This window comes from Gallinula chloropus (genome assembly GCF_964237585.1).
Source record: "Gallinula chloropus genome assembly, chromosome: 11".
Taxonomy (NCBI): domain Eukaryota; kingdom Metazoa; phylum Chordata; class Aves; order Gruiformes; family Rallidae; genus Gallinula; species Gallinula chloropus.
Window position 1 is genome coordinate 1,136,354 of NC_140096.1, and position 70,487 is coordinate 1,206,840.

General features: G+C 47.8%; 3 protein-coding genes across 5 annotated transcripts in view; 1 reads left to right on the forward strand and 2 right to left on the reverse strand.

Moving 5' to 3' along the window:
- Nucleotides 1-24,541: 24,541 nt before the first annotated feature.
- PABIR2 (PABIR family member 2) lies at nt 24,542-35,182 on the reverse strand (the record flags this gene model as incomplete). 3 transcript variants are annotated; one of them, XM_084269030.1, is made up of 10 exons in its annotated part: nt 34,899-35,182; nt 34,391-34,469; nt 33,085-33,141; nt 32,701-32,744; nt 32,566-32,620; nt 32,274-32,375; nt 30,924-31,012; nt 30,317-30,381; nt 27,961-28,057; nt 24,542-26,973 (listed from the first exon to the last, which is right to left on the reverse strand). In XM_084269030.1, the coding sequence occupies exons 1-10, from the start codon at nt 35,012-35,014 to the stop codon at nt 26,823-26,825; spliced, it is 855 nt and encodes a 284-aa protein (XP_084125156.1). In that variant the 5' UTR covers nt 35,015-35,182. The 3 variants fall into 3 exon arrangements, with proteins under 3 accessions (XP_084125156.1, XP_084125154.1, XP_084125155.1); XM_084269028.1 differs by having other exon boundaries at nt 30,317-30,378; nt 34,899-35,132; XM_084269029.1 differs by lacking the exon at nt 24,542-26,973 and having other exon boundaries at nt 27,957-28,057; nt 30,317-30,378; nt 34,899-35,132.
- A 292-nt stretch (nt 35,183-35,474) lies between these two features.
- Nucleotides 35,475-53,733, forward strand: LOC311195902 (uncharacterized protein; the record flags this gene model as incomplete). The annotated part of the gene is given in 13 exon segments (XM_084269349.1): nt 35,475-35,520; nt 35,793-35,962; nt 36,558-37,106; nt 37,109-37,317; nt 40,702-40,780; nt 45,368-45,424; nt 47,443-47,486; nt 47,566-47,620; nt 48,094-48,186; nt 48,733-48,821; nt 49,474-49,538; nt 50,541-50,637; nt 51,664-53,733. Coding segments are annotated over 13 exon segments (1,713 nt in total). The 3' UTR covers nt 51,824-53,733.
- A 7,108-nt stretch (nt 53,734-60,841) lies between these two features.
- MOSPD1 (motile sperm domain containing 1) overlaps nt 60,842-70,487 on the reverse strand; it is a 13,774-nt gene continuing 4,128 nt past the window's right edge. Inside the window, exons 2-6 of the mRNA XM_084269282.1 lie at nt 69,155-69,411; nt 68,898-68,973; nt 65,497-65,723; nt 63,460-63,621; nt 60,842-61,182 (exon numbers count right to left, since the gene is read on the reverse strand). Of these exons, the coding sequence (XP_084125408.1) occupies nt 61,151-61,182; nt 63,460-63,621; nt 65,497-65,723; nt 68,898-68,973; nt 69,155-69,308 (651 nt within the window). The 5' untranslated portion in view covers nt 69,309-69,411 and the 3' untranslated portion in view covers nt 60,842-61,150. The remainder of the gene's footprint in view (nt 61,183-63,459; nt 63,622-65,496; nt 65,724-68,897; nt 68,974-69,154; nt 69,412-70,487) is intronic.

The following is a 70,487-nucleotide window of genomic DNA, read 5'->3' on the forward strand; positions in this document are numbered from 1 at the left end:
CAGGTATCTGCTGCCCTTCTTTCTTTGTCGAGTGCTACCAGGGCTGTGTGCAGCTCCCCAGCTGAAAGTGCTGGACCCACAGGGCTGGGCAGGTGTGGGGAGAGTTCCCATGGTTTTGAGCCAAGTGTTGGGATGCTGGAGGCCCGTGGATGACATGAAGCTGAGGTATGGCTGCTCATGGATGCATCTCCTTGTGCTGTCAGCTCACGTCACACCTGCTTTGTGGCTGCTCTGCCATTGCAAAGGATGTGCAGGAAAAGAAAACGGGTCTAAAAAGCATCACACCACTGCTTTGTTCTGCATGAAGTCTCCAGCCCAGCCTCCCTCACATGGCTGTGGGACCCAGCCTTTCCTTGAAGGCTTTCCCCATCAGCTGGAGCCATGTCCTTGGAATAACATCACTCCTGCTGATGGGATCCCAGCAGGCAGGGCCAGGAATGATCTAACTGCTGAGCCTGGGACACAGTCGTGTCCTCCAGAGTCAACAGGAGAAAGACAATCAACACTCTACTATAGTGAGTGTCAGTGGAGACAGAGGTAATAACTGTAGCAAAGGGAGTCTGCTCTGGGGAAGAGAAGGGGTTCCCAGCAGAGCTGGGTGGCCTTGGGGTGCAGAGCCCGCCCTGCTTTCTGCTGGGGCTCTGCTGGTGAGCTCTGCCATGGGTGCTTGGCTGCCTGGGCACAGGGTGGCTGCTCCTGTGCCCGGGCTGGGGATGTCTGAACTTCAGCAGACTGAAGAGTAGCCAGGAATGAGTCACAGGATCACATACCACCCTCCAGCCCGAGCTCCGTGGATGGATAATCATTGGTGTTGAAATATGTGGGACTCACTCACTCTGGGCTCTGAGTGTTTTCACCAGTACCCAGCAGTTGTCCAAATACAAACAATGAGTAAGAGGAACCGCAGCAAATGCGAACTGGGGGAGGGCAGTGGCAGCTTTGCTCTGTCTCCCCTCCTGTCACCAAGCAAGGGCACAGGCACTCGTGGGGTCTCTGGGGGATGCTGCGGCCGCCGTGTGTCCGGATGCAAAGGATGTTTTGTGCCCAGACCCACCACCCCCTCCCTCCAGTTCCTGGTCCCCTGTCCCCATGCCTGCCCCTTCTGCTGCTGGCAGGCTGCAAACCCAGGTACACCAGCTCCAAGAGGCTCCAGCTGCACACAGCTGCCCAGTCTGTGTCCAAGTGACCCGTCTAGGACTTGACCAGGGCTTTTCCCCATTAAGCAATAGCACTGGGAGCCCTTGCCCGTGGCAAGACAGTCTGGAGTGCCATTAGCAGCCTTTGGAAAGGGGCTGGATGTTGTGTTCAGAGAGGAAAGGAGGGCTGGAGGTCCAATCTGCAGGGTGAGAGCCCCCTGTGAGAGCCATGGGAGAGAGAAGGAGGTGGTCCAGGCAGGGAAGCGATGGAGCTCACAGAGATAGGGGTGCGTTAAGCCAGGGCCTAACACCCATGAACTGATCACAACAGCAAACCTGCTGTTCCCCAGCCCCTGGCATCAGCCCTGACAACACAAGTTCATTGAAAGGCTTTGCTGCTGGATCATACAGGGACCACTGCACTTCCCTGTGCCCACCAGTGTCCAGGCTGGCATTTAAAGGACCCCAGAACGCTCAGCACCCAGCCCAACATGCTGCAGGGAATAACCTCACCATCCCTCCCACAGCCTGCTGCCCTACAGACAGCGGGGGTACAGCCCCTGGAGCTGCCACCCACCGGCTGGGTCTCCTTGCATTCCTCATCCCTTGCAAACCCCAGGGACAAGTCTGCACGGAAGAGATGTGTCACTTGTTCTTCAGCCATCGCTGGTTCAGGCCAGTGTCCCCTCAGACACACTGGGAGTCAGCCAGAAGCTGATTTACAATGCAAATGGTGGCTGTGTGAAAGGAGGAGGGATGTATGGGCGAGGGCAGGAGAGAGATTCCTTGTGTGGGTGCAGCAGAAAGACATCCCAGGCGATGTCTGGTTTCCTCCAGCAATGCAAAAGGCTCTCTGGACCTGAGGTGGATGTGGTGACACCATGGGGTGACATCATCTGCTGAGGGACACAGGTCCCCACTGGCCACAGTGAGCAGCACCATGGTGAAACCACAGCCAGAGCCTGCCTGGGCGGTGGTGCCGGGGGCGGCAGGAGCCTCCTGTCCCTGTTCTAGGTGTCCCCAGGCGCTGTCTGGCCGTGGGTTTGTTCCTGGCTGTGTCTGAGTCGCTGGTGTGTGCCGGTGGCTGTTCCTGTAGGTGGCTGTGCTGGGTGATTTCAGCTTAGCCAGCAAAGTTTTAGTTCAAGCATCAGCTGTACTAAATTTATAGGGAGCAATTCTCATGCTGTCCAGATGCCACCGCTTCTAAAAATAGCCCAGTCTGGCCCCTTTTCCCAGCTCCTTGCCTTGTGTCAGGAACACTTTTAATAGGCTGTGCAATATTTTGAGGGGTCGTTTGTCCACGTCAGGACAGCAATTACTGGGAACAAAAGTCCTTCCCAGTTCCCCTGCACTCTCATTCATGCCCTACAAATGAAAAGACCACGATGAAGGGGGTTGATTTTGTTTCCCACTGGAAAGCAGAAGGTTTGGATGCACGCTCAGCAGAAGCTGTGTTGTCTTGGGCTGAGTCCGGGCTTTCCCTGCAAATTTCCCCAGCACGCAAAAGCTGCTGTGGGTCCCTCCCTTGGCACTGGAGTGGGAGCAAGATGTCCCCAAGGGTCTCCAGCGTGGTGGTTTGCTGTCCAATGCAGAGAGGAGGTGGAGACCTAGAGGATGGTTTGGGGTGGGCTGAGGTGGGATGGGGATGGGTTGAGCTGGGAAGGAACGAGATGGAGTGTGTTAGGATGGGGATGGGGCAGGAGGGGGTAGAGTGAGGGGCCAGGCCAGCAGCCAGGGGCAGTTCTCTCCTGCTGGTGCCTTGGTGGGAAAAGCTGTAGCACACGCTCGTGCCTCAGTTTCCCCATCCCTCAGTGGGTGTGAGGGTATGACTGTGCTGCTTGGGAACTTTGTGGCTGGAGGTCACCGCATCAGCAGTGCTGCTATGACTGCCAGAGACAGATGCTGTCTGTGACACTATCTTGCTGATATTTTATGTCATGAAAAATTTATGCCATTTCTGAAGCGTTTCTGCAAACACAAGCAGCTTTTAAGGACATTGGCATCATTTGAGTTTCCAACAGCGATCGTGAGCGTTGTGGCTTTTCCTGTGTTTATTTTTCCTTCCCCTGGACCTTTTGCTCAGCAGACAGGCTGGGGTTTTGCTTTCAGCTCTGCCTGCCTGAAGCGAGCGTCCCAAGAGGTGCAGCATTGGCAGAGCCTGCTGGGGACATGTAGAAACCCTGGGGGTGGTCACAGGGATGCCCTGGACACTGGAGGAGATGTGTGTGCCAGGGCAGCCAGCATCCCTGCCTCACACTGCTGGCAGAAGCAGAAACTTGAGTGTCCTTGGCAGTAGGTCAGTGGGAGCCGTGACATCACCTCTGCCCGCTGGGGCAGGCGAGAAATTGGGGACAGCCCGTCTGGGCCACCTTTTCCCAGGGCTGCTTTGTGCTCCGAGGCCTTGGGGTGAAATGACCCCAAGCTTGGAAAGTCCCAGGGAGTTTGATTTGCTCACAGAACGTGTTTGCGTAACAACACCACGGGGGAGCCCTGTCTCTGGTACCAGGCATTGCTCTGTGCCGATACCCCTGGCTGGGGCAGGCACCAGCACCGCCGGGGTCATGCCCTGGCTGCCTGCTCTCACCCTGCAGATCCTGGGGGAAGAGGGGTGCCTGGAGGGATGGGGGTGGCAGGGTCATGCCTGGCCCCAGCAGGGATCAGTGCTGCTATTTGCAGGGCCCCTGACTGTCTCCCTTTGGGCTGCAGAACCTCATGGGCAAGAGCAACTGGCATCCAAGGTGTGGGGCACGGTCCTGAGCCAGCTTCTGGGGGATGTGTGAAGAGGTCATTGAAAAATCACCACATGCTTCTTCAGTAGCAGATGTGGGGAACTACTGTTCAGCTCCACTGGAAACCCCTCTGTGCCCAGAGTGCTTCCCCAGGCTGCAGTGTCCACACCTGGGTTAGCTGTTTGCTTGAGTCAGGTTTGGAGACTTTGGTGTGGGAAAGAGCTTTGCAGCTCCCCAGCACCAGCCCTGGCAGGGGCCACACAAGTGATGTCCATCCACCTTCACAGCGCTGTGGGGGAGCTGGGAGACACCCCTTCACCTCCAGCTCCTCAGACTATTGCTGGCCTCCTCTGCGGTGTCCCAGGAGGGTGATGGGCACCTCAAAGGATAAATGCAAGGGGAAAGCAGGGGCAGAGGCTTTCCTGCAGCACAACTGGTGCTGGTCTGGCAGGCCCTGAGGGTGCATTCATAATTCCAAGTGATGGAACACACCTGGCACACCCATAGAGGGAGTTTGGGAGAGAAACATAAGTGTCCTCTCAGCAGCCAGGCTGCCTCTTGCCATGAGCAGCCACAGTGTCATAGCCACAGTGTCACAGCCCTGGTGCTGATGCTTCCAGCCCTCTGCTGTGGCCATGGTTTGGACCATTCTGGGGACTGGGATGGGCTGGTAATTTGGGCTTCCAGGTTAAGTTTGTGTGTGGAACACCGTTACAATGGGCTAGCTCTGCCAAGAGGGCATGGATGCTCACACAGCCTGTGGCCAGGAAGGTTCATGGGGGCTCAGTCAGGGGGTGCAGCCCTGTTTGCCCACCCAGGTCTCCTCTTCAGGAGTTGACTCCCTCATGCTGCCCTTTATTCTCCTTTTGAGTGGCTGCTGGGAAGACACAGAACAAACAAACGTGGAACAAAGCTTTCCAGGAACTGCGTGCTTCCTCTGAGAGCCCCAAGGCTGGAGTCACGAGCACCACAGAAACACCCTGCCCTTGATGTGACCAGCAAGCTGGAGCAGTGAGCAGCCCACCAGGCTGTCCTGGGGGTGACTTCATTAAAAAAAAAATACCCAAGAGAAATTATTTGTGATTCCCTCATTCCCCCCCCCAAAAAAGAGCATTTGAATTTCCAGCAGCCCCATGGGCTTGCTGGAGTGAAGACCAGAGCAGTTGTGCGCTTGCATGTTGGTGTTTCAGGAAATCATAGAGTCACAGAATTGTAGGGGTTTGAAGGGACCTCAGGAGATCGTTGGGTCCAATGCCCAAGGCTTCAGGAGGTGCTGATGAAGTTTTGGGACTTCAGGACTTACAAACTGCTGGAGAGACTTGTTCCCATAGCGCCTCCAAAAAATCCCCAGCCCTTGCCTGTGTGCCTATGCAGAGTGGGCTGCATGCAAATTAGCCATAAATAAGCTTAATATTAGTGAGCAGGTGGAACAGGGCAGGGTTCAGGAAATTATGCAAAGGGAGCAGACAAAGAGCCAGGCTGCAGTTGCTCTTTGTCTGGGGGAGCCAGGCTCACTTTGTGCAGTCACAACGAGTTAGTGTGGGGCACAAAGGCAGACAACCTCAGATTTGATTGAACTGTTTGGCAGCATTCATATGTTAAGTTATTATATCCTCCTATCTGCTGCTGCAGGATGCATATCTCTGGAGAATCACAAATTAGAGGCCAGAGTGGGGTGTAACAGGAGGTGTAATTAACACCCGAAGCAAGAGGGGAGAGACAAACAGCAAATTTGTTGTGGTTTTTACCCAGTGCCCAGGCATGTCAAGTCAGTTAGAAATGAGTAAGGTGGACAAACCCAAATGCACGTTCTGGCATTTGGGCATCCGATCCGGATGCAGGTACTTTAGGCAGGATCCCCTCTCCCATCCTTAAAACTTCAGGCACAGGTGAGAGCTGCGTGGCATCCCCTGCGCTGGCAGCTGCCTGCGGAGGCAGGTCAGGGCTGCTCAAGGGCATTCCCAGCACAAGGATTGTTTTGCCTTTATGCTTGATGCCCATTCAGTCTTTTGTGAGGTGCCACGAGGAGTTGAATGACAGTGGAAAGAGGCAGGAGGATTAGAAACCCCCGTGTCAGCCACACAGTGTCCAAGCAGAGGGGCCGTGCAGGATGCTGCGAGGCAGAGGCAGCACACACCCTGGCATCTCCTTCTCCGTGAGAGGAGGGTGCAGGGGATCTTGCACCCCAGGTGTGCTGCCTCCAGCCCCTGCTTTTCCCCCTCTCCATGAAGAGATGTCTCAGAAACACGAGGCTTCCCAGCAAAGCCCAGACCTGCTCCGTCAGCAGCCTCCTGGATGGGGAGGGTGGGAGGCAGGGTGATGTAGCCTGGCCCCAGCCAGTTGTAGACAGGCTCCCTCCCTGCATGCACAGGCATCGGGCAGAGCAGCTTGCCTTGGCTCCAGATCAAAATCACCATTGGGAATGCAGAGCAGGAGTCAGACAGAGGGGTTTGCAAAAGCTGACTCTGTGCAAGTAGTTTAACAGGGAAAAAAGTAGCTAAAAAGGGTTCAGAAGGAGGGTCTGGTCCTTGGTGGGTCACCAGGCTGGCTCTGTCCCCCAAGGGCCATCAATAAGTGTTGGTGTGTTCCCTCCTCTGGGACAGTGAGGCTGTCCATTGCTCTGTTTTCTTACTGCCACCAGCCAGCCCAGTCATCCCAGTACTGCCCAAAGAGCCCTGCTGTTACCCCGACAAGCCCATCCTTGTTCCCCACCTACTGCAGCCAGACACAGGATGAGGAAATGGCTAAAACCAGCTTTTTTTTTCCCAAGAGCACCTGATGGGGAGCAGCTCCTAGGCTTGCATGTGGGCTCCAGCCCTGGCTTGTCCCCGTGTCACCCTGCAGCACCCCACGGTCCCTCCCATGCTGGCATTTGTGGCTCCGCTATCCCGGTGTCTCCTGGCTCCTGTGCCGGCCAGCTCGGTGCCGGGAACGGGATAAAACACGGTGCAGAGAAACCCAGCCCCCCAGAAAAGGCAATCATGCCTGCAGTGGTAAGGAATCAATCCAGGTCTGTTCTGATAAAGCAACTGGCAGTGCTGCCGGGGAAGGAGCGCGTGAGGGAGGGGGTGAACTCAGTTTGGGAAGGCGAGGACTGGTCCTGCCGTGCTGGTGCCACAGCAGGAGGGGTGTGAGCGGGAAGCAAGCTGCTGGGTCCTCTGCCTGCTTGGGTGTCCCCCTCCCCACCCAGCATGCAGATGAGATGTCCTGCAGCACTTTGCAGCACATTCAGGACAACATCCCCCCTGTTCCCCCAAACCTTCAAATGCCTGTTCCGCTATTGCCCTCTGTTTTCTCCCAAAGCATTTCCCCATCCCTCCAAAAAGGACAAAAAAGAAATCAAGAAGCACGTAAAGATTTATACCCAGAGTCAGAGGGCCCTGGGAGAGCAGCCACCCGCCTTGCAGCAGGGAGGGCAGGCTGTGCTGGAGCCGGTGCCGGCTGCCCGGCGCGGCGTGGGGCTTGCCAGCACTCCCGACACACCAGATTGCAGTGAAGGGTTTTACTGCCCAGTCATCTAACCCGTATCAGTCAACTATTTGGCTGGAGGAGAGGCATCCATTCAAAGCCAGTTTACAGCAGAGTCTTTATTTTTATTTTAAAAGCATCTGGAAATTAAAAATCCCCTTTGGCGCTCGTCCACTTTGGGGAGAAAGCCAGGCCTGTCGTCTGGCCAGGCAGCCTTGCTCTGCTGACTTGGGTGGATCCAGTGCTGGGACGTTTTTCTAACTGGAGCAGACGCAGGCTGCTGGCATCCTTCCAGCAGCTCCACAAACTTCCCACGCCGAGCATCGGTTGTGTCCTGGCACTGTACGTGTGACATGGCATGCGCGTCACTCAGAGCCATCGGTGATCCTCCCCAGGCCAGGGATGTCTGCCAGATGGTGCTGTGGCCAAGGCAAAGAGCAGCAGGCTGGTCAGCACACGCAGGCTTTGCCCCAGGTGAATGGCACCAGGGCAAAACACCAGCTAGTCACTCCCATTTTGGGATGGATGCAGATCTGACGGGTGTTGGTCACCCTCAGCAACCTGTCCCCATGGGGAGGGTACACCACTGCAGCCTCCTCAGCAGTGTGGCAGAAGGTGACACTACCCAGGGCTGGCTGAACCTGGTGGGACAGGCGTGCTGGCTTTATAGCAGGGCCCTGGAACTTTCTCCAGGGGCAGTGTTTTTCCTCCAAATCCACAACATTTCACTGAACTCCTTCCTTGGCAGGCTGGTAAACCCCAGCTGGATCAGCCCTTGGGTCAAGATGTGTTTTGGAAAAAGGAAAGAGAGAGAGAAGTAGATACATCCCTGCGTGCAGTTATAGTTATGCAGACCTGGTTTTCATCCTGCAGGAAAAGTGCAGGCTCTGGAAATCTCCAGCCGGCTCTGGCAGCTGGCACCTCTGGCTGCCCAGCCCCACACATCCCTTCACCACGTCCCTGCAGCAGGAAGGGAGGTTGCTCTGAAACAGGGCAGAGGGCAGAGCAATAACAAGAGAAGGAAAATTGAGAAGCCCCCACCCCATAGCTTGGGATTGCCCCGGTGGAGATCTGAACCTTCTCAATGCATCAGCTGCAGCCCAGGACAGCGTCTTTCATCCATAAAAAGTGGGTGAAATGGGCAAGTAAGTTCAGCTGGAGGAAGAGTTGAGCATCTTCAGATATGTCCAGGTCCCGCTGAGTGCCTGAGGCTGCCCTCCTCCCCTTTGGGGTACTCCATGGCCTGGGGTGTGACTTGCTGCCCACCTCTGTGCCTGGAGGAGCTGAGGATTGCTCCTTTTGAGTGACACTGATCTTTTCCGACAGGAGAATCAGGCAATACCCCATTAGGCTGGGGAAAGGGGATCAAATGGGCACAGATTCATCACCCCTCAGCTGACCCATCCCAACCTGCCCCCTCCCCATCTCCCTCCAGCACGCCGGGATGGGCTTTCTCTTCTCCCTCCTGAAGTCCTGCTCCTAGCAAGAGCCAGCCCTTCCCAGCAAAGACCAATTTCACCACTGGCACAGGCCAGAGGGGGCCAGGCACCCAGAGACACGAGCAAAGACTCTTCTCTAATCTCAGCTAAGCTCCTGCAAAGCCCTTCTGCACATAAAACTGAACAACCGTGGTGGGATCCCTGTGGCAATGGCAACACGCCCGTCCTCTGCACAAAGCCTGTCTTCCCCCTCTGGATTTCAAGTCCCCGTTTCAAAGTATGGAAGCATTAGATCTTCCCAAAGAAAGGATTTCCTGAATTATTCTAACACTGAAATAACGATGTATTCTTCTCTGACTGGCTCTTACAAGCAGTTGAAGTACTTGGCTGAAATTTTCTTTTAAAAAAAAAGGAATAAAAAGGGAAAAAAAAAAGGCAGGTAAGAACAGGATCTTCCACTTAGAAGGGACAAGAAGCCTCCAGAGCAGGCTGTGCTACCAACTCTGCCTCTAACGATATCTGCCAACTTCATGAGCATTGTACATTGTTTAAAGAGCCTAATCAAGTTATATATTCCTTTTGAAGTCAGACAACTTTGATTTAGCAATGGCTTCAGAGCTTTGAAAACCCAAATCTTTTCTAGTTTGTCTTCCATGATGGTTCCTTACCTGTCTCCCATCATTGAATAAATCATGATAAACATACACCAGATGCCTGATGCTAACAATAACTTTAGAGAGCCCTGCTTCCCCTAAGATGTATTGGCAATGACTAACACACTTTTAGCCTCCAGACTTAATTTAAAGCATTCTGCAATTGTGCACTGGTGAGATCTGGCTGCCTGAGACAATAACTTTTACGTGAAAAATAATCTCTGCCTTTAGCAGCAGCACAGTCAAGATTGTCCTCCTTCAGCCCTGGTGCCTCAGTGTGCCGTGGGCACCCTGCAAGCCATGGGTTGCACTTCCATGAAAGGCTCTGACCCAGAGCCCTCAGCCTGCAGAAAGCCTGTGCCTGACAGCTGCTCCAGAGGTGCTCAGTAGGGAATGTGGTGCTTAACACAGGAACAGGCTTAAACGCATGATTAGTACAGTTAAATCAGTGTCTGGAGACTGAGCTCTGGCAAAGAAATGTCTTGAGAATGTCATTCAATACTCCTGCACTTTCCTGTGCCTGCACATGTTGAACCACAGTTGGGTTAATCTTCACAGAGTCACAGAACATTGGGAGTTGGAAGGGACCTCAAAAGATTATCCGGACCAGCCCCCTGCCAGAGCAGGATCACCCAGACTAAATCACACAGGAACACATCCAGGCTGGTGTGAATGTCTCCAGAGAAGGAGACTCCCCAGCCTCTCTGGGCAGCCTGTCCCAGGGCTCCCTCACCCTCACAGGGAAAAAGTTCCTCCTTATATTCCCATGGAGCTTCCTCTGCTCCAGCTGCACCCGCTGCCCCTTGTCCTGTCGCTGCCATCCCTGAGCAGAGCCTGGCTCCATCCTGACTCTCACCCTTTACAAATTTATGAACATTAATAAGGTCACCCCACAGTCTCCTCCAAGCTAAAGAGGCCCAGCTCCCTCAGCCTGTTGTCATAAGGAAGCTGTTCCACTCCCTTCATCATCTTGGTGGCCCTGTGCTGGGCTCTTCCAAGGAGTTCTGTGTCCTTCTTGAACTGAGGGGCCCAGAACTGGACACAATATTCCAGGTGCAGCCTCACCAGGGCAGAGGAGAGGAGGAGAAGGACCTTTCCTGACCTACTAACCACCTCCCTTCTAACACACCCCAGGATGCCACTGGCCTTCTTAGCCAGGAGGGTACATTGCTGGCTCATGGTCATCCTGCAGTACCCCAGGTCCCTCTCACCTACACTGCTCTCCATATTGCCTTTCGGTTTGCACATTTTTATCATCCCTTATTTTCTCTCTCATCCTTTTGAAGCAATACCCAAAAGCGGGGAGAAGGAAGGGTGGGAGGAGATGTTTGGATCTGGCAAAGGTCGAGAAATTCACACAGACACGCTGGTGACATCCCAAGACAGCATGGCAGAGCAGGAAGCTCAGCACAGAATTCCCTGGCACAGAATGAACTGAAAAGCGTTGTCACTAAAAATACACCAAGAGGGGGGCTCATGGGGAGCTCAGGGTGGGGGGATTATTTCTCCTCCCTGAACCTCGTGGCTGTACCTCTGCTTTGTTAAAAGACCTTTGTGTGACACCTTTCCAAGCAGCCTGGTCACACTTAAGCCCAGCGCTGTGTTGAAGCCATGGCAAAGGTACCCTGTGAAAGGATAAAGGCACACCAAGACAACCAGGGCAGGTTTTCCAGCCTGCCCTCTGTGTGGAGCTTGTGTTACCTTGGCAGGCTTTTCCTAATTTACAGCTGCTGGGGGAAGCTTCAGCCCTGGACTTGGTTTATTTCTGATTTCTGAATGAAAACTCACTGAATGATTTGATAAGGGGAACAAGGCAAAGCACGGGGCGACTTGAGAGGAGCAGAGGAAGCCTCTGGACACAACCTCTCTGGAGAAACTTCTCCCACCTGCTGCGCCTTCGTGCTCTTGTACGACAACAGGAGAGCTCCTTGCCAGAAGAGACCCTGCCAGCTATCCAGCCACACTTGCACCACCGCCAAATCCATCTCCAGAGGAAGTTACTAGAGCAGGAGAATATAAAAGGCCATAATTTATGCATTTTAAGCCATGTTTTTAATTACACTGAATAGCGAGCACAACCTGAACAGCATCTTTTCTAGAAAAAGTTAATTCTCTATGATGGTTTTTTTCCTTATAAAGAATGATTTACCTGTCTCTGGGGTTATGGTCTTTGTACAACAGAGCACACGTCTGCTCTGGTTCCTCACATCTGAGGTACAGATCCCAGGCAAACAGCTGTCCCGAGGTACTGTGGGTTTCCATGACAAATGGGAATCCTTCACAGGCAGCTTTCAGGGGTTGGGTTTTACATCTGAAAGCCTCCACACATTAGGAGCTGCCAGAGCCCTGCGAACTTTCATATCTATTATACCATCACCACTACAAATGCTTTCAAATTAGCCACCAGCCAGATTTCCTTTCTATGAGCAAGCAGGAAAATAAAGAGAAAAGACAGGAATTACTGCCTTGGACTCCCTGCTCCCCTGTCCCACTTCCCAATCGCTTTGTAAAGTGATATGAAAGGTGATTTCCATCCGGATACATCTGAAGGGGGTGAATAGGATCAAATGCTCCCAGAAGGGATGGCAGCTGCTTCCTTTCCTACCCTTGCCTGTCTCTGCTGCTGAGCGATCGTCCCCGTGCCGGTGAGTGAGCTGAGGCTGCTGCAGTCCCAGCCACACTGAGGTGGGATCCCGACAAAGTGCAAGAGAAACCAGTGAGGCATAAGCCTGTTGGGAACCTCATAAATTAATTTGTGATTTAATATCTTTATTAGCTTGTTGTGTTGGTTTTTTTTTTTTTAATTCCTGTTTGGTTCTGGAAAGGGACAGTTCAGCTCCGTGGATGAGGGTGGACACGCTGAGAGCAGCCCTTACTGCAGGAGCAGATCTGCCGTTGCATTGGCAAGAAGAATCTCCAGGAAGGGTAGAATAATAAGCCAGACAAGACTGCACGAGGAACGCTTTATAGCAGTGTATTGCACAGCTGTCCCACCGCTGCCAGCACACACTTCCCAACACACAGCCGTGGCGGGAAGCAGCGGAGTTGCAGCCCGACTCCTTTTCAGAGCACAGTGTACGGATCCCAGGCGTCCCATCAGTGCATCTGGCAAGAAGATTATGCATCTAAAAATAATGAGAGTGATGTTCAAAAAACCCAAGGAAATTCGCTTTCTATCTCTTCTCATGACTCTGAATTCTTCCTGCTAATTGCTCTGTGCCTTGACCGTGCCTTTTCAAACCCTCATCAGTGATCCTCCTACCTGCTGGGCAATGAGAAGTGGAGGCACAGGCTTTGATGAGAGACTGCTGGGCTCCGAGGCCTTAGATGGTCACTGACAGGAGGTGACACTCAGGCAGCCCCAGGGATCCCCCGGGCTGGCTGTCCATGGGTAACATCTGCTTGAGTGACTGAATATCCCCCAGAAGTGCCATGGTGAGGAATCCTCCCACTCGGGGTGGTGCTCTCATAGACACAGGCTGGACAAACACCATCTCTTTTTCTTTCTCTTTTCTTTTTTAAACACATCAAAGGATCGTGTTTGCTTTCAAAGTGATGTTTAATGGTAATACGCTGTTCCTGCAGGTCAGCAGCATTGTGGGGAGGACACAGTCATTTCAAAACGAACCATGCAGGGTCTGTTCTCTAACTGATACGCTTCAAAAATTGTATGTACAGCAGAGACCAATGCACAGGTCATTTGTACCAGACACAACTGATGGCAGATTATGTTCTATCCTGGAAACACAAGCACAGGTGTTTGTTTCTACCTTCACTGAGGACAGAATTTCATGTTCCTACGCTTTTATTTTTATAACTCTTCCCTCAGCCTGCAATACCTTGTGGCAAATCTCTAGCCTTGAAGAACTATGGTGGGGGAGTTTTTATCAAGGGGACTCCAGGGGCTGCTTCTGTCTCCTACATGCCATAGGTTCAGCCAAAAGGGACAGACAGGGAGTAGGTTCAGCCCTGATTTATACACAAAAATCAGGAAAGTAGCAAATTTTATTATCCCTGAGCATCCTTGACCTCTTTTGCTGCCTTGGGGACAAGCCTGTCAGGGTTGTTTCTTCTCATCCCTATTTCTTATGTAGGTTTTAGTGTTGTATGTTGAGGGGATCACAGCAGAGAGATACAAACCCTCTCTTCTTAGCCTCTTGGCTAAAGCCCAAATATTTTAAACACTTCTGCTAGGGGCTGCTTCCCCCAGTGAGTCTCCAAGCTCTCATCTCCGACTGCTATAAACCAAAGGCTGTTTACATGAGATCAGCACATGCTGATATTGCTTTACACTGTCTGGCGTGTTCACTTCATATAGCCATGGTGATGGGCAACCCATCCCTGCCAGACCTTTAGGGATCTTAGGACTGTTCTTGTATTTAGAGAACAGGGGAGAAAAGCATCATGGAAGACATGCAAACGATGAAATACGAAGAGCTGCTGATCTTGTGAGACCACCAGTAAATAGTTTAACAAACTTCTTTACCAAGTCTCGCACCCAAGGAGAAAAGTAGGTCCAGTTCAAACCCTGCTTCTCCAGTTTGGACATCTAAATCAGAGCTGCAGTCCTTCAAAACAGCCAGACTCTGCAGGAATTGCCATGGAGAGTCAGACACAGAGTTCTGGCTGCCAAGCTTAAAAGACAAAAATGTGAGAAAGTCCATAACAGGCAAGCATGGGGTAACCTCCCTTCCTCCAGCAGAGCTCATCCGAGCCCTGGAGACCCACTAAAACATTTCACAGCAGGATCTGCCACTATTCCCTTTGAACTTTCCAGCCATGGCTCTTTGCAATGGGAAGATCCTGCAAAGCTTTTGATAATTTTATGGAAACTCTTCCTTGTGTATTTTAAGTATTCCCTTTACCATCTCCCTCCCAGAAGCGTATTAACCTCTCAAATGAAACAACAACTGGAGACATAATGTCTTTGGGTACTTGACCCTATGGAGAAGCCTTCACCAGCACAGCCATCCCAAAGCCACGGGTGAGGCTCGTGCGAGGAGTGTGGGTTCCTCACCAGGAGACACTTGGTTCTGGAGGAGGGGAGTGCAGGGCAATTCGTCTGTAAACCAGTCTAATGAGGCTGAAGAATTAGGAACTGCCGAGGCCCCAGTAAAACCCAGTGCTTTATATGACTCGGGACGCAGTTGGAGAAATCTGCCTAATCTTTTACTCTCCTAGTAAATCATTCATTGAGGCCATCTGTGAAATATGAGAGGAGCAGCTTCAACCCCAAATTCCCGCTTAGCAAAGCTCTTCCTAGCCTGGCTGGAAAGAAGCTTTCCTGATAAAGTTGATAGCTAGTCCAAGCCCTCATGATTTCCAGCAGCAGTAATCCTTCTGGGGAGATTACTGAAACAGCCCTTGAAGGTCTTGAAGTATGGCTGTGCATTTCAGCAAAGTCTGAGGGGAAGAAAAATGAATAATAATAATAATAATAATAAACTATCCACAGCACTTGCCAGGGCCTGGCCCAGAGGTGCACCTCTCCATGCTGTCTTTTCTAGTGGCCTCTGCAGACAGGTCTGGCAAACAGCTCCCAGAACAGCTGGTCACGGCCCCTCTGGGACTGGGAGCAACTGTGGGGCTCAAGGAGAACATCGAGGAAGAAACCTGGTGCCTCGATGGCCAAGAGTAACCTGTGGTTTTGTTCAAGGAGGGGCAGGGATGTGCGCCTGGAAAGCGATATTCAGCACGCTCAGCTGGATCCAGGACCCCAGCTTCCCTGTGCCAGGAAAGTTCATGCCTGAACTGAACTGAGTACAGTGTGGGATTGTGTCACTTGAGGAGGAGTAAATCATCCAAAACACCCCACCGACCTCTTCACGCCAGGCTGCTTATCTGTGTCCTCCACCCAGATTCGAGTCAGTTTTCTAAGCAGAGGTTAGGCGTTCTCCACAGGCCTTCCTGGTGATGGAAGAAAGTCTTTAGGCAAATAGTTCATGGGACAAAACAATTAATAATAATTTTTAAAAGCTTGCAGGACACCTAACCACAGTACTCAGGAACATGAGCTACAGTCTGCCTCCTCCAGCACGGTTTCACTGCTTGCTTTTAAGATGTTTTTCCTTTTTAAATCTTCTAGTTTCCAAACTCTTAGGATCTGCAGGTCCCAAGTGGCTCCACAGCCAGAAGGAACAGAGAGTTTCAAAGTGAAAGACGAGATACCCCAAGTTCTAGAGCCAAATGCTTGAAGGGAAGTAAAGCAAAAACCCAGATAGGAGACAGAATAAGAGCACAGCAGAGGCACCAGCCTACAGTCTAACCTGGTGCTGGGCTCTCAGAGAAGGCAAGGCTTGCAGATCAGGAGGCTGAGCAGGTCCCACCTTTGAACTCCATCAAAACCAACTTGTATAAATCCAGACATTTGTACCATGTTTGGGTGCCCTGTAGAAATACAGCCACAGAAGGGAAAATACACCCTCTCCCCTCCTGTGCTTAAGGGGGTTGTCTTGGGGTTGAAGTCTTCCAAAGTCTTGGCCCAAATTACAAGACTCTTGATGACAAAGTGAAGTTGGGGAAGTAACTAATCCTTGAACCAACACATCTGACAAAGTGTGGGAGTGTGGGAGATGTAGTTCCTAGAAAGGTGGTGTCCTTTTTGCTATGAGACCTTTAACCAGTGTTTGGTGTGATGATCCCTCTGTGCCATGATTTGAGAGATTTTAACTATTCTTGCTGTTTTCCTTGGCTATTTGGGGTTTGCTCCACTGATTCTTGAGAACTGTAACTTTGTGGAACACATCAAATTTACTACTTTCTCCCTAAAACCTCCTCAGATCTAAGCAAAGCAGCATCTAATTGACCACAGCACTAACGAGCCTATTAATGGTGCATTTTCTGTTGTGGAAAGAAGCACGTCAGGGCAAGTAAGGTTGGATGGTGTTTTATTTTTTTTAAAAGGGATGGAGTCTTCCTCCTCACTAGGTATGTAACCTTCTAAGGAAGTGTTTTACCTCGTGCACCAGCCAAGGTGCTAGGGAAGAGAATCATAGAATACGTAAGGGCCATCTAGTCCAACTCCCCTGCAGTGAGCAGGGACATCTTCAGCAGATCAGGTTGCTCAGAGCCCCATCAAGCCTGACCTTGAATGTCTCCAGGGATGGGGCCTCCAGTACCTCTCTGGACAACCTGTTCCAGTGATGTACCACCCTCATATTGAAGAATTTTTTCCTAATATCCAACCTATATCTCCCCTTTCCTAGTTTAAAACCGTTACCCCTCATCCTTTTGCCACATGCCCTCGTGAAGGGTTCTTCCCCAGCTTCCTCACAGGCACCTTTCAGGTACTGGAGGTACTCCATCTCCCCTGAGCTGTAATGAACACTGTAAGTGCCCCTTCCCGTGAGGCTGTTGTATTCTTGGCATGTCCTTGGCAGTCGGCTGGGTGGTACCACCTGCAGCTCAGAGCCTTGGAAACAGAGAGGGGCTGGAAGGAGAAGCAGGGAGAGCACCGTGCATCCACTCCTGGGTTAGAAGCAAAGTACAGGAGGAGGAAGATGATATCCAAAGGGTAACAGCAAGACCAAGGAAGCACTGTGGCTGTGGCACTGAAAACCACCCGAGCGGGGCTGCAGAGGAGATACAGCCTGACATTGCAGAGCTGGTACAGGAAGGCAATCTCCTGTCCCAGTGTCAGCTGGGGGCTGGGCAGAGGGATTTTCCCATCAGCCAGACAGGACTCATGTTACTCTGCAGAGAGCCACCCTGGCCTGCCAGGCAGGACAAAGCTTGGTGAATCCTCCTCTTGTGTCTGCTGTGACCCCTCCAACAGCTCACAGGAACGTAGGAGGAATTAACCAGCAAGGCAGACTGCTTCATTCTTGCAGACCTGTAAAGGGTTCCATCTTTGTGCTTAACAGAAACATCCCTTCCACCTGCAAAACCCCACCACCTCGGCCTCAGCTGGCAACACACAGCTTCTCCATAGCTTATAGCCCTCTCCTTTTTCCATGTAACTAAAACAGACCTGGGGCTTGTAACCTCTCTGGGGACTGTCCCGGGCTGCAGCTGAGAAGGTCAGTGCACAAAGAGTGGGCGACCCCAGAGGAGCTGGTTCCAGGAAAGGCAAGAGGAGAGGGAAGCAGGAGGAGGATTACCAGGCTCAGAACTATTTTTCATTCACTCATGGTTAGTATCTGTTTGGCTAACCAGCAACTGAGATCAGCAGATAGGATTTTTCCATCCAATCTAAGTGAGCTAGCAGTTGGGTTTCATTCAAGTAATTGTTCTAATGGATAATAATGTATTATTATGACTGGAGGGCTTATTACTAGAATGTTGTACTAAATTCAATAACCCAAACTCTCCATATATTGTCCCTCTTGTGGGAGCTTCAGCTGTTTGAGAAGGAGCCTCGGAGTTGCGTGATCATCCCTAAAACCTTCTCCACTAAGTTCCAGCTTTGGGGAACAAGTTGTTCATCATATGCTGAATTCAGCCTTGGAGTAACTCCAGTGAAAACAAAAGGAGTAACAACAGGAATGGATTAGGCCCAATTGCTTTCATATTTCTCCAACTTGAATTTCTAATTCAAATACTAAGGGAGGAGTAAAAAAAAAAAGAGGGGGGGGGAGGAGGGGAAGAAACCCAACACATGGCACTGTGACAAATGCACTTCAGGATGTAAATCTACCTTGTGACCTCATGCCCTTTGGAGCATGCACTAAGGTGAGCTCCCACAAGCTTACCCATTCAACAAAACTCCACTGTTACCTGTCAGGGGCAATCTGTACCCCTAATTCTGCACAGAAGAGTCAAACCCAGACGCTGGTTCTAGGCTGCCACACTTGAAACTACCAACCTTCCATTTGCCCAACTGAGACACTGAGTCACAAGGGTTTCATTTCACACTGAGCAGGATTAGGCAGTGTGTGCTGTACCAACCCCATTTTCCAGGGAGAGCTGCTACAAGGAGATGGGGAGAGGGCACAGCCTCACCCACAAATCCCTACCTGATGCATCACCTCCTTGGCACATCTCTGGTTAAATAGATGGGAGCCATGGAGAAGCAAGCAGGATCAGGACTGAGACAGACAGCCCCAAACCCCTCTGCTGGCTCTTGAACCATGCTTTCTCTTGATGTTTGCTCACTTAGTAGCTCTTAAGTAAGTTACTTCTAACTTTGACCTGCTGTTTCCTGCCGGGGCTGATGAGCCACGAGTGCAGAGTCGCTTCCTCTGGGCCAGTTCCTCAGCACACCCTTTCAGTAGCTGCCACCACATGACATTAGCCTCAGAAAAAATCCCCCACTGCTCTTGTTTTCACTGGAGTTATTCCCAGGCTGGTTCAGCACGTTACAAAGCGGGTAGTGGAGTTACTCAGTGATCAGGGAGCTAAACTGCACGCCAAGGCCCAGGCTCAGCTCCTCACTCATATCAAACATGCACTGAACAGTGTGTGTGTCCCCTTCGTGCCCCCCTGCGCTCACCAGAGGGTTTTAATAATAATGATGACACCCACTTGAAGTTATTCCCACACAGGAGAAATGGATGCAGCGGCACGGCAGCGTGCTAAGCCCAGGTTTCACCCAGGAGCTTTACACAGCAATCACACAGCTCCAGTCAGCGGCCGGGCTGGAAACCCGGCTCAGCTCAGCTGCTATCTAGCCCAGAAATCACTGCACATTGTTTGCAAACTTATCAGGAGTGACTTGAATTGTGAATTAGCTCCAGCGAGGCAGCTGGCAGGCTGCTGAGGCACACAATGCCTGCTGAATCTGCACTTCCTGCTGGAGACGTGCGAAGGAGAAGGCAAACTATGAAAGAGCAGAGAAACCGCTCCCAGCTCCAGTCAAAGCTACGTGCAGCACAGGCACGGCGGGGCCAGGCACGGATCCGGGGGCCGAAGCAGAGCTCCCAGGCTGGCAGCACCCAGCCCTCGCACGGCGCTTGCCGCAGTGACCTCGGAGCACTTTGAGCAGAAGATCAGGCTCACCCATCCTCCCCCAGCTCCGTGCTGGGCTGGGTTAGACAGCAGTGCTCCCACCTCCCCAGACCCACGCTGGGACCCTGCGGGCAGCTCTCCCCACCACAGCTCAAGGTTGCTGCCTGCTTATTTTTGCATCTCAGTTTGCAGTTCAATAACCCATTCTCTGACAAAAGCAGCAGCCACCACCACGACACGCTCGAGCCAGCGTTACCCAGGCGCTCCCCTGCACGAGGCGTTGGAGTGCAGCTACGCTGTCACAGGCTCACTCTGTGCACGCAGATGTTTCCTCCAGGCTGCAGGTTACAAAGCTGAAGCTGCTGCCAGTGCTGTGAGATCCAGGTCTGCGTGTCCCCACGCAGAGAAGCAGCCGCAGAAGGGTGCTTCCCATGAGCAGCTCGATGGGAACACTGCAGCATCATCAGGGGAAAAAAACAGCCCAGGTTGTGCACTACAATTCAGTAAACCCAACCAAAAGATGCCACTTCTTCCCTTGGTTCAACAAGGACACAGAAGTCCTTGGAAGAGCCCAGCACAGGGCCACCAAAGTCATGAAGGGAGTGGAACACCTTCCTTATGAGAACAGGCTGAGGGAGCTGGGCCTCTAGCTTGGAGAAGAGGAGGCTGAGAGGTGACCTTATTAATGTTTACAAATATGTAAAGGAAGAGAGTCAGGAGGCTGGAGCCAGGCTCTGCTCAGGGATGGCAGCGACAGGACAAGGGGCAGTGGGTGCAGCTGGAGCAGAGGAGGTTCCATGGGAATATAAGGAGGAACTTTTTCCCTGTGAGGGTGACAGAGCCCTGGGACAGGCTGCCCAGAGAGGCTGTGGAGTCTCCTTCTCTGGAGACATTCACACCCTCCTGGATGTGTTCCTGTGTGATCTAGTCTGGGTGATCCTGCTCTGGCAGGAGGGTTGGACTGGATGATCTGTCAAGGTCCCTTCCAACTTCTAATATTCTGGGATTCTAAAGGGCTTCGTGGGTCTGGGAAAGCTGCCAATAAGCAATATTCACCTAGGAAGGCTCTTGTGCTGAGGGGGCCTTTCCATTCATTTCGGGCTGTCAGCACTCTTGGCCCAAGTCTCCCCCGCCACAGGCCTGTGCCGCCCTTCTAAGCAAACAGCACTCTCCTCCTAACTGCCATCCCTTCTAAGGTTACTGGTGCCGTGAGCTCCAAACCCCACTCTGGACAGCATTTCCTCGGCGGGGAGGGGGTCACGCTGCCAGTGGGAAGGAAGGAAGGAAGGACACGCTCGAGGTTTCCAGCGATGGAGGCTGCCGCGCGTCAGGCGCGCCCGGGGCTCGGCCAGCGCCGCGCTCCGCCAGCCGCGCCGCGCCCCCCTGCGGCCGCGCCGCTCAGCGGCGGCGGCTCCCGCCTGGCGCGCAGCACCCGCGCGCCTCCCGCTGCGGCAGGGCGCCGAGACCAGGGACCCACCTAAACACACCCGCTCGCCCCGGCAGAGGGGAGCTGGGAGAGCTGGCTGTGGCACGGCTGGTTTGCTGCCTGCATTCAGCTGCAGCACCACCCCCCCGCTGCCTCAGCAGGAGCAACGCAGGTAGCCGGGACCGGAGGAGGGAAAGCCATGGCTTCCTCCACACCGAGCAGGTGCACCAGGCTCCTGCCCTGCCAGCTCCTCCTTGCTGGGTGATATTCCTCCTCCTGCTTAAAATTTAGTAATGTTATTGTACTTCACCCATCATTTTTTATACCACCTAACGTTTTCACACTGCAAATATTGTTGACCATGAATCCCAGTGATAAACCAGGGCAGTTCTCATGACAAATCGAAATTGCAAATTATTCGGGGCCAGGAAAGTGGGTTTTGTTCTAGCACAGTAGGGTTTCCACAGTCTGTGCTACAGCTGCCCCAACAGAGGCGATAGCCTGGCACTTCTGCCAACTTGCTTCACTCTGGAGAAAGTTCAAAAGCCGTGGGGGCTGGGGCAGAACACAGGAGGTGATGGAAGAGTTAAATCAGCCAACCTCTGCAAAAAACCCAAAGGTGTGTCATTGGCTCCAAGATCCATTTGGCTGTTAGGTGGGAGTTGTTAAATAGGAGTAAATTCTGCATAAACTACACCCAAACGCCTTGCAGGATTAACACACTGCGGGTACTTCTCCCACTGCAGTATCTGAAAAAGAATCAGGAACCCCAGACCCTGTTATACCCCAAAAGAAAGAGACATGCAAAGTCCACCAGGAATTTTACCACAGGACAGTCAACCCCACTAATTAACAGCTAATAATAATTGCATTTGTAAAAGGTAATGATGTCATGGCCCTCAAATAAGCTAAAGGAGACCAAAGGCATTGGCATTCCTGTGAGGTGTAAGAATCACACAGAATCATTAAGGTTGGAAAAGACCTCCAAGATCAGATGATGCTTTTGGGAGAGACAGGAGCTGCTCATGAGCCTGGTGTCACCCTTGAACCTCAGCAGATCGTTACTGAACTGCTGTTCAGAGACCAAGACAGCCACGTTCATTAGAGGCGGGAAAAATCGATGAGTAACAAGCTCTTTGCTATAGGGAGAAGTGATTGGGGGTGTTGGATGTTGTTTCCGTGCTACTAACAATACATCCAAAAGACTACTGCCTCCATTTAAAAAAAGAGTCTGGCACCAGCCCAGTCAAATTGGGTTTGCTAAAAATAGGTAATTCCTTGTTCTGTGTTTTCAGGTCTTATTTAATCCCCCCCAATCTTTTATGATCACCAAAGCTACCACACCTCCTTTGCTAACAGCAGGAGCCTCCCCACTCTGCCTTTCCAAACTTTGTAACAACACAAATCACTCCAGGTTTAAAAAGCAAACGTTGGGCCTGGCACGCTCACCAGAGGGAAGACCCAAACCCAAGGGCCCACAGGCCCCGCAGCAAAAGGCTTTAGGATCTAAAAGCAAGTAATAAAAAGCAGCTTTAATGCAAAGCAGTTTGGATTGAAACAAGAGACTTCTGTTCAGTGCCCAGTGCACTAATAAAAGGATGGCCTGGAGGTGCACGGCCTAGTCCAGGGTGGAAGCTGCCCAGCCAGCGGCCTAGTCACTACAGCCACTCACACAAAGCCTCTCCGTCCACAGAAGGAAGCCAAAGCCAGGCTGTCATGCCTAAACCAGCTCTGCAGACTATTGACTCCCTCAGAAAACAGGCCTGACCTAAAACAACATCTATTTTTGATTTTAGGCTGATGACAAGGTTCCAGACATGAATTAGATAACCAGGCCTTAAGGAAACCCAACCACCAACTCCCAGCAACAGCTAAAACTGAGACAACTGCTACTCTAGCTCTGGCTGAGGAGCACAGCTCACTCGTTTGGGGGGAGATTGTGCACAACAGTCCTAGATTTGCCAACAAGGAGCTTTTTTCTTTCTAAATTTGAGCAGCACAGCCCCTCACGAGCATCTCCACTGCTGGAAAAGCACATTCTTCATGTGAAGATCAGTTGGATAAGCTAGGTCTACATTAAGGGCTACAAGTAGCTTCCAGTCCAAGGAGCTAGTTACTACATGTTTCTCACTGGGTCATCTGCTACCATCAGTGACCCATCTTACATCAATCCCCAAATTTGCTGAGGATTATTTAACAGATCTCAGGAGACTGAACTATTGAGTGGTAGGCAGAGTCCCTCTCCACTTTCTGTGGACAGTTGCCATTAATATAATGGCTTTGGAGCACAACAGGCAGGCTGTAGAGCTCCAAAAATATTTCTTGGCCTTTACTCCAAAAAAACCCAAATGAAAGAGCCCTGTGACTGCATGAAATATTTGAACACATCTTAATGCAAAGCTTCTTTATTATGAAGTTACCAGGCAGATCATCTGCAGATGAAATCCCTCCAGGAAAAACAAGTTCTCATCTTGGTTGTCACACAATATATTAGCAGGGTGTACAGATAAGAATGTGAATATTTGCAAAGAAATAATTTCCCAAGCCTAGTCTATTGTGCTTGTGCACCAGTTCCAAATCCACCTAAGCCTGTTCAAGTGAACTGCTGCATCCAGCCCCCAACACGGTCCCGTTGAGAGACAAAGTGCCAAGTTGAAAAGCATTTAGAAAGTTTCTGGTGTATCAGGTTGTAAAAACAAGTACTCAATTTTTATCATGACTTTAAAAAAAACAAACCCCACTTTACTGTTTCTATACAGTGTAACTTTCCTTGTGCATTTAAAGAAGTAGTTTTCCAATAAAGCCTCCAGGACTCAGATTTACATCCTCATCACTGACAGTTTAATTACTTTCATTGCAGGAGAAAGTATTTAAGTCACATACAGTCAGAAAACCAGCCCCTTAAATACAAGCTTTTGGGCCCAGGATCCCCAATTTGAAATTCAATGAAGGGGAATGAAACATGCATACTGTGATCTATTTCCTGAATGGGAACACTTGATATTATCAAAACAGAACAGAGCTCCACAGCTGACACACACATTTTTCTGAACCACGGGTAAATCCCTCCAGCATTTGAGCCCAGAGAATGAGGATTCAGTGAGCTTCAGACACCAGCTAAGGAAAGGCAGTGCTAATCAGGGAGCACACATCACTAACACTGTGCTAATTAACATCTTAAAAATAGTCCATCTAAACCACTGTTTGAATGATGCTGGTATTTGCTGGTATTTTACTTCTCAACAGTTATACTGTTAAAGGTAAGTGATCACTGGTGAGTCTCAGCAGTAGCTATGCACTAACAGGTCCTTACGAAAAGGGAAGGGAAAGGAGAGGGAGGAAAGATGGGAATTCTGACACTCATGGCAATTCAGCACAAAGCTGTGGGGTGAAGCCATAAAAACCAGCTGTTAAGTGTCAATAGCTGACTACCAGCACCAGCTGGCCTTCCTCCCCAAGCTGGTATCCAATTCATTACAGACAAGACAGTTAATAAGTCCAGAAACGCAACTTTTAGTCAGAGCACACCGTAGGAGTCTTTATGCTGCAATAAAGAGCAACTCTGCAGGCAGCAGCAGCCCACATGCAGATAAGTGCAAATATCAGCTACCAGAGTATTAGAAAACTCCTGCTTTAAAATGAACAAGTGGTTTCACAGCCACATGTGTGAAACAGAACATGGCCCTAGGTGGGACCCATCACATTGCACACTTGTTCTGACACAGACACAGCCTGTGTGTCACATACATGCTTTAAAAAAGAGTGAAGAGTGGGGAACAGCCAACTAAAGGAAGTAAAAGATGCTGTAACAGGAGTGGGTGTTGTGCGTTTGCTTTATGAAGCTTACATTCTAATGTTTACAGAGGCCAGCACTTATCTAAGACTCTCCACTAACAAACAAATCTGGAATACATCAACTGTACAGGTTAAGTCAGCCAAAGAAAAGAGCAATAGCTATGCTCTTCTTGATTTTAAGAAAGCATGCAATAGGTTTCTCCCCCTGTTCAGATTCTTAAACCCCAGTACCAATAAAAGCACGGTGTCCTGAAACCAGGGCACAGGTAACAGGTTGGGTTTTATCACAGACTTTATCAGTATTTTGCAAGTGTCAAAGCAGCCTTCTTTTAGCATCAAGAGGGCAGAGAAGATACAAGCATGAATAAAAAAATAATAGTGATTTAAGACATCAAAACTTCAAGAAATAGCACTGTGCCTGTACAAATAAACATTCAGTACTGCAGAGCTCATTTAAAAAGGGCACCAATGGACAGTATTTTACAATATGCACATTTATTTGAGGTGGGGAACTGATGCTCCACAGATGAGAATGGGAGTACAAATCATGGTGCCACTGCTGGGCCACGACGGTTCCTCGTACAGTTTAAAGGAAACACACTTTTAGAAATAACCTGGTATGTACACACCTTCTGGAAACTCAACCACTTCTGAAGAACACCGCAAGCTATGGTTCTCCCCGTCCCCTTTTCAGCCAGACAGTATTGCCAGAGATCGTGCTCACCGGTGAAGCACATAATCTTACTTTAAATTCAGTGCTATTTTCTTTCAAGAAGATCAGAAGTTGTACTTTTAGATAACAAAAGCATTTATGTTACAAACATTCAAAAAATGGAAGCTTATGATTCTGGCAGACAACGTTGCGTATTAAATACAAACCAGCCAGCAATTACTGAACATAAAAAACTTATTCAATCATAAAAAAATACTGTAATTCATCACCACAGACTTTGTACATAGTTATAAATAATAAATAGCATAACACAGTAGATTACAAACGGATTTATTTTGCCCCGTTAAAGTCTTTAAAAAGTAAAATACCTATTGTCTTACCTCAGAGCAAGGTACTGCACCACGACTCCTCACAGCTCCAACAGGACTCCTGAGCCAAGCGGTTTGCAGAGCTGGCATTTGATCCAAACTTCTAAATCTTTCCTCAAAACCCCAAGGCTGGCTCAGCTCTCTGCCCGGGACCCGCAGCGGCTCCAGCGGGCGTTCGCTTTGGCTGCCCCCTCACAGCAGAGCTGGGACTGTGGACAGCACCTCGCACCGGAGCACACCCCCCTCAGAAAGGAACACTAGGGAAAGCAGCATCCACGACAGACTCTGGTAAGCACTCTATAAACAAGCTGTACACAAGGGACCTTTTTTTTTTCCCCCACCCACCCCTCTGGTTTACATTCCATCATTTTGTAACAATGTCCCCTAAGGCACAAAAATCCCTATGACCTCACTGCCACAGGAGACATCGATGGTGCCATACATGGTTCTCCTACACAGTAGTTTAAATAACTTCGTTATCTGCACTGTATGTCTTGGGTCGAGGTGTGGATTCATTTTCCTTGGCCAAATCTTGCTGAGTATTGACCTCATTTCACACAATCTGTAGGATAAAGGATCTGGGGAGAGAACTATGTAGCTAATTTCAATCATGTAAGTAGTTACTTCTTCACTGATGGCAAAAGTGCCAGTCATCAGTTATTTTGTCGCATGGTGTTGGGTTGGTTGGTGGGTTTTTTAATGTAATAGAGTGAGATTTCCAGACCCACTGTGGTCTTCTGTAATAAAAACAACTAGCAGCACTAAGAAGAATTTTTTTTCTCCCTTCTGTAAGAGAATTTGAGGCTAGTGACTGGAAAAAAACCCCAAGGAGAATAGTTTTTACTAAGTGGTAGAAGTGCCAGAGAATAAATTAGCATTTTCAAATCCTTCCAAACCAAATTACTTCCCTAGACATAGTAACCACGATAAGGATAGAAGGATTTTTCCTAAATATTGCAACACTAATAGGTAGATACCTACTCTGGGAATCAAAGAGTGTATGCAAGTTCCTGAAAGCAGAATGTTAGTATAATCTGAGCAGACATCTTGTTTAAAAAATAAATTTGCAAAACCAGACATTAATATGGTCTACAATGTCCATTAAATGGAGAAATCAAAATCACTGGAAAGTCACCAAGGATTATGGTTACAATAGTTTTTCCTGTTAATAATCCTTGCTCTAATGGTTCAAGGATCAGAGTTCGTTCCTCTGTACAAGTGTACAGCCAGACACTGACTCAGAGCTTAAGTCACTTAGGTGAGAGATCATCCATCAAAATGAATGAAGAGCATGAGTTTGAGCATGTTACTGGAGACTCTGTAGTTATGCTGCCTTTAGTCAGTGAATCAGAGGAAGAGCCAACACTGCTGCTGCTCCCATCAAGAATATCTGAAGACAGGCTGGGGAAAAAGAAAAAGGTTACTGAGTAACACAGGCACACTGACTCTGTGCACAAAGATAATGTCACTTCCCCTTTGGAGAAAAGATGTAGGAGACCTATACTACCACTCAGTCTTTACTACAAGACTGGCAGCCCTGAAAACTCCTTGATTTCTGTAGCATGTTATATAAATATTCATGCTCCTTATGGGAAGGAGGAGCAGAATTTATTTCTTTTTTAACATGCAGAATACATTTTAACCAGTTTAGAAAGGACAAGTCACAACAACCAAATCTTAAAGTGTTATAGGAAATGAATAATAAGAGTCTAATCAGTAATGCAGCAAAGATGTCATTAATTGGCTATACTCTTTAGTGTTGCATAACTCAAAGCAAGATTTTGAAACATATTTTTCCCTTGTAAGGGAATTCCTGTGTTTGGACTTCAAAGTTTAAATCTGTAGGTAAACTGAAATTACAGAAACACAGAGTTCATGTTTTAAACTACTCAGTATCTGACTCCTGACACACAAAAACCCCCTCAGTTATTTATGACTGTAATTCGGAAAGGAAACAGGCTGTAACCCTAAAGATCACCAATGTACCAACATGAACTATGGAACTGCAGTTCAGTATTCACACACACATTTTCTAAGTACTCAAGTAGGTACCACAGATGCTTTATGTCCACTGCCTACAACATGCTGAAAGGATGAAGCACCTTTGAGGGAAGTAGATCTGCTTAGGGTGCTTACTTAGGTATTTGTAACAATTACATCCAGTACAAGAGTTTTGCTACACAAAGTCCAGGCTAGAGTCTGCTTAGAAAGAATAGATCAGAGGAGCAGAAACTTTGTTACACTGCACTACCACAGGATAGTTCCCAGTAACTGCATAGCAAGCTACACACAAAGGATTTTCTTTCCTGAGAGAAAAAAAACAAAAGAAAACTTGTGATAAATGTACATTCCCTGTTTTGGCATTTCAGGGCACATGAAATACTTTACCATGAACTGAGATCTGTCAGATGTGTAACATCTGGAGAAAGCATGTTGGTCGTTCCTTGAAAAAGTCTCTTTGGCTGACTTTCAGTTTCCATTTCACCTAAGGAAGACAGTGCAAATAAAACAACTCACTTGAGACTCTGCAAGGTCCCTGTAATACCTGTTGTAAAAGAGAGGCTTGTCTCACAATAGAGCAATCAGCCCTCTGATTCAGCCGACCAAGCTCTTGAGTAAGACATCATTTGATGCTAGCTGTTGCTTCAGCAGTTATCTGAGGAGCTACAACCACCTCAAAGACACAAAACCAGGCACTGGCTACTTAAGACTACAATCAAAATAATATAAACCAAGCTAATTACTGAGACTTAATTTTAAGTAAGCAGTTGAGAGATGAGGCAACTGACAGAATCCAAAATACAGACATTAAGATTCCTAGTGATTAAGAGAACAGGAACGCCAGCTCAGTTCAGTTTCACCCTCCTGCAAACAATTCTGAGGCATATGCACCCTTTTACCGAAAAGCTGAAGAGAAAAGACTGGTATGTGTATGTATTTCCACTTACTCATCATGGATCAGACTATCTTTGTACCTGTAATCATCCCCTGACATTAAAAGATTATATGAATTCTCCTTGTCCTGTTTAATCTGGTTAGTATGATCTGCCCTGAGAACGGGCCAGCTCATTAATAGTGCCTGTACAACAGACACATTTAGAAATACCATGAACTTGCCAATAACAAGCTTTACAAAAAAAAGAAAGAAAATACTCTCAGCTACAGTAGATTTTAATTTGGCAACAAAATTACAGGAAATGGAAATAAATTTCCTGGCTTTTTACCTGCACTGAAGCTGTGGTGTCAACTGAAGAGCTGGCAGGGTTGAAGCTTTACAGCAAAGCAGCATACATTGTGCAAAAGAATTTTACTACCACTTATTTTACAGAAGTCTGATAACCCTCCCCAAATTTCCTATTTCCTGTAGCCCATAGGTATACGTTCCCTTCTTTGAAGGGAAGGAAAACCAGCTTCTATCAAGCTGAAAGGGCAAAAAGCAGTTATAAAATACTTGGTCTTACACAAAAGTGAAGGAAGCCTCAACCACCAACTTAAGGAACTTTTTTGCTGCTTGATGTTTCACAAAGACAAATCTGCACTGCTACACCACTCTGCACACTCTGCCAGCACTAATGCCCTGTAGCAGTGAAACGTTCTTCAACACACTGCTGCCTTCCCTCCACATATCCTGGCGTCTATCTGTCAGCATGTCATGTCTGCACAACTCGAACCAGAAAGCTACTGCTCAACTTCAGAAAACAACAAGATTATGTGCCTAGGAAAGGAAATTAGGTTAATTTAAATGGATTAGATGTTTCAAAAATAAGTCATGTTTTGAAAACTCCTTGCTATTTTGAGAAGAGAGGCAAACTCCTATCTGCACTTTGTAGAAGATGTTCTGTAAGGTGCATGTGGACAGGGTGAGGAAAGCCTGCACTGTTTATCACTATCTGTGTAGTACCTATTGTATGATGTTTAAAGTAAATCAAGACCATGTGAATACCTATTCCCTACTGAGCTTAATAAAATTTTGTTCAATTCCTATGCCTCTAGAACACACAGAAAATAACAGCCAAGAGAACTGGCATCTATGAGAAAATGTGTCTCTCCCCTGTCAATTCAATACAAATTTGACAACTATCTGCACCTGATGCAGAAAGCAGCCCTAAAAAAACCAGTAACTTTTCTCAGACTAAAAGTAACTCTTGTAAAACAAAAGGCTGTGCTTAAGAATGCTTAAGTTAAAAAAAGATGTGGAAGAGATAAGCATAGCTAGAGGCACACTTGTAAATATCTGACTTCCAGTCCTGCTATGGAGACTTGCTCTGGGATGTAATCTGAATATTCTTAATGCAGATTACTTCCAGGGAAGAATGCAGTTTTCCCTCTTCAGGAGGAAAGGGCACTGATCTATTCCACTTCTCTAAACACTCACCTTCTGAACTTGGAGTGAAAACAAACATTCAGTACTAAGTTTAGTAGATACTGCATGATAAGCAACATTCCTAAGATGATCTGAAGGGTGTGCACTGTACAGTGGTAGTCTTAGGAATGTAAGAATATTCATAGCACTTGATGTGGAATACGTTTGCCACTTTCAAGCAGTTGCTGCTTTTAAAGCTTTTCATCCTGGTGCTTTAGACTAACTACTTAACATTGCATTTTTAGGATACAACTGACAAGCTCCAGTTCACTGTGGATAAAAGTGCATTGCATCTACAGAATCTACAGAACAAAAAGAGAAACACATCCAACTGCAAAACTACATCTGTATCAAAACACCTGATAATGAAGATACACATACCTTTTCTTTTAATGGGGCCAAGAACACTGGGCCTGATACAGTTGATTGGACTTTGACTCCTCCTGCTAGAGAGAACACTGACAGTCAAGTCTGTAAAGGTTCCCAGTCTCAACACCACCATACTGAAAGACCACCACATCATGAGACGCTGTTTAAACCTCTCCTGCACAACAGGAATGCTTAGGGAACCTAAATACAGAGATAACTAAGAAGCACTGTTTATTAGAGCAGATTATCTGCCATATAACATTGTAGTATTTTTTTCTAGGTCATCTCCTTTTCCTGGTGCATCAAATCCTTATTGCAATCAATTTCTAAACCTAACATATATATAAAGTTGGTATGCTGACAAAGTTAAAGTTCACTGGAAGTACCCAGGAGTTTCCCCACAAGTTACCAAGTCTAGCTTCAGGCTGACCTGGGCTCCTACAAAAGGACCCACACAAAGCTGGGAAAGGTTCAAATTTCAGAGCAATTTATGTGGCAAAACCTTCAGCTGCTGTAAAACTAATGTCTCTTTTAATGCCTTAACACCAGCTTTGATCTTTGTGCTAGCCTTGGAACTGAAGCCAATATAGACCTGTCACTTGCAGGTGTTACTACTTACTTGGAGAATCGCCTTGTTGGACTGGGAATAGGACTTGGAGGTAATCCATTGCTGCTCACAAACATTTGCAATGATGGTGAAAAACATTGCTGCAGAAAGAGTCACAGTAAGATGCCTCAGAATTCCCTTCTAGATACCAAGACTCCAAACAAACCATCCCAAATTAAAGAATAGCTAGTAACAGAATAAGGCAGAAACTGCCTTACACAGCTCAGAGGCACCGAAACTTAACTTCCAGAAATATACTGGCTACTGCAATGCTGCTCACACTAACCTGAAATTCAAACCCACAGGAAATCTGGAACTGAAATAAATGCTGTTTTCTAAGTGTCAGTTGTTTCTGTGCAGCACAGTACTCAAGACTTCTTAAGAAAAGAGGCTTGTTAAACAAACAAGTTGAGTTTACTCAAAACAAATATGAGCTGAAACTTTAACACAATATTCCAGAGTAGAATATTTAGCTCTGTGGTTCAGTGGCTATTCTGAGCTCAGTCCATGAATGGCTCAGCACAGAAATGTTTCTGTCTAGTAACCTACTACTGCTTTACAGTCGTGATTCCAAAGGTACAGGACCAGCTGCCAGCATCAATGTTACACTAGGAAGGCATCTATCCAGCACTAGGTACGTGGCTGCTCCATGCATCAGTAACAGCACAGATATGCCATAAAACAGTAGCAGTATAACAGCAGAACCACAAAAGAGGCTGAAAACAAAGTCAAGCAACCCATCTTTAACCACAACTGCCAGTTTCTCTGCACTACATCAGTTTTCCAATCCTCACTGGAAGAACTAGTATCCTAAGATCTGCCCTTTATACAGCATCTGCCATCAACCTTCAGTGCAAATTCAGCATGCCCAGGTCCTCCTTCACAGAGAGTTAGTGGAAAGGAAGGCATAACTGATGGACATGTTTTCACAGATTTGCAGCTTCTGGTCTTTGCCTGCACTCTTCTGCACACACAAGACACCATCCTGATTTTGATGCTTCTTCCACAGCATCCCTCCACTCATCAGCTGAGGATCATGTTAAATCCAATTACTCTAACATCATCTTCCAGGTTCCCCAGAACCAGAACCCTAACCCACCCAAACACTGCACAAACAGCAGCAACTGAAAACATTCAGCATGGCAGAACTGGCACCCTACTTGAACTCTGCAGGCTCCGAGATGGTGTCTGACTCTTAGAAACCACGGTTTGTGTTAGGGGAGGGTGTTGGTACTGGAGTTTGGTTGTGGGGTTTTTTAAAAACAACCCTATCAAACAATTTGTGGCATTACACCTCTTCACAGCTAACTTTGGTCTAAGATTCTAAACTATTCCCCAATTTGGCAGTTCACTGTATCCTACCTTTCCTATTCCTCTCGTGGGTGAGGGCGCAGGCGACACTGGAATGAAGTCTATCCTCTTTGGGGAGGAAGATTTCTCAGACTTGTCCAAGTCATTGTCACTCTGTAAACACAAGGTTTTCAGCTTAAGGCTGGCACAGGACATTACCTTAGAATCCCAGGCACAGCCTTCCAATGGAAAATAATTTGTTAAGTTTTAAAATTATTTTCACAGTTAATTCCTTTCTTTCCCTTAAATGTATCAGTTGAGTGTAAAAGCAGAATTAAATAGGAAACATCTATAAAGAGATTACCAGGCTCAAGCTTTCCTCCCATGACTGGCTTATCTGCATTGCTGTTTGCACTTCCCTAGAACACAAAAAATCCCATCAGTAGCCACAAAGAGGCTAACTCTGGCTATTTTATCACCTTGTTTCAATAACACTCACCTTTCATGTGCTGTTTCTCTGTTCATTAAATCCACTCCTTCCTCCTGCAGGAGATAAACGTTGTAAGTTTTCCCATAACATTTGACTCATCACAGCTACTCAAAATAACACTCCTGGTTAGAAACTTGCCATTAGAACTAAAACACAAACAGTAGGAGCACTCCAGAAAGAAGAGACTTCTACCAGGACTTCTCACAGGACTTTGAAAGGCAAGGCAGTTTGAACCTGGCAACAACGAGTCTTGCAAGGATACTTTCTTGTTCAAATTAAGCCTTAAAAAGAGACTGTTTCCTCTAGTACTCAAAAACTCAGCAAGAAAGAACTTCCCATTATGCAAGTGCTTTCCAGTCTGTTACTAAATACACAGACAAAAACTACACTTACCCTTCTGATCTGATGAAGTCGGCTACTAGGAATACGAATAGGAGATGATGACAACAACTGAAAAAAGAAGTGATAGCCACAGTGATTAAATCACACATCAACAGCTTGCATACATCCCATGAACCACCCGAGCTGCACAACTACACTTGCAAAAAGAAAATGCTGCCCTTCAAGAGAAGAGACTCGTTTCACCACTTGCAAACTCACTCTATCGCTCAGCAAGCGGCACAGACCTCAGACAAGCAGATGCTGCTCAGCATCTCAAATACAGAAAGAGCTGTGGATGCCATTGAGACAAGTGAGGTCCTATAAATGAAGCCACGAGCATCTTACAATTCCCTACGGCCCAGAGTAAGATGAGGAACTCCTGTAGTAACTTGCCCAGCATTGTAAAGGAGAAATCTCAGACCTGAACAATGCTCCTAAAACATCACTTCTGCCATTCTTCAATTAGATACAGCTTTACACATTTCATTCCTCTGGTACTTCGGCTGCTGCCAGAAACCAGCGAGCCAACAGTCCCCATGTGTCTGTTGCAATACCTACCGACTTGGGCTCCAAAAACTCTGGATTTTTTTTTGTTTTAAACTCTCTTAAAACATTTTGAACTAAAATTCCATCTTGCCTTTTCTGAACAAAACAGAATACATACTAAAAGTATTTCAGGACTTTATGTTCGCTGAGATTTGAGGAAAAAAAAAAAACTTCATCTTTACCACTCTCAGGTAAGAAAGAAAAATTTTAATGGCCAAAAGCATACAGATCCCTGAGCTGACAAGGTAAAAAATAGTTCATCATCCTTTATGAGTTAAATAACTGCAGCACTGTACGCTACCATGCTTATATAATAGCAGGCAGAAAATACATTACTCCCTTTCAATGGTTTTCTGATGCCTTGTGTTCAGCCTTTGCAAAAAAAAAAAGAGCAGCACTGTCAAAAAAAAACAGGTCAGCAAAGACTCGTGACTCACTCTTCCACTTTTACACAAACTAAAACACCCTTCCAGGACTTCTAATTGTGACAGTTCTCTTCCCACCCAGGGTCAGGTCCAAACTAACTTAATACTGGGCATTGCACGTGGCTTCAGCTGCTGTTATCTGCACAGGAACACACAGTTAACAGACCAGTATGATTTCATTGCAGGTTAGAGTTTCAGGTGGAAAAAAAAAAGAGAGAGAAAGGCATATTCTGCAGCCTGTAAGCTTGCTGGGATGCTCAGTGCAGACACAAATCAAGTCCAACTTCATTTCTGCAGCCCAATTATTTCTTCTGAGGTGTAAACAAAACATGCTCAGGATTCCTTACCATGCTGTGGCGGCTCATAACTGTCGTACTGTTCCGGCGAGTCCGCAGCACGTAAGGCTGAAAGACCTGCGAGTTGTCACTGGAGGGAGAAAAGAGTTCGGTGAAGGGGTTTCCGAGCCGCGCTTTGCTGGGCAGCGCTGGCACCTCCCGGCCTGCAGCGCCCGCAGAGCACCCGTTTTCCCTCAGCGGCAGCGGCAGTTCGGCCGCAGGCGCGCTTTGCTCCTGCCCGCCCGCCGAGACCCGCGCGCAGCGGTTCTGTTTGACTCCAGCGCCCCGAGAAACAACCGACGCGTTTCTGAGGCCTCCACCAAGCCGGGGCCTGCACCAAGCGAGGCCAGCGGCGGGGCCGGCCCGGCTGCGGCACCGCCAGGGGCCCGGCTGGCTGCGGCCGCTGCCGCTCGAGCAGCCGCGCCCCCCCGCCAGGCAGGGCGCTCCCGGGCCGGGCCCGGCCGCTGCCGGGGCTCCGGGGCCGCCGATGCCGCCGCGGGCCGGGCCGGGCCGCGCTCACCTGAGCCCGTGGATGAGGGGGGCGCTGTTCGATCTCCTCAGGCCGCCCCCGTCGCTCGGGGCCGCGGCGCTCCCCGGCGGCAGCTCCAGGTCCAGCTCCATTTTCTCCTGAGCCATCGCGGCGGCGGCGGCAGCGGCGGCGACGGCTCCTCCCGCTCCGCCGCGACTCCCATTCACTGCCGGCGGCCGCAGCGGCTCCTCATGCCGCCGCTCCCCCCGGACAGGCGCGGCGCGGCCGCCCCTACAGGCCCCGCGGGCGGCGCCGCAGGCAGAGTCCGGGGGCGCGCCGGGCCCGGCGAGGGGGGCGGCCCCAGCAGCGCCCCATGCCGGGGGCGGCCCAGGGGGCGGCCTGTTCCCCCAGCCGCTGTCGCGGGCGGGCGTGCGGGCTCCTCAATCGCGGTCCCGCTGCTGCTGCTGCCGCCGCCTCCTCCTCCTCCTCCACAGGAGAGCGAGCGCCCCGGTCGGACACCCCCCACCCGCCGCCTCCCAGCGCGCATGCGCTAGGGGAACGGGGCGGGGGCAAAGCTACCCGCCTATTCCAACGCATGCGCCCTGTAAGCGCACACCGCCATGGCGCATGCGCAGCAACCTGGCTAGCAAAGCGGAGCACCGCCCTCCGCCGCGTGCGGGCCCCCGGAGCAGCGGCGCGCGGCGAGTGGCCGGCGGCGCGGGGCTTGTGTTTGAAACGGACCAATAGGCGCGGAGATCCGGCGGCGCGTCACGCAGGGGCGGGGCCACCGCGCTCCAGCCCTGCAGCGGCCGCGAGCCGCAGCGCGCTCCCGCTGGGCGCGTCCTGTGCCCGGGCCCGGCCCTGCGTGCCGCGGCCGCGCTCGCGTGACGCCACGCCTTCGTGACGTCACTCCTCCGTGACGAGCGGCGCCGGCGCTGCTTTCAGGAACCGGCTCGACGCGCGATTCCCGCCCCGGGCTGCACCGGGGGTTGGGAGTGACCTTCACAGCCCCATTCCCCGCGCACGACTGCGCCCTTGCCCCGGTTCACTCCCTGACAGCTTTCCATCGCGACTGTCGCGACAGCTGCGACGTGCTCCGTTGCCCCCTGACGCCGGCGGGGGCTGCAGGGCCTTTGCCAGCACGGGATTGAAGCGGCTCCCCCTTCCCTGCTGGGAGCATCCCCCCTTCCCCGGGCCGGGCGGTGTCGTTTCGAGCAGTGTGGCTCTGCAATGGCTCCCTCGCCCCGCAGGGATTCCGGGCGGGTGTTCCTAGCCGGGCAGAACCATCGCACTTACCCGGGTTGCTGCTCGCTATGGTGCCTCCTTGTGTTGTTCAGGGGTTTTTTCATTAAGACTGATGCGAATATTCAATTTTTTCCACCTCTGCACACAGTGTCTGTGCCTCACCAGCCGCTCTCTGCCGGTGCTGCCTTTTCTGGCACTACACAGACACTTGCAGAAGAATTTTGTGTCCCTTGGGCACCTGAGAGGACTGGACGGGCCCAGCAGATTGCGTTTTAAATGTTCCCAGGAGCTTTTTTCAGTTTATATTGGAAAAAAATTGAGATGAAGTTCCTCGTCCTGTACTAACGCAGACGGAAAGCCCTTCACAGCCCCGCGGCGCTGCTCACCGTGGACACGGCGCTTGGGTGTCACCTCCCCAACAGGTGCCATTGCTGCCTGTGCTCCCACTGCTGCCCGTCCCGCCAGCCCCTCCATCGCCCACCGCGGCGGGGGCTGCGCCTCAAGTCTCCCGCCCTCCCATCGTCGGTTCTCCTCGCCCGGGACGCTGGGCGGGAGGAGCGGCATCGAGCCCGCGCGCCTCCACGGCCCCGGCTGGCCGCGGGCCCGGCGGCAACGAGCCCCGGGGGAAGGGGCCGGGCCGGGCCGCCACCACGGCGGGGGCCACGGGGACACTCTGCGCATGCGCCCCGCCACTACGGGCCCACCGGCTCGGGCTCGCCGTGCGGAGGGGGGGCGCTCCCCGTGGCGCATGCGCACCGTGCGGCGGCGGGCGGGGGGTGTCCGACCGGAGGCGCTCGCTCCCCTGTGGAGGCGGCGGCAGCAGCAGCGGGACCGCGACTGAGGAGCCCGCCCGCGACAGCGGCTGGGGGAACAGGCCGCCCCCTGGGCCGCCCCCGGCATGGGGCGCTGCTGGGGCCGCCCCCCTCGCCGGGCCCGGCGCGCCCCCGGACTCTGCCTGCGGCGCCGCCCGCGGGGCCTGTAGGGGCGGCCGCGCCGCGCCTGTCCGGGGGGAGCGGCGGCATGAGGAGCCGCTGCGGCCGCCGGCAGTGAATGGGAGTCGCGGCGGAGCGGGAGGAGCCGTCGCCGCCGCTGCCGCCGCCGCCGCCGCGATGGCTCAGGAGAAAATGGAGCTGGACCTGGAGCTGCCGCCGGGGAGCGCCGCGGCCCCGAGCGACGGGGGCGGCCTGAGGAGATCGAACAGCGCCCCCCTCATCCACGGGCTCAGGTGAGCGCGGCCCGGCCCGGCCCGCGGCGGCATCGGCGGCCCCGGAGCCCCGGCAGCGGCCGGGCCCGGCCCGGGAGCGCCCTGCCCGGCGGGGCGGGGGGGGGGTCTGGCCGCGGACCCGGGGGTTGCTCCGTGTTTACCCGGCCCCGCTCGGGAGGTGTGTTGGTCCCGCGCGGCTCCTCCCTGCCCCGCAGCAAAGCCGCGGTGATGTTTCGGGCTGCGCCGGGTCCCTGACCTGCCCCGGGCGGGAGGGATGGAGGCGTCCCTCGAGGCGGGGGTGCGAGCAGGCCTGGGCGGAGGTGCTGCAGCTGTGCTGAAGCTGTTTGTTGTCACCTAGGCCAGCCGTGCGGCCGACAGGCGCGGGTACCATGGTTGTTATAGATGTTGCTACAGATAGAGTAGCGATCTCTGCGGTATCTCAGGTTCCTCCGGAGCATCCCTCTGCTCTGCAGGGTTCCAACGGGAGGTGCTTTGGGAACAGTTGGGTGAACTCGGTAGTGCCCTGGGACCGGGAGAGATACGTTGCTTTATGCTAAATGAAAACAAAAGGAATTTTGATGGACGTTACTAATGTTGTTATCAAGGATATTGCCATCAACCTGGGGCAGGTGGTACGTGAAAGGCTGGTTGGATGTTTGGGTTCTGGGTTTAGCTCTCTTCATCTGACAGGGCACAGACAGTGACAGTCCCAGGCAAGGGCTGGGAAGAAAGCTCTTGGATATGCAGGGTCTCTTGCACAGCTTTGTGTTTGGGCAGGTTCTCAACTCGGAGTTCTTGGCTCCTTTGAGCTGCCATGAAGTGAGAAGGTGTCCTCATCTGCTCTGTGGTGTGGCTGCCATCGAACTTCAGGGTGGTCCCTGTGCTTCTCCTGGTGGTATGCCTGCAGTTTGGGAGAGCAAATTGACAGTAAACTTTGTAAAAGATAGTATAATACTTGAGAAATACCATACTGTTTTTTTTTTTCCTTAAACTTCACGTTTCTGTAAGGAATGAGGTGTGAGAAACAAATTCCATAAGTCTTCTGTACTAAAATGGCCAATGGTACAGCACAGATCTGAGGAAATCCTAACTCTTGCCTATCCAGTCATGATTTAATGTTAAGTAAATATAGCTGTGATTTTTTTTAACATAATCACAGTGAAACAACTACCAGTTTACATTTCCATGCATTATGGAAGTATTGTGCAGGGCAGTGGTTCCTCAGGGAGATTTCAGAGCAGGTGAGCTAATTGTGTAACTGAGACAAGGTGTTTTTATAGCCTCAGTGTTTTGTAAGTCGTTTCTTACAGTCTGTGAGACCTTTGGCTCTTAAAAAATTATATATAACCCATATAATAATCCCATGGCCATGCTGCAAACAAATTATTTCAGCACCTGGGCAGGTATGAGGGTAATCCTGAGCTCTTGCCTTGAAACTGTGCACATGCTCCACATCAGGTGTTTATAGCAAATGCAGCTGAAATGCCACTGAAGTGATTTGAGGTGGTTGCAGTGGTTTGTCTGTTTGTTAGGAATTTTCCAGCAGAAAACTATTTTTGCAGGATTGCAGCTCTTGGCAAGAAACTTCATTTTTTTTCCCAGAATGGCTTTGTTGAGTAAACTGAAACAAAAGCTCTTGAACAGCTTGCTTTTCCTACCCTGCCTCCTGTTTTTAACTTCTTCATTAACAGGTTTAGTAAGGAGCTTGGAGATTGAGTTACTGTAGAGCCAGAGAACATTTTTTAAGCTGAGTATTTCAGTACACAAAATTTACCTCTCACATATCTTTGGATTCTTGTTTTCACTACAAATAAACATGATTTTTATGGGAACTGTAAGAGCTTTTTCTGTGAAAGGTAAGACTCGTTTCTGACCAGCTCTGGTGTTCTTGCAGGAGAGCTTAAAGGTAGGGATATTTTAGGGTGGGTTGTTTTGTTGTTGTAGGTTTTTTTTTTCCCCCTCTCCCTCTCTTCTCTTTTAGTTAGCACTGAATATTGATTCATCCTGTGGTGATGTGTTAGGGAATCACCCCAGCCTGTTTTGTTCATTCAGCCCCAGGGAGGTCAGGGTGGTTGTGTGATGTTTGCATGCCAACCAGTACACTTAGGCTGAAAAGTTGTTGCTGTTGGCCTCACCCATCTCTAACCTCACATTATGGACCCCTTAAATTTCTCCTGCTCCACTGCCTGTCAGATAACTGTTTGGTCTCTCGTGGGTGTAAACAGAGTGAAACTTCTCTGAGAACTGTAAATGATGCCTGGTCATTTGTATTTGATGTTTTAGAGGAAGAGTCGATGCATTCTTGGCAAAAAGTACAGTGCTTATGCCAATTCCTACTGGCTTTTATTTGCACTGTAAGCTGTGTTAGGTTTTATACAACTGTAAACAAAAAAATAATCTCAAACTTGTGTGTCCAACTGGTGCTTCTTAAACCAGGGGATTCTGTTTGTGACGTGCCTTTCAAGCAGGTTGGGATTATCAGCCTCTGGAAAGAAGGTGGTACTGTGGCCAGGTGAGTTGTGTAGTGCTTCTGTTCATCCCAGGTTAGCAGCTGGAACAGAAAGAGGCAACCCAATGACCTCTTGTAGTTTGGATCTATTCACAGTCTTAGATTTGGCTCTTACTGCCTCTGCAGTTCCTCAGTGATTTTTAGGCGTGGGGATTGTAGGATTGTGCCTCAAAGCTTTTATTCCAGCAACTGCAAAAGCTTAATTAGTTTCTGCCATCTCATCCATTGAGCACTGATGAGTTGATAACGCTGGTGATGACCAGGGAAGCTGGCTGGAGGAATCAACAGAGCTGAAGCTGCTTTGAGGAAGGAGCTCGTTTTTATATCAAATAACTAATCCTGTGCTACGTAAATACACTGCTTCCTGGGTAGAAATATGACTCTGGCCAGAAGACTTAGGGCTTTAAAAGCTGGTTTTACTGTATCTGTAATTTAACCTCTCCTGAAAAAAAGGTTTAGAACTTAGAAAATGTCCTTAGTGATAAGATTGATCGAGGTGCTGTAGTTCCTGTTCTGCTTCACCTGTGGCAGTGAAGCTGGTTTCACTTGCTGGTCATCTGCTATTTATACATTTGTTGTGTTGAATGACATTCGTAGCACTGTGCAGCCTGCATCCATTCCAAACATCCTGAATTCCCACAGAAATGATCACTCCTCACCATTTCTCAGTTATTCTGAAGACTCAGTGTTGAAGGAGCTGGGGCTCGGGGCGGGGGAAGAGCAATTTGCCTTCCACTCTCTGCCAAGACGCTGGGAGAGCTCTTAGATACCTGTCTCTGGAGTGCTTTGTCCTGAGATGACAGCTGTCACAGCATGTGAAACTGAGCTGGCATTAAGAGGTGGTACTTGGTGGGAAGGAAGTGGCTGCTGCGTTTGACGAGTGTTTCTTTCCACAGCGATAACTCCCAGGTGTTCCAGGCCACCGTCCTGCGAGCCCGGCGGAACAGCACCACGGTTGTGAACCGGCACAGCCTGGTAAGGACACCCTGACACCCAGCACCCCAGCCCCACGGCAGAACTGTGCAGGCAGGGTGGGAGCAGAGTGTTAGAGTGCAGTGTGTGACACAGGTGCCACCTGTTTGCAGAAGCAAGGCTCTCAGCTGTGACGTTAATATGCTTGTAGCTAGAGCAAGGTGTTATTTATAGACCATGTGGTCTTGGAGAGGACTTACATTTCATGGTCATTACTTTGTTTATAAAATGCAAGCAGATGTTCTAAGACACACTAAGAAAGGTAGTTTATGGGGGAAAGTAATTAGTACTGCTCAGTGACCAGTGTGCTGATAACTTCTGACTTAGTGGGGTTTTTTTTAAGTACAGTGATGTTCTGATATTAAATTGTCTTTATACAGCAGTGACAGAATAGAGTGCTTGCAATCCACAACTGATGTAACAAGATATAACTGGCTGATAGAGCATGAGCCTTGAGACTTTCAGGGTGAATGATTCTGCAGCCCTTAGAGACGTTCATTTGTGATTTCAACTTTTGTCAGCCTTCAGCTACTGCAGCTCCCCAGATCTGAATTTGAAAATATTGACGTGGAGCCAGAGAAAATGCTGCAGATCTTGTGCCTTAGTGCTGTACAAATGGTGGTGAAAGGTGTGATTTTTCTAGACTGATTTAGAACACCACATGCACAGCATCACATAGCATGATGTGCGAACCCTTACAGGGTTAGGCTGCTTCCTCTGACCAAAAGCAGTTTTTGGTCAGACTTTCATTTATAACCAGAAATGCAACTTTTCTCTCCTAAGAAAGCTTTAAGGAACAGGTAGACACAGGCTAATGCATTCAGTTGATTATTAATGTTTTGGAAAAATTAAGCTATATTGGGGTGGGAGGGGAGTAGTATCAATTTTCTTTTAAGTGTGAGAAACAAAGTCCTGGTAATGCTGGCAACAGTTATCCTGTTACTCTTAATTAGCTTTTGAAGATGCTTTAGAAATCATTTTTTAGCCCTGTGTTAATGGTTGAAGAATACTGCTCTCCTGTTTGGGTCACTGATGCCCCTTAGTTAAAATTCTGTTTTAAAATCAGCAAAGGTTTTAATCTGTAACAGAACCAGGATACTTTTGTGAAAGCCCAGAAGGGTTGGTGGAAAAGCCTTTCTCATGCTGGGATGCAAAGCCTGACAGAACATATTACAGTAAAGATCTAGTTAAACAGCAGTCTTGTTCTTCATGTGTATTTTTAGGGTGGCAGCTTAGGGTAGATTTGCTTATGCTTGTGGTCAGCCAAAAGGAGAAACAAGCAAAGGCAGAAGCTGTTTGTTGTGTTTACTCCTCGAGCATCCACAGTTGTTGGGAAGCTAATTTAGGGCCCGTTGGAACTTCCTGGGAAGCAGGTACTAGTTGGCTGATGGACTTGCTCTTCTGGCTGCCCCTAGTAGATGTTGCAGTGTTCTGGGCTGAACCACATCCATGAGATGATGTTCTTAACCCTTCACCTCGCTCAAAGGTTATTAAAAAGTAGCCTGGAAGTTAACCACCAATTTCACCCTCAGCTGGCCAACAAAATGCAGTTGAAACTTTGTAGGTGCTCCACTGACTGCTAGATCAGTGCCTCGTCCCCTTCCAAATACTTACTTGAATTATGACCTTTGGTTCTGTTGAACATGGCAGAGAGGGTGGAATTGGAAAGGAACTTAGACATTATCTCATCCTTCTGTGGTCTTACACCAGAAACATCCATAGATAAATAATTGTGTGGAAACAATTAAATTTTCAGTGTTAAGGACCCAAAGCAACCTCACCTGGTGGTGTTGCTATAGTGAAGTGCAGTTCTATGGTGTTAGAGGATGACATCAACTTGGGCAAAATAAGTTTCACAATAATTAGGTGATAAAGTATACTTCAAACCCCATTTTTGTGTGTGTGTTTAGGGAAACTAATCCAAGTTTTATTGCAGTGTAAGCTCCAATAAAGAGGGTGGAAAGATTTAGTGAGTGAAACTTTTTAAATTTAGTACTCTAAGCACAGCTAAAATTTCATGTTTTGTTAAACTTGGTGGAAAAATATTGATTAGTATTTGTCTAATCTGTGTTGTGTTCCCTGTCCTGGGAACAAGGGGACTGAAGGTCATGTACTCAGTGTGGCTCCACCAGGACTCTTGTGACTGTCCCAGGGGCTCAGCTGAATTCTGAACTCTTTCCTGAGTAGCTTCTCCAAGCATCAGGCTCCAGCTCTTCTACAACCGTGAGCACAGGGGCAGCTGTGCTGTTGGGGCTGGGGCTCACTCTGCTGCTTCCTCACAGGACATGTCCTTGCCAGGGGAGGGTCAGCCAGGCTCAGCATCCTTCCCCCCAGCAGACATCAGCCAGTAAACGCTCCGCTGTCTGGTTTGGTTTGTGTGGCTGCTGCTCCAGTTTTGTCCGTTGAGCAGAGCAGTTCAGTCTGTGCTTAGAGGCTCAGGCAGGCATTGATGTGTTTTAAGAAGGTGTTTTTATTGTTTGAAGCCAGGTGAGTTCCCAGCTGGGGTTCGCTGTGTGTGTGGCCACACAACGCTTGTGCTGGCAGAAGACAGGGGGCACTGGAGGGACGGCGAAGGAAGGGCAGGGCAGGTAGCTGCTGGCTGGGACAGAGCTGCTCTTCTGAAACCGTGCCCAAGGTTACCCAACACACTGAGCAGGGAGCAAGGGGAAGGTGTTTCTCTTCCATGTGATACTGTAATAGTTTGTAATGATTTTTTTTTTTTAATTAAACCTTGTATTTTCTTAAAACACTGGGGATCTGAGTAGCACAGTTGTAACATGCATTCACACTGCTCCAGCAAGCATCCTGTATGAGTGGCTGAGGTTTCTTTCTGACAGTTTCTTTATACAAGAATTAAATCAAAGGACTACAAACAGGGGAAAAAAGGACTACAAACAGGGGAAAAAAGGACTACAAACAGGGGAAAAGCGATTTTAGGCATTGACAAAGCAAGGGTCAAACTTGTTGGGGGTTAACAGATTTGGTTAGTGTATTAGACCCTACAGAGGAACGCTCGGCTGTCTTACATTTTTTATCTTACACTGGGAGCCAGTGGGTTTGTGTATATTCTGTGAATGTCACACCTTAAAGCGTGTGGATCACAGTCATAAAATTAGAATGAGTGGAACAAATGCATTTCTGCTGTGCAGTGACAGGGTGAGCAGTCAGGAATGTACTATTGTCCAGATCCTTTTCTCTCTGTGAGAACCAAGGTCAGCTCAAGGTCCGTGTTGGCTGGTACAGCTTGGAGGAATTTTTATTAGGTGCACAGGATTTTTGGGAGCCTGGTGTAACAGCAAAACCAAACATTATAGCCATTAGACTTCAGTAGTGTGTCTTATGATGGTTAATTTCTGGCATCCTCTGTGTAAGCCTGATAGGCTGATGCCTTTTGTGAGAAGAAGGGTCTGATGTCTTGATTTTATTTTCCTGGGGTTTTTTTTTGTTTGGTTGGTTTGGGTTTTGTTCTGTTTTTCTTGAGGGAGAATTCTGGAAATAAGGAGCATCAATAGCCTGTGATAACTTGCCATAACCTTTTGTGTAAGGCAGCAAAATCTTTGTATTCCCAGTGGCACTAATTAGAGGATGGTGCAGTAAATGGTTAAGTGAACGCTTCTTAGTTCTCCAACTTCAGCATAATGAAGAGCTCTAGTAATGTTTTGTGAAGGGGATGAAGCCTCATCCTGCACTAAGTATATAAACAGTAATAATACAAACATTACCTGCTGAACAAACATCTGTTTTTTTGAGACACCTTGTTTTTTTGGAGGGGTTGCCAGCTTACAGAGAAATTAAACCTCTGTTCTAAGCTTTGGGTTTGGATTTTTGATCCCTGAACAGGTTTTGACAGAAGGCAACTGAGGGGTGAGTGTTTGGGGGAAATATGTGAAAGGAAATTATATTTTGAGAAAATAATCACTTTTAATCACTTGAGCTGGAGTGTGCAGGTTTAGATCAGAGTCTTGCAGTGAGACCTTGTGCAAAAGTGACACAGTTAACACAACACCATTTCTTAGTGATCTTATTCTCTAAATTTCACACAAATTGGTGAAGGTCTTGAGAAACCACAAGGAAGGTATTTAACTCTTTGTTAGCCTTCTAATAGCTGAGGTTTTTACCTGTCCCTCATTTACAGGGACAACGATTCAGAAACCTTTTTAGCACAGTTTTGGCTTAGTTTATTTTTAAAGGGTCTAACGGGGAAACTCCTGAATTACTGCATAAATATTTTCATTTATATGAAGGGTGGCAGTGTGGTAATTAAAAGCAGCTTCATTCTGTGGAGAAGGCTGTGAGTTGTAGTTGCTTGGCAATGAAGTGAAAGCCAGACTGACAGCAGTTAGCATCTGCAAGCACAGAAAGCAGTACCATGTAGAAATACACAGATCATCCTGTTCCTGCAAGTAATTCACACAGCTTGTCTGTGCTGAGGTTATGAATGGGGGGGGGGGGGGTATTAAAAAAAAGCACAACATACCTTTTTGAGTTTGGGGCAGCACTGTAGAGTGGTTACAGACATTCCTGCACCTTCCTCTCCCTCCTCCTGCAGTGTCTAAGTGTGCTTCAGCTGTATGTGCCTTTGCTTTGCAGTTTGTGCCATCATCTCCCATCCGTGTTCCCAGCAGTCGCCTTCATCAAATCAAACAGGTAAGCACAGCTTCTCATTTTATTTCTAACTTTGTATTTTTCTTGAGGTGGCTGTTTTTTGCAGTTAATGTGTTCCACCCTTCAGATGCCAGTGGGTTTTACGTTGGAAATGCTGTGCAGAGGCTGTGTCCAAAGTGAGAGCTGGGTCTTGTCTGCAGAGCTCTAAATTTCATCAGGTCCTGCACCTTACAGGGAGAAGAAGATTTAAGCAGAAAGAGAAATTTTAAAGTGGACATTTTAGAAAGGAAGCCTTTAATGTAAACCCTCAGGGTAAAGTTTCACCAGGCTTTTGGCAGCAGTGCCAGCATAAATATTCACGGCCAGTAACAAAGTGTTCCTTAACTTGTGCTGGCACAGGACTGCGGTGCAGCCAGAAGATGGACTGGGTAAGGAAACCTTCTGGCTAAGAAGTAGTTTGGGCTCTTCTGGCTGGGCTGTTTTTCATCTGTATAATTATCTTACCCAGATCGCTGTACTTGTGCTGTCACAGCATAGGCAGAGGGGGAAGGGCAGAAGAGCAAACGCTTAGGAAGGGGGTGTGTGACAGATATCTGAGTAGGCTTAAATAGCAGTGCTACTGGGCAACAGACCACAGTCCAAAGACTCACTTTAAAATCAACAAGCTCAAACTGTTGTGGCTCATCCATGTCATATGGTGACTTTTTTATGGTAGACTATTTAGAAAATTGGCTTGAAGATGCTTGGGGGTTTTGTTTTGCTTTGGGTTCTTTTGTTTGCTTGGGGTTTGTTTGGGTTGCTTTGATGTTTTGTAGCTTGCTAGTTTTCAGTGGGTAAGCTTGGTTTATATAGGGTGGGAACTAAGAAGATGATTTAATGCTTTGGACAGCCTTTTCAGGGTATGATGTCTGAAATGGTGGAAGGAGCTCCTGCTTCCCACCTCAGATAGTCAAAATGCATGCACAGTAATCCTGAAGAAAAAAAACCTGCTTGTTTTCATTGTGTAAATAATTTACTGGCTTAAAGAGACACTGAAACACTCAGGTCAGCTGTAGAGCTGCTTTCATCAACATAAAAGATCTTGGGATTAATATGTAGATGCACTCAGTGCAAGGGAAGGAACTACTGTGGCTCTGCTATAGTACATGAAGTAAAGTTTCATAATTCTGGTTTTTGGGAAATACTTCTGTGTCCGTGATTGTCCCATACATTTATTAAGGCAAACAATGCCATTTCCTAATTTACCTGTGAGGGTTAAATTCAGGGTTTGAAATTCCACGTCCTGGATGCTTCCTGACAGAGATGAGAACCTGTGTGATTTATTTCAGATCTTAGTAAATAGTCACACAGTTCAGCCATTAATAAAACTCTTCTTACATACAGTGGAGATGGTGAAGATGTTTAGTTGAACTTTTATTCCTGAGCTGGCCTGACTGAGGGAACCTGCTAATTCACTCAGGCTGGACAGTGTTCACCTGTAAGAAAAGGTGCCTGTTTAGGAGGGGTGGAGTCAGGGTTGTGTTTGGTGTTAACGTGTAGTTTTGGTTTATACCTTTGTTCTATTTTAATAATATTTTAATGGATGTGTTAGGAAAAAAGAGGCTGCATTGCAAATGAGATGCCAACAGTCTAATTAGTTACTAATGCATAGAATAAGGTAAGGATCATCTAAGTAGTTTCCACTATTCATCTGGTAGCTTGGAGTATCTCTGTTTCCTAAGATCTGTACTAAACTGCATCAAGATACTCCAGCCTTCATAAAACATTCAGTTTATATCATCATTGTCCAGTTTTGTAACTACCTCCTGGATACTAATGAAATAAAAAAGCTGCTTGAGAAACAGCCAACTCCCTTCAGCACTTCTTATGCCATGGTGTCTCTTGCTTCATTTCTTTCCCACCCACTCCCCTCCCTCCTTTTCATGTAGCAAGAGCTTGAGGTTATTGTTGCTAACAGAGTTGAATTACGTTTTCCACATACCAAGGTGAAATGAAAGGAGCCTTTCTGATTTGCTGTAGCAAAGCCTTTTTGCTTTTTCTCTCCCTTTTTCATCATTTAGGAAGAAGGGATGAATTTGATGAACAGAGAAACAGTACGTGAAAGGTAAGTGTTGAGGTGAACTGGGATACTGAACAGAGTCTCCTGTGGGCCTGGGACAATACCTTTCTTTTCTTCTTTATAGAGAAGTGCAAGTAGCAATGCAGATGAGCCACTCATGGGAGGAGAGCTTGAGCCTGGTAATGCATTCATGCTTTAATTTGTGTTTCTACTGTCAGTATCAGGACACTAGAGACTCCCTCATGTCAACATTTGCTTTTATAGTTCGACCTGCAGTTGAGGTGTGGGTATGTCACTGCTCCTGAGCAGCAGTTTTACACACCCACGAGGCATTGAGTTGTTTGAGGATACATGTAGGTTGCTTGGGCTGGTATGGCACAAGGAAGTCACGGGGATCTCTGCCTGTTCAAATTTTCTTCCATATTCTGATACCACATAATATTGAAGGCGACTTTTGGCTTGGTTGTATTATGGGGGTTTAGAGGGTTGATGGGGTGTTGGGTGTTTTTGTTAAGCTTTGATCATAAATGGCCACCTAAAAATGATGAATATTATGGAGGATACCTTTGGATTCCTACTCAATTCCATACCTGTCAGGCCTTTTCATGGTAAGGCACTAGTTCATGAGATTAATTATATGTGTTATTTACAGAGTGACAATGATTTTGAAAAATCATCATCACCAAAGCAAGTAGACTTTGTCCCAGTTTCTCCAGCTCCTTCACCTACCAGAGGAATAGGGAAGGTGAGCAAAACTTTAATGATGAGTTTATCTTGAGTAGTTCTAAATAAATTCACTGGAATTAGTGCCAAAGATGAAGCCACCTGCTCCTTTCTACCTCAGCTGCAAACAAGAAACTAGAGAGTAAACCCTAAACCCCCAAACCAGAAAACACCAGCTATCAGTGGCACATCTTGCAGATGTGAATTCCTGTGGAGTGTTTGACTGTTAATCTGTGGTGAATAAACCTCATTCTTTGTTTGCTGTCCTCTTGGAATAAGAGGAAAGGACATACATTCTTACTTGATGCACCACAGACTGTTTAACCAGACTGTGGTGAAATAAATCCTTAACAATCTGTATGCATTCTGCCTGAAAATGCAATCTATCCAACTTTCTCTTAGTTTTTCTCTCAGCAGCACAAAGTGGGGTGTCTCTATCACCAGCCCTATTGACTGGGTCCTTCCATGGGTAGTGTGCTGCTTATTGACCTGCAGCACCCATCAGTTGTGTCCACGTGAGCATGGTACAGTGTTTGTATGTAAATAACACCAACTCTTTCACCCTCAGCAATGTTTCTCACCATCTTTGCAAAGCTTGGTGAGCAGCAGTGGGTTACCTCCAAGTCCCAGCCCCAGTCCCACAAGGAGATTCTCAAGGTAAGTGCCAGATTGTAGCAATAGTAGAAAATGGCATTGCTTGTTCTCAGGAAGCTTTTGAAACAGCAGAATTCTGTTATGCATAACTGATCACAAACTTTGCTCCTGTGAACTTTGGATTTGTTAAAATCCTCGTGTCAGCATGAGGAAAGGCAGCTGCATTTTGGCATCTGCCTTCCCAGTGTCTTCTCTCTTTTGCTCTTAGTCAGATCTGAAATAATCCAATTGAATTCTAAGGGAAAACAAAACAAACCAGTTCAGGGTTTGTCACAGATTCTGGTTTTGGTTGTGAGGGATGCAGTCTTGACTGAGGTAGGCATACAATTAACTTTTATCAGGCCTCACAGCTCAGTCAAGTACTGCCTGTCAGCTGAGATCTAGTCAGTACCCAGATCTAGTTAGTACCTGGATGGGAGCTTTTAGATTGCCCCAGCTGTGAAATAATGCAATTAAATGTTTTCACCATTAAGGTCTGTGCTTCCTGGTCTGTCTGCAGAGGAAAAAAACAAAGAATGAACCCTCTTATTTGTATAAACTGTTTTAATGCCTGTTTTCTGCTTAGTAGTTTGTTACTGGAATATCTTGATGCTTTCTATGTGTTCAGGCTCCCCTAGTTAACAGGGATGTCAGTATAACGTATCCCTTCTTTTAGCAGGAGAAGCCAGAGTCCAATTAACTGCATTCGACCAAGTGTTCTTGGGTCAATGAAAAGGAAAGGTACAGTATTTGGGTTTGGATAGTACAATAAAGAAATGTATTGATTTTATAATACAGCTTTCTTTGTATATGTTCAATTGGCTGGTATTTCAGAGAGGGTCTAGGAGTAGAGATCTGACATGACCAGGCAAATGGAACTATTTCTAGGAATAAACCAGACAAACTGAGAAGTTAATTCTTACTATTCTGCAGAACTAATAGTTCTGTTCTAGTGCCTGTCCATTGCTGTAGTTGTGTGGATCTGGTAAGAAACTAATATAACCTCTACAAAACAAGAACTACCACTACTGGTGTGTTTAACTTTTCAAATAGAAGATTTTGGCTAACTCAAGTACACAGATTAAAAAAAAAACAACTGCTCTGGAGAGCTGGTGAACAACCTGCTCCTTTATTGGGAAGTGTTTCTTGGATCTTCCTATATTTCTCTTCCAGCTTAACTTCTGGTTATTTTATTGCTTCTGGTTTTTTAACTATATCTTTGTGCTTCACCTTTGTAACAGAATACTCTGGGCTCTGAGACAGCTTTTAAAATACTTTTGTCTGAATTCTGTTGGAGCCTATTTAAGCATATGTCTGTTCCTCCCTTCTTCTAGTACTTGGAAATCAGGGTCAGTGTATATGTCTAGTGAGAATCTTGGACCTTCTTTATAGAGAAGAAAGCATCTTTCCTTAGTCTAAGCTTTCTGCTTTGGCAGAGCTAATTAGTGAGCTGAGCACTGAATAAACTGGAATGAAAAATTGTTCTCTGCTACTGAAGAGTAAATATCTGACACCTAAACAGCAGGTCACAACTCACTAAACTTCCCTGAAGCTCCACTAAAACATTTCCAAGAGATAAAGTCTCTACAATTTCAGCATTGGACTGTGAGTGACATATAAAGTAACATTCAGTAAGTTGCAGTAAGTTGAAACCTCTTGTGTTTGTTCTATAGAAATACATCGACAGTAGAGTGTAGTTTCAATTAGCAGTGACTTTTTAACACTTTTTATCTCTTACCAAAGGTGCAATGGAAATAGAAGATCATCCAAAAAGATTATTCCAAGGATCCACCAGTATGCTCATCCCTGAAGCCTCACATCAGGCCGACCTTGGGGGATGGTAAATGTGGGCTGTTTATTTTCTTGATTTCATCACAAGAGCTACAAGTCTGTTTTCATCTAGCAATGATCATGCTCCAAGTTTTATTATTATTACTACTCTTATTGCAGACATCTGTAGTGTGGAAGCACCAAAATTCCCCCAGCAAGCAGGCAGTAATATTCCCTGCAATCTTACAGCTTCTGGGACTGAAAGCACACTTCATGTGTGTGGAGTTGAGTGTGTTTAGAAAGAGGCACCTCGTGGCTGGTAATTTTTGGAGTCCAGTTTGGAGCTGCAGTTAAATACAAATGCTGGTGAGGGTGTTGGGAGCTTGTCCTTGCTCTTCATCACATAGAAATGCAGCCTGTCTGACCCTCCCTGCTGGGAGGAGATAAATAGTACTACGTAAAACACTGTAACGAAATGGAGAGGGATTTTGATTTTGTGTTATTAACCTCTTGCCTAATACACTTAGGGTGTGCCTGTGCAACTGTCAAGGCAGGCCTTTCACAGTCCATTTGTCCCTTTTGCCTCTCAGCCAATGTGCAGAGTTGTGCACGAGCTTTGAGCCCGTTGCAGTGGGAATAATAAAATGTCTGTTTTAAAGGGACTTTCCAACACCCTGTCTTGCACACCCTGGTCACAGCAGGAGTGGCTGTGCAGCTTTGGGTCCTGCTGCTTGGGGTAGGAGGTGGTAACTTTTAAAAGCACTTTGGTGCTGCAGCTGATGGTAAATCAGCTGCTGTTACAGTTTTGTTGTGTGAAATATGTGGTGACTGGTACAGCTGGAGTATGTGTGTTTATCATTGGGTCTCCTGACAAGAAGGGTCTCTGGTGTGTGCTGGGCCAGGGCCTGAGGGAGATGGGGTGACACTTGCCATGGGCTGCTCAGCTCGGTGCTTCTTTCTGCGCGCCGTTTCTGGGCACTGGCACAGCTCCCTTGTCTGTCTGGGTTTAAAATGGCTTTAATGGGAATGGAAGCTCACATTTGAACATAACAAAAGGAGTACCTTGTCACTCATAATGATGTTACTCTGCTTTCAGCCTGTCCTCTCCTGCTCTTGATGACAACAGAAGCAGCGCGGGCTCCTCCTGTGACTCGCCCGCTGAGGTCGGCACCAGCACAGACTCTCCAGTCTCCCTTTCTGACTCCAGATCTCCTTTTTTACCAGTAGATCTTACAGCTAAGTTACCTATTAATTGAGAAGCAGAGGTCTGCTAGTGGACACCAAGAAACAGGCTGGATATCAATGAGACTTTCTGTTGTGTGTAACTGATTCTGTTCCTCATAGGAACTTCCAGAAATGCCCTTATTTCTAGACACCTTCCAGAATAGTTCCTTGAGGAGGAATTCGCCTTTCTAGTGATTTGTATGACATTTACTAAAATACAGTAAGCATTTGAATTGCAGATATATTTGATGCTAATATCAGTAAGCAAGCTCTTGATTTCCAATGGCTATTGTCTTGTTGGCATAAGTGACAAATACTGCATGTGTTCTGCTAGTGGAAGACTTGGCTTTCCATCAGCCAGCAGGCAGTGTCCTTGCTCATGTCGTAACAGATAGCTTTCACTACTGTCCTCAGTCTGAAACCAGTGAAGCAGCTTCCTAATTTGCTTTTATTATCCAAGTGTTAAGTAATTATATTTTGTGTTCTTCATCTGGAATATCTGGGGAAGAAGGATGGACGTGGGACACCTGGTTCTTGTGTTCTGTACTGATTGGCTGTTAACTCTGTGTTCTGATAGGTGTCAAAAGACAAAGCTGGTGAGTTGTCAAATCTGTATGTTGGATTTTATTCACAGTCATGTCTGCTCTTGTGACTGAATCCGGACTAGATGTGGAACATTCTTCTGGGGGGTTGTATTTATTTTGTTTCTTTCCCATTTACATCATGTGTTAGAGTGATGGATGCTCTGTTAAAGGCCTTTTAATAGGGAATAATAATGTTTGGAACAAAACATTCAATCCTGAGGTTTTGGCATTCAGTACTTCAGAAGTGCATTATTTTAACAGACAGTATTTGTTGGACAAATGCAGTGAGGAACCTTGAGTGCTTTTTTTGACAGGCTGAGGCGATCAAACATGTTGATGTTCTTTCCTCAAACAGTGGCACAAAGTTACTTCTCCAGCTGAAAACCTCACATGCTGAGGGGAAGCCTGGAATTCGGCACTCTGAGCTCTTCCAGGATTCTTGTGCTGTATTTGACAAGTCAGTGGTCTGAGGCAGTCTGGTCTCAACTCTGGAATTCTCCAGACAGGAGGGGAAATCTGCAAAGCCCAGCATGGAGCATGAGGTTTTCCAGTGGCACCCACCTCGCTGGGCTGGCGGCTCCTCTTGGACAGTTGGGCTTCCAGTGCTGCGTGGTCTGAAGCCCCCGCTCCAGAGAGGTTAATAACGCAGCACAATGTTCCATTTTAAACACTACATCTTTGTAGCATGTGGAAAAAGTATGGGAACTTCCTCAAGCAGGAGAAAAGCCTGCTCTGGACTCTGCTGGGAAAGATGCACGTGGAAGGAGCTTTGATTGACAGCAGCCATCGAAAGTGGAAAGGGATAACCTGGAATGCAAAGAGCTGGTGACCTGAGGACCAACGACCAGTGTCTGTAGATCCTTATTGTAGAAAGAAAATAGAATCTATTTAATAGTTTTACTTGATTCAAGTAGGATATGACATGGTTTGTTTCTGCTTTTGTCCCTCTTAAATTATTTTAATAGTCAGCTTTCTGATTGCAGTTCCTTTCGTTCCCTGACTCAGACTGCCCGGCGTCCCCGTGGCTGAGGGACAAGCTTGTCTCTGGTGTCTGTTTGCTCTCTGTCATGCAGCATGGTTTCCTTCTGTCATTTTGGGTATGTGCCAAAGAGTTGCTGTGCGTTCACTCTTCTGTGGTGAGGGCAAGACTTCTGGTTTTCTTTTTAAATCTTGGTTATTTCTTAAGAACGAACCTCCTGGTATCTCTTCCAGCTGTTTTTCAAAGTAGAGAGGTTTAAAAGTTGTGTGTGGGTCAACTTGTCTCTTCTTTTCTGTTGAATATTTATGCTATTTTTCAAATAAGTGCCAATAAATGGAAAAGTAAATGTGTTTTGCTGTTTCTGCACTTTGTCAGAGCATTAACCACGCTCGTGTTTTCATCTGTGATTGAACATTTTCTTCTGCTTAAATCAGAGTATCTATTGTGATCCATTTCTACCCAGTCTAGTTTACATTGAAGTGGGGCCCAAAATCTGTAGCACCTTTTTCTGTTTTCCTGGTGTGATGCTGTCCTAATGTTCTGTGACAGCTCTAGGAAAACCAAAGGCTAAAAGGAAACCTTTTCAGAAGACATTAATAGCCAAATGTGCCCCTGGTTTATCCTTTGAGGTAGTCGTGGTGAAATAGTTTGGAAAATAGCTGTTACAGCTGGCTGGTGAACAGCACTGAGGCTCTCACCTCTTGGGAAGAAGTGTGGATTCTTTGTGGTTTGCCTTAACAGGGCAATTGATGCTGTTGGAGGAGAGAGAAGTTTATCTGCTGTCGTTCCTTTCTCTGATTTTGCAAACAGAAATGGTTGGAACTTCTGGAGGGAAAGCATCCCAGTTTTGTCCATCTGTGTCATCAAGAAGCTGCAGTTTTCTGCCCTGGAGTCAGGAAACATGGATAGGTGTGGTGGGTTTTTTCCCCACTGAAATGGAAGATTAAATTTTGGAACCAAATCGTCCTGCAAAATACCTGTCAGGGATGAGGGTGCAGCACAGTGTGCCTGATCTCAACCCTGTGTGCAGACAGGAACTCATGGTGTTGGTATCTCCTCTGTCTTACCAAGTCCACGTTGACTCCTGAGCAATGAAGGCAGAAGCTGTGCTGGGCTCAGTGGTAACAGGACTGGTGAGGTGGGGTTGGGGCTCCTTAACTGGTCTGGGTTTGTGTTCCAAGTGTTTGTGCCTTTGGCTCCCTCTGGGAGGGAATGGGCAGCTGCTTGTCTCAGCCCATATTGGAAGTAGTATAATCATGTGTGTGTGTACACACAGATACAAAAGTAATACATAAGTCTGTATTATTATATGTAGACTCTTTGTATTCTGCAATTCTTTGGGCTGCTTCTCACCAAGGTTCTGCTACTCCCTGTGCCACTCACACTTCTGATCAGCACATGGTTGGTCTGGTTAAAAACTATCCCATAGGATTTGTTGGCAGTGAAACTGGGTCTGGGGCCAGTGTGTCTTCCTTGACAACTGTTGGGTGTTTTTCTTCCTTCCACCTTCTCCAGAATGACACAGTTGCTGAGGGAACATCAATAACTGTGCCAGAGCTCAGGGGGGCTGTATTTTTGGAGCTGAGCACTTCAGTAGTTACTGCATTTGGCAGAGGAACAGATACTCCCTGCTAGGAGAGCTACAAATGCCAGGGACAACGAGCCTGTGCAGGAGCACGGTGGACTTGCTGGGGTCTTCTGTGTGCTGTCAGCAAGCCAGCAGATCTGAACACCCAACAGCTGCCCACGGCCCTCCTGAGATTAGTGTGAGAACTGAGCCCTAAATTTGTTCATTCACCTTTCTCCAGAGGACTTGAGCTCAGATGATCTCCAGCCTGTACAAACAAACATCCCCGAAGTCTGGGAGTGGGGACACCATGGTATTTGGATCTGTGGATGTGTTGTAAAACTGGGACTGGGAGTCCAGCCCTGCCATTGTCAGGTTCTTTGCTAGCAAAGTGATGACGGGCAGGGGTGGCCTCTGCAGCTCCATCAGCGCCTGCAGCTCCAGCACAGCCTGTGCATTTCTTAGAGTAGCAGTTCAGAAACGTTCCCTTCCTGCTGTTGTGTCTGGTGTATGTTGGAGTGGTAACTCACACACTTAAAATAGTGTCAGGAGCTGCAATTGAAGCCTGTGAGCTCTTCGTAGCCCCTTCTGAGCAACCCTTCTCGTCACCAGCTGGCAGATGGGGTTTAAGTTGATTCTTCTCCTGGAAGCACCAAGGTAAAATATTTGTAGATGTAATTGAATGTTTGCAGCTACAGAACAGTAATGAAAACCTTGCTAGTCCAAAGGGGAGCGCTTGGCTTGCAAGAGTCCTTTTGGGGAGCCGGATGCAAAGCTTGTCCCCTCACGCTTTGCTGTGGTGTCTGTTTCCTGACACCACAGGTGTCAGCCTGGCTGACTTCCCTTCACCTGTAACTGCAGAGTTTTCCCATTTCTCTGGATTACTGGACACAGGGTTCTGAAACTGAGCATCCTTGTTTGATCCCTGCATCCCCAGGATGAACCTGAGCGCAGGTGAGAGCCAGCCTAGGTCCTGCTCAGGAGATGCCTCTCCTCTGACCCCAGGCAGGCAGCTGCCTGACCCTGATGGGGTTTTGTAGTAGAAGCATGAGAGAAGAAGGGGAAAAAATACACAACTAAAGGAGAAAAACGTTAATAACCATGTTTGTCTTTCAGCAGCTGGTTTGGGAACAGACACTTCAGAAGGGGAAGGAGTTGAGTGCATTTAATCCAGAGACAGCCTCTCTGTGCCTTCACACTGGTTCCCCTGTGCCTCAAGGACCAGGTGACACTTCCCCAGTCCCATGAAGATTCCTCAGGCAAATCTGGCATTTATCAAACTTAAAATTCTTCTGCTAGTTTGGATTTCTCTTCCTTTACTTGCATCAAAAGAGCCTTGGAAAAATGCTCGTTATTTGAGACTTTCTTCCATGATACCAACCACAGCCTGTAGCTGTTCAGAGCTTTGCTGGGTGTCAGCTTAAGTAGGAAGAGGAGTTGCTGCAGGTGCTCCCCTTTGGAACCGTGGTTCTCATGGTTGATTTTCCCCTCATGTGGAGAACAAAATGACAATGTGCATATGGTGGTGGCACAGGGCCCTGTGGTGTCTTTCAAGCCTGTTTCAGTCGGGCTGCCTGGCACTGAAATCACTGCAAGAAACCTGCTAAAAATAACCTGGGGCCCTCTCCTTCTGAATGTGTTTACCTCAGCACTCAGTCTGGGGTTTGGAGACTCCTGGCAGATTCCTGAGGGAGAAGGTGCTAATGGGTTTGGATGCTGCTGGAAGGTGACCCCAGAGCCTTGCTGGGGCCTCCTGCTTGTCTCTGGGTGGTGGATTCTTGTTTGTCAGATGATCTGCTCATCTAGTGCTGGGATGTTTGTACCTTGGGCCACCTTAAGAGTGTCTGTGGTTTCCTAGAGGAGGATGCTCTCCTAAACTGTATTGCTAATTCCTCTCTTAAACTGTAGGGGTGGATTTACGTTCTGCTGCTCTTGATTCTCACTCTGTGTCTCTGATACGTGTTTTTAGCAGTCGCCTTTGGTCCTTCATAGTATCTCGTGTGCTGCTACGATTGGTGTGTATGTTGTGGTACATACCACAGCAGGTACTGCAGGGAGCCTGTTGCTCACCTTGGCTGCCTTACTGCCTCTTCCCTGGCAGCGAGGAGACCCGTCCTTTGCTTTGTCAGTCGCAGCTCTGCTGGAGCTTGTGTGGCTGCATCGCGGAGCCGATGCTGCCTCAGGCCAGCGCGGGCCTGTGCCCGTGTGTGATCCCGGGTCCCACTGTTGGGGCAGTTGTGGCACCCTGCAGATCTTCAGAGCTGCAGTGCCTTCCCAACAGCGCGTTACCCAGAGCAAACAGCCAGCTGGCCTACACAGGAGCTGCTGTAGAGAGGAAAATGGGGCCAAACATGAGTGTGTGCCCTCGCCTGGCTTTAGTGGTGACTCTGGAGCACCTCGTGTCAGCGGTGGCACCTCCAGCACGTGCTCTGTGGGACACACAGGTTCTTGGTCCCTTTGATTTATGTGTTTGTGATCTGTGAGTGGCTCCTGTAGGCTGCAGCGGTGGTTTCCAACCTCTGCTGGCTCTCCTGGAGCAGTACTGAGCGAGCAGCGGGCTTCACTCTCAGGCTTCGGCCTGTTCTCGGGCAACAAGTGGCCTGTGAGGGAGACGAGAGTCCCGCTGCCAGCACCACCAGCTTCCAGCTGTGTCTGCTGCAGGTGGTGCCTCGTGCAGCGCGGCTGAGGGGGCGAGTGTCCTGTTTCACAAGGACGTGGGACAGAACCTGTTTTCCTGAGGCTGCTCAGCCCCTGTCAGCGTGTGCCTGGACCAGCGTTACCCAGCCCCTTACGGCTCCCTTACTGCTGCTCTTTTTGGCCAGGAGGGTCTTGTACAAGTACCTGCCCTGCTCTGACCTGAAGCTCACCCTCCCTCTTGGCAGGGAGGGCAATTTAAGGGTTCAGGGTTTTTAAAGACCTCATAGCTGTTTGGTCCCTGACTTTTCAGGTTAGGCCTGGATTACCCCCGGCTCCCTGAAACGGATCACTCGGCACCTGAGAGTTTTTCGTACCTGTAAACAAAGCATTGGTGGGTCTGGTTCACGGGCTCAGGCAAGTTCCCTTCTGTACTCCTGCCCTACCAGTGGGATGGAGACAACACACGCAGGTCTGAAGTGTGAGAGTCACTCTCCTGACAAAGGAAAGGGGTGATGGAACTTGGCGTTCAGAAGGGAAGCTGTTAGGAAGAAAGGCAGGTATCTTAAGATACATTGGCAAATGAGGACTAAAAGACAGTGACTTACTGCCAAGCCTATCTGACAGCCCCTTTCCAGTTTAGGCTTGTTGGTTATCAGATACTTGTGAACATAAAATGAAAGAACATAATGATTGACAGTTCTTGGCTGGTTGATCCCAGGCTGGGTTTCTCTGCTTTGTTGCTGAAGGTACGGATCTGTGCATGGGCTTCTCTCAGAGCTGCTGCAAACACCATTGGGCAGTTTCAGTAAGAGCTGTGACTGTTCCTGTCTGTGACAGCATCCTTGGTTCTCTTCCTGGGGTGTGTTTGGGACTCAGCAGCAGCTCCATCTCCCTTTGCAGGGACTGGATCTGTATCCAGTCTCGGGGGGCTTTGTCTGCTCTGATCCCTGGGGCAATGAACCGATTCCCTGGAAGCCCCGTCCGCCCCTGCAGCTCAGAAACAGCCACACCAGCCTGTCGTGTTCAGCGTTCTGTGATTTGCTCCTGTCAAGGAAACAGGGATGTCCAAGCGTTTCCCGATCTGGATGAGCACAGACCCTGAGCCGAGCCCCGGGCGCGAGGTGATGCCAAGGAAGGGCCGTGGCTGCAGCGGCGTGTTTGCTGCTCGCTTCAGCGAGCGGGGCCATGGCAAGTGCTGGGTGAACAAGAGGATTGTTTCTGCCTGAAGCCCCCCAGGTGCCTGCTGAGAAGGCTTTCCCCTTGCAAGGAAGTGACCGGTTTGTGTTAGCAGTTGGGATGGGAAATGACGTGTCCACTTAACTGTTTTTCCTGGTGCTTTTTTAAGAGGTGGAATATTCCCTGTCCCAGGTCCTATTTCCAAAGGCATTCAGTGTTTCCCATGGCACTGTAAGGGCACGTGTGTGCATTCGTACGTATGTATGTGCATCGAAGTGTGTCTGGTGTATCCTCCTGGTAAAATTATACCAGCTTCTCCCTGTGACATCACTTGCTGAACTGAAACTGTCCTCGGGTCTGTCTAAGGCCATCGTGCTGTCATCTCCCTGAAGCCAGGAGCAGGGAAATGTGTGGTTGTCACACTCCTGCCCAAGCACCAGCTGTCTGTGGCCGCTGTTGCACTCTGCGTTTCATCTAGGCCGTGCTCCTCGCTTCCCTTGGAACAGAAATGGGCTGATGTTTTAGTCTTTTAGTGGCCAAGAACTCTTTGTTACTGATTTCTTTGATCAAGGTGTTCCCTAAGCCATTTGTTTCTTAAATTCCTTGAACCCAAATGCTGGCGCTCTGGGTCTCTGCTGGCTGGGTCTCTCACTTCCCAGTCCTGTGTGTGCACTGTGCTGCAGGACTAAGGGGGCTGCAGGCACCAGGACGTGGGTTATTGTAGCGACTCTTTCTGTACAAGTGTCTGGCAAAACCCTGTCCTGGCCATGGCTGGGACTCCAGGACACGGGGGGGCGGGGGGGAAGGTTTGGGTGCTCCTTTTGAATCGGCTCAGGCCTTTAAGACATGGTCTGTGCCTCAGGTCCTGCACTGGCCTGCACAGACGTGGTGTTGCAATACAGAGCAGCCAGGCTACAGTTTCACCTGTTCCATTCCCTCGCCTGTCCTCACTTGGAGCCAGGTGAAACCACCTCCTGAAGATCAGAATGAGCAGAGGGGGAGTTGAAGACCAGCAGCAAAGCACCAGGAATGCAGCTCTAGGGCTGCAGGAAAAGGCTGTGACCCAGAGGGAGCTGGGGGGCTGCAGGCAGAGGCGAACAGCCTGGCTGCTGCTCCAGCTCTGGAACACCCAGTTCTCCAACCAGTAACTCTTTGTAAAAGGTTAATGTTTGACTCTTTATCATCTGACCTTGATAGATGACACAACCTCCGTTCTTCTGAGAATCAAACTCAAGTGCTGTTTATTGCCCTACAGGGACACAGGTATGTTATATATCAGAAAACACAGTGATTAACAACTTGAATTCAACTTGTACCAGCCCCTTTCTGCCTGATTCCTTTCTACTTCCATGCATAAGCAGAAAAGTGATGCATAATGCAGGGGGAGGGGGGGTAAGTTTAGTCTCCAAAGCATTGCTTGTATAGATCAAAGCATATCATATAGAGTTATGAAGAAGGAATCCAGTGTGGTAATAGTGGCCCTTGAGTAGAAATGTTTTTAAACTTAGTATCTCAATAATGAAATGGCAACTGAAGGGACACAGTTGGTGTAGTGAAACAAGATAAAATCTTCATGGAGAATGCAAAACCAGACTTGGAGCAGGGGGTTCTGGTACAGAAGTCCCCTCTCTCAGCAGGGGGCAGGGGAGCTGAAGAGGAATGCCCCTGGTACTAAGTCTGGTCTCAAACAGCAGCAATGCTGAACTGCTGCATGAGTTCCCCGTCTGTTAGTGCCACTTGCCTCAGGCAGCACATGCAGCCCTGAGAAAGGAAAGGGTCTGAGTACAGAACTTGCTTTTATTGTCTACAATCCTGATACAAAATGGTTGTTGTGGAAATTGTTTCCCCAGGTAGGAAAATGAACACTCAACGCCCTCACGGACCCAAGTAAGGAACTGGAGAATTACTTCTTCACCTAAAATTCACCGTTTATTTCAGAGTTTCAGTGATGGAACTTTTCATTTTCCTCAATGATCAGTCACGACTCCCGTCCTCCTGGTATGTACACAAAGTGTGATGCACCAGCCCCAGCACGTACAGCCACAAACCAAAGGAGGGGTTTACATAAGACAGTTGCTTTTAGAGTGATCACGCACTGATGTGAACATAGGCTAAAAATAACAAAGGTTGCTTTAATAAGGGTTTTTTTTTACAGTAGACGTGGATATAAAAGGTTTTCAAATTCTTTTTCACAGGTATCACTGAACATTTCGTAGCTGTCTGGTACAGAAGCACTGAGAAGTGCTTTGAGTCTTTCGTTTATTATACACAGTTAAAATATATTACACTTCTGAAGGTATCTTAGATCACTGAACAGTTTTGCTAGCGTCTTAATGAGCCAAATGGGAGCAAAAGGCAGTCCACATTCATGATGTGAATATACAGTAAGGTGTTCAACATCCTATTACCTCATTGCTCATGTTCTCAAAATGACCATGGTGATGAGACCTGAAAGACAAGAATCAAGAACCAGATGCTTTAATTTCACCCAGTCAAACATTTAAAGTCAAGACAGTTTACCCTGCCATGGGCCAGAAAATAGAAGTACATAAATACACACAGAATGAATTTAGATATACACTTAAATATTGGAAGTGTTGCTCTGAATTGATGTGCTCAAAACCTGTGTAAAAATGACCCTGCAGTGCAGTGGGTTTAGTGGTGGAGCTTTAAGGTAGCTGTGAATGCTCTGAGCAGTTACCAGTCTCACTGCTACAGAGTCTGAACACAGAGATTCTGATGTAGTGTTACACGTCCCTAGTGCAGAAGCCACCACTTTTCATGGGGGCATTTCAAATGCTGAATCATCAGTAAGGCAGCTTAGCCCAAGGCTCCAAGACATTCTTGTTCCTGCTCTGTGCAGAATAACTGATCAAAGGCAGTTTTAGACAAAGACTTTAAGCTTCCTTGTCAGTCCTTTGCAAAGGGAGCTTTCTCCAGACTCTTTGTTGTGACCTTTATAGAGGGAAGGGGGGAATAAACCCCCACAACTGCTCTGAGAGAGGTTAAACCCAATTAAAACCAGAAGAACTCTGGGGCTAATAAACTTGTACACTGAACAGTTCACTTTAATTATGTGCAGAGAGCATAAAAAGTACAAATCTGCAGGTTCTGAGCCATGGGTTACGTTGCACAAGGCAAACAGGCCTATGGAAAAACATTTGGGCTGCCTGAGTTCCAGCCTTAGGTACCACCAGGAGTGAGGGATCAGTTCTCAGGCGACCCGCCTGGCTTGCGGGCCCGGGGGATGTGAGTGGAACAGCCCTTCACCAGGGGCAGCCTGGCTGCAGCCTATGGATCTCACCAGGGATAAAGAAGGTGCAGAGACTATTTTGCTGTCCTGCCACTGCACACAGGTTGAACTGACTGGCTTTAGGAAGATTTTAAAGGTAGAGGCGTGACAGACCCGAGTTGTAATGCTGCCTTCTACTAGGTAACAACAGCTGATCCACAGAAGAGGAAGAGTTCAGCTCTCAAGGTCTGCATTGGCTCAGACAGAAGAACTGCTGAAGGCCTTGGCTTGTGTTACCTGAATCAGCACAGAGTAAAACCAGAAGATTCTGGAAGGTGCCACAGGACAGCCTGTACCACTTGTACAGGGTCTAACTCCTCACTGTACAGCAAACACCTCTCAAACATTGTGCAGCCCAGCTGGTGTGGTACCAAGGTCTCTTTTCAATTGCATGGTCGGCAGCCCCGATGTACTCTGGTGCAGAAGACGGTGCCTTCATCTTCTCAAGGGCAAGCAACTCTCCAGGTGAGCAAGAGTTGAATACCAAAGAAGAATCTTTTCAAAGCATTGCTACAAAAGGAATCCACACCTCTAGGAATGTCATAGTGAAGCTACAAAGAGGTAAGTCGGTACCAGTGTATGAAGTCAAATGTTTTAACGCTACAGCTGGTGCCAGCAGACACTGGAGTCATCTGCAAAACCAGGGGAAGGTCCTTATGTGAAATTCCCTCACCACCAGCTCAAAGGTGTGGGCTTCTGGTTGGCAACAAGGGAGACCTGAAACCATTTCCATCACTACCTCACCTCTAGCTATCAGTCTGAAGCTGCCTAGCTCGCTTCCTTTAAATCCTCCTCTCTGCCAGGGAGTGGGACAGGAGCACTGAGTTTACAGTGATTGTTCTTCAAATCTGGAATAGTTATAGAAACACAGTCATAACAAATGAAATGTGCAGCTGATCCATGATTGCTGACTTATGAGCAAGCTAGAGATTGGGAAGAGTGGCAGGTGGCAGCAGTCTCTCAGGAAAGGTTTACAACAGTATTTTCTACACCTTCTGACTGCTTATCAACAAGGGGGCGGAGGGAGCCTCTCAGACCAGCTCAGCAGGGTGGGAGAGAAATGAAGTAACTGAAGAGATCTAGGTGCTGCAGTGGGGTAATTCCTCAGTTCAATATAAGAATAAGAAACTGCACATTCCATTCTGTTTGGCTGGCAGATGACTACAATTGGCCAGTCATCAAACGAAGGCAAAATTAGCATGTAGGGGCCTGTATGTAAGAAAAACTGACTAAACTCTGGCCTTAAAAAGCTTGCAGTAACTAACCAACCCTGATGTTGCTGCTGCTGCAAGTTCACAAACAAGCAGGGATACAAAACAAGGTGGAACGTGATGCTTTGTCTCCATCAAGTTTCCTGAAGCCCGTGGCAAACACAGAAGTTTCCCAAATCACTGAAGCCTCAGGAAAGCATTTACAAAATCCCAAATACTTACCTAAAACATAAGCAGCTACTAACTTTTGATTCACACTTAAGTGGAGGTAGAGAGGCACCAGGGATTCCATTTCCCCCAACGTAGGTAGCATTAGTGCTGCAACACACACTACTCCCAGGAAGACTGTTAGTAAACTAGGTCCCGACGAGGCAGTTCTGTTCTCTGAAAAACAAGAGAGCACCACCTGTAAGGAACACCGACTGCAGGAGGGTCTGCAGGGCACTGGAGCTGCAGTACCCCCAGGTTTCCTTTCCCCTTTAGAGGGGGGAGGAAAACAACCTCTAAAACCACCCCTCCTGAAGCTCCTGTGTTTTGCAGCAGAGGAGGCTGCTCCCTGCTGTGATGCTGGAACTTGTTTTCACATGACTCCCCAAACGCCTCCCTTCTGAAGGCACAGAGCCTGCCAGGCCCAGTAGCTATATATACACACACATGACAGCTGGATGTTTCAGCAACACTTGAGGTTCCACCATGCATCCTGACTCTGCTCCTTGGTATGTTCCTGCACTGATCAGCAGTCAATTAGGAAACAGCACCCAGAGGAGCTGCACAGGCAGCTGCCTACACCTCCAGAACAAAACTGGCTACAGCAAGAGCACAGGTTCTCAGGCCAGACCCATTCCCCCTCTTTCTGTGCAGGGCTGGACCTGCCAGAACCAGTTTATGTGCCACAAATTACTAATATTTTAATCTTGTTTTAAAAACCTTGAGTGAACCATTCTAACTGTCCAATGTCAGCAGAATAAGGAAGTGAAACTACAGATGAGCTGTCCTTCGTGCTTCTAACAGCTGGAACCTACTCAAAGGCACACTGTGTATCTTTGAAAAGAGCTGATAACGTTAGTTCAATACCTCTAACCAAATTCTTAAGACCCATGGGAAATTAGCCAATGTTGTTATCAAGTTTTTTCTACCCTCAGTGACTAGCTACACGTGTCCTGTTCTAGTTCCATCAATCTCTTCTTTCTAGGCTGTGGGTTATGTGCAAAGACTGTAGTCACTTTGCTTACCACTTTTCTGCAGGCAAGCAATACAGTGGAGTCAACAAGGGTTTTGAGCAGAGAAAGGGCATGTGGATTAAGAGCAGTATCAGATTGTTCAGGATGGTTCAAACCCTCTGTACCTGAACAACTGACCACAGAACACTCTGTTCTGTGAGCTAGGGGATCTTGCAGGTGTGCTTTAGCCACGTATCCCACTAATAAGCTATCTTGTGGGGTTGGGGTGGGGTTTTTTGGAGTAAAAGGTGTTTCACCAGCCAGCAGGTTGTGTGTAAATAGTGAAGCAGTTTGGTTTTAGAGAGAGGAATGCTCTCATGTTAATCTACTTTCTGGAATTGCTTTTTGTTCTTGTCATGAAAAATACACCAGTGACAAGGAGTATTGTGAGAGAGCTCAGCAGAGGTAACACAGTGGGAGACTGCCAAGAATCAGCCCTGGCAGAACTCGGTACAATACCTTTCCCCACTCTTCCTACCACTGCAATTTAGCTGCTGGGTCCAGGTTTTGCCCCAGACTGTTGATTCACTTCCTTGTATATGAAAAAGAGTTTTCAGCCAGCAACTGTGCCCTGCTGCACGTGTGAGACAGGCAGGCGGGACGGCGCAGAACAAGGGGCACTTCAGATGATGTTCTGGCAGCATTTCCTGCTCGTCAGGAAACGGGGGATGAAGGGTTTGGAACCAACTCAGAAAGGGTGGATGTTCTGGAAGAGCCCAGGGGAAAAAATAACTACCACCCTTCTGCAGATACATTCCTGCTGGCTGTAGCAGAACTTCTGCACCTCAGGAAAAGAGGATGTACTCTCCAAGGTATGACGTGCAGACCTGGGGCAGCAAAGGGTCTTGATTAATCCAGACACCACAAGCAGAACAGCCACAGTTTGGGTTCTTGGGGACTACCATTCCCCAGAGATAGTGACAGCAGTGCTACATGTAAGTAGTAAGAATTATTTTTAAGTCTGTTTTGGTCTAGGCTTTCTAGTCCCTTGAGCTACTCATAACCCATTCAGGAGAGGAGAGGTGGAAGATTTCAGTACCTGGTTGACACAAAGTCTGCTCAAAGAAGACACTTTCAGCCAGGTGTTCTTTTATTCGTTTTTCCTCCTCTTCCTTTTGCTGCTGTTGTTCCTTTGCAGAGGGTAGCAGAGTGGCAATGATCTCCTTTTTCCCCAAGGCCTTCCTCTGGCTCTGCTCAGACACTTGCAGGCGGAATTTGTCTATCACGCCGTAGTAAGAAGCCCGAACGTCTCTGTGGCGAATCACACTGCAGAGGGAAACAGCCTTGTCAGTCAGACAGGGACTCAGGAAGAGTGTGTGTCCTGTGGGATGACACCCTGCACCCCATGGTTCCCTGCTTTGCCCCAGACACAGATATGCAACACCACAGCTGCCCCGTTCCCTGCCCCATCACTCAGTGCTCTTGGAAGATTCAGTCTTGGCTTCCTGCTGCTCTCCCTGTGTTCACTCTGCTTCTCAGATATATCCAGTTAGCTGCTCGTTTTGGACAGCCAGTTATTTATCCCAAGCACACCTCTGCTTCAGTCTGAGGCCTATCATAGAATGGTCTGGGTTGGAAGGGACCCCAAGGACCTTGGATCTATCATCAGTTATCTGAAAGATGCCTCTTCCTCTGTTGAAGCTGTTTGATGCTGGCCAATGATTTAAAATGCTACAGGGGAACTGGAGTGGACAGGAAAGGAAAGAGGAAAAGTGAGACTGCCAAGCACTTGGACAGATGAGGCAAAAGCCTGGCTTTTACTAACCAGAGCTAGTACCAGCTCAGAGCTTTACAATCAATACTTTCTCAGAAGTAAAACTCATTTGAGAGTCAGCTGGATGTAAAGGGGTTTCAAAACCAGAAGCCCACCGTTAAGATTGTGTAACACTGCAGTAAAAATGACAACTACATGCTTACACAAACATTTCTCACTCATCTTTCACTGAGTAAATCTGGTTATCAAGAGACCTCTGTGCTGTCAGAGCTCTGCCCACCAGTCTAGTTACCTTGAGCACGTTTCACAGCCTGCACTGACACATATGATGCTGAAGATACTTCACTAGCTACCACCAAGAGCTATGCTGGGTGTAGCTACACACACTGCAATCATGACCCAGGCTGCAGCATAGAGACACCCTCTGAATTACAGCTCAAGAGTCAAATTGTGTTCTTGGTAAGCCTTCTCACTGTCCAGCAAACATTCTGTTGCTCTACTGCTTTGAATATGTTGACCAAGATGGTTTCAACAGCAAGGCAGACAGAGTGCTAGCTGCTGCACTCCTAGTTTTAAGGAATTTCAGGGGTAAATTGTATGCAGGACCTACTACAGGCAGAGTTTTAAAGCAGCACTGATCAAAGGCAATAGAGACCTCTGAGCAGTGTTCTGCTCAACTGCTTTCTCTCTGCATTTATGATTCATTATGAAAATGCTTACCTAGCATTAAAAAGCTGTAATACTTCAGGTTTGAAGTCATATCAGCTCTTAGGATTAATATAGATGTTAATTATTTTTCCAAACTGTAAAGCCTTTGTTTTGTGAAAGGCTTTTCTAAAATTCTCACATAACAGCTGATCTGAAAAGATACCCACATATAAAGCATTTGGCTTCAAGAAGGTTGCCAGCTCCTGAGGGGTGAAAAAATTATTCCACCCTTAGTAATACTGGATTGTAGCCTTAAAATTGCTTCAAGAAACAGATTTTTGTGTTTTGGTCTTAACTTAAAGGAACTGTATCACATCAGGATATCTGCAACCATTACCACAGAGTCAGTGCTTGTAGCTGGTATCTAGTTTGAACAGGCTATTCAAGAAGGAAACAGAGACTAAGACATCCCCCAAGTGAGAAGGCTGCAGGAATATAAGTAGTTCTACATCCCTGGAGGCAAAAGACTCTGCTTATGACCAGCTTTCAGCAACCTGAGCAGCAGCTGGGCGAAGCCTTCACCAAAAGGCTTTTTACCCCCCACCCTGCCAACCCTAATTCATACAACTCTCAGCATATCAGAACAGCAGATTCAACCCTCATTTCTTCCTTTAACACTTCCTTTTAAATTTTTGTTTCTATTTTTAGGACCATGGTACTAACTACCAACCTAAACAGAATCTTTACATAACACTGTGCAATGGGAACAGGCGTCTGCTGCCAAGCAAAGAGATGTTTTCTGCAGACCCTTATAAACAGATACATTCTCCTGTTTCTTTTTAGAGACCATTGCATAATTGGAAGCTCTGTAGAATATCTGTTTATCTGGCAAATGGCCATACTTGCATAGTACTGCTCATACCCCAGGAGTAAACACTGCCCTTAGACAGCAACCATTGGAATGGGATGGGGAGGTTTCTGCATATAAAATTCCCTTAGAAACATGCATATGTCCTGTTTTCCTTCACTTAATAAAAGACACTTGCTTAAGATGAACCAAATGTAGTCAAGGCTTGTGTCTGCTACAGACTGGGATAGCTCACTGATACACTGGTATAGTCTGACCTGTTTTGTTCCATTTTTAGGGTTGTTGTCCCTGCTCATTGAAAATTTTAGTCCCATGGCTTAAGCTCCCTGTCTGTTTGGTGAGTCCCTGGAGTTTTCCAAATCAGACCCAAGGAAAAGAGTCTCCAGGTAAGAGCCATTCCCTAAGCACTGCACTATTTATCTAACAAAAGACAGACAAGGGGGGTTGTGTATGGCCATTTATTTGTTAGCCAGAGTCCAGAGGGTGTTTTACAGTTGGCAAATTTCTACTCAGGAAGCTCAGTTTGCTCTTTGAGGTATTCACATTTCCTTTAGCTATACCTGTACATCAGCATGGAAACAAAACAGCAAACTGAAGATTTAAAAACAAAAAGCAAAACAAAAAAGGCTGTTTTAGCTCATACACCAGCTGTACTCTGCACCACAGCAGCCTACACACAACACTGTGGTCACTTAACTGGCCTTCACCTTTTCTCTCTTACTGGGTTGGGACCTGACAGAAGAAACAAATAAAGGGGAAACAGAGAGAACTGAGAACAGCAGAGGTGGTCAGGGTGAAAGGCAGGCAAAAGTACCTTCATTAAACATGGCCAGGGAAGTGTGCTGGAGAACTGCATACCTTTTCACTTTGCCCATCTGCAAACAAGTATTTCTCACAAAGATATCCCAGCCCTGGGGGTCTTGCTTTTCTTGTTAGAAATCACAAAAAAAGTACTCAGAGGAGGCTCACATTACTCTCACTGTTGGTTTACAAACTATACTACATATACTAGCATTTTATTTACACCTAAGGACAAAACCAGAGTGGTATTTCTACTATTCTAGTATCTCTGCCCTAAAATGAAAGAACAGCAAAGCCCAGATGGCCACAAGGATATTAGGAAAATACATCTTTATCCAACATAGTTCATATTATGCACACAGTTCTTTAAGGAAGCTCAAATAACAAAGGAAATGAAAGTAATACTTACATATCAACACAGCACTGAGGCTTCACTGCACCAGTAGCATCAACCACTGTGTATTTATTCGGAGTTGTACAAAGAACTGCAACAACAAGGACAGCAGTGGTAACAAGCCATGAGTGAACACCTCACCAGCTGCATCAACAGATACATGAAAAGCACAGGAGGCTGGTTTTGCCACAATATGGTGTTACATGAGTTATAATTGGACTGTTCAAGATCACCAACTAACCCTTAAATAAAACTTAACCTAAGAAACCCACCTTTGAATTTTAAGGCAAACTCATAGGGGTTATATAGAGTCAACACCTGCTTGTGTGTTGACTGGTCATCTGCATAAAATATAAGTTCTGTAGGAAAAACAAAAACAGGAAGATTTCCTTCCACTAACTCTGGCTGTCTTTTTTGTTGCTGCATTGGCACTGAATCCTCCTCGCTGCTTCTCGTGTTCTTATGGTTTTGTATCCTCAGGGACTTCAGTTTTTCAGTCGCTTAAGAATTCCAAAGCATTTTGGCAATTCTAAAGGAAGAAAGAAAAGGGGGGGGAGAAAAGGAAAGAAGGTTATTTCCATAAGTCTATAGCAAATCCAGGCTGTCAACAAAGGTGTAAAAATACAGAGCTCGGTGCTTAGGTTTGGATCTACATTTAAGTTCCCTCAAAAATACAGACAGAAAAAAGAATATCTGCATTGAATTTCTACTTAACAAACAGCTACAAAACAAACAAGCAAGTGCTTCTTCAGTGTATCAGGATGGCATTTTGGGGTCCCAGTCCAGGACAAAAGCTGCTTGTGCTGGGTCTGTGCAACACAAAGCAAACAGGGAGGGGAAGACAGGCCCTTCTTGCCTCAGAACATGAGAACAACAGAGCAGAAGTGAGGGAACACAGAGACATGGGGCAGCAGTAGTCACTGCTTAGGCAGGAACCTCTGCAGTGACGACCTTCCTGGATGAGGTGTAACACCTCAGGTGTCTGCTCACACAGGCACTGAGGTATGTGAAATCCCAGAGATTCAGAAGAAAAGAATGGGGAACAACTTCATGCCTTCTTCAGTTAACCCCCTGCAATGCACAGTAGTTACAGGCAACAGGCTGAGCTATGACTGGGGTGAACAAGACCAGATTTGGGATTTACTGTTTGAATAAAGAACAAGACAGACTCTCTACCATCACTGTCCCTAACCATTGTAATTCTCCTCTGCCACTCCCCCAGTTTTGTTTTGCTGTGAGTGACGTCCCAGAACTAAAACCAGCACCCATGACCCAACCAAGCAACAATCCCAAATGTATTTCATAAAATGCAATTAAGGCCAGACTCCTCAGCACATCCCACTGACTGTACACACTACAGACAGAACAAAGGCAAACAGCTACAGAGTTTTTTCCACCCATGAGAAGGTCGTGTTTTACTGCAGCTCCTACAGGTTAATTATCAAACTGAAGGTGTCCTTTCAGGCTCCACTTTATTCTATAGCAGAAAATACTAAGAGAATGACAAGCTCCTACTGGCTCTCTAGCTGCAGTTTCCACTGCCAGTGAAGTTTTGTAAGCCAAGGTCCATTTCAGCCCTTCTCTGGTCTGGTAAACTGACTTGGT